The sequence below is a fragment of the Vipera ursinii genome (assembly GCF_947247035.1).
Source record: "Vipera ursinii genome assembly, chromosome: 11".
In the NCBI taxonomy this organism is placed as follows: Eukaryota; Metazoa; Chordata; class Lepidosauria; order Squamata; family Viperidae; genus Vipera; species Vipera ursinii.
The window spans coordinates 2,510,932-2,571,879 of NC_139524.1; the positions used below are offsets into that span (position 1 = coordinate 2,510,932).

General features: G+C 43.9%; 2 protein-coding genes across 4 annotated transcripts; both read left to right on the forward strand.

Moving 5' to 3' along the window:
* Positions 1–5,461: 5,461 nt before the first annotated feature.
* LOC310645739 (NADPH oxidase 5-like) lies at positions 5,462–42,016 on the forward strand (the record flags this gene model as incomplete). The annotated part of the gene is made up of 16 exons (XM_083371729.1): positions 5,462–5,581; positions 8,181–8,331; positions 9,296–9,506; positions 13,169–13,403; positions 21,618–21,771; positions 25,182–25,357; positions 27,775–27,957; positions 28,113–28,245; positions 30,812–30,963; positions 33,197–33,322; positions 33,526–33,570; positions 34,615–34,739; positions 35,747–35,816; positions 37,569–37,668; positions 40,470–40,636; positions 41,761–42,016. 16 exons carry the CDS (start codon positions 5,462–5,464, stop codon positions 41,890–41,892), a joined length of 2,280 nt encoding a protein of 759 aa, XP_083227855.1. The 3' UTR covers positions 41,893–42,016.
* A 5,240-nt stretch (positions 42,017–47,256) lies between these two features.
* Positions 47,257–60,015, forward strand: GLCE (glucuronic acid epimerase). Of its 3 annotated transcripts, XM_083371417.1 has the most exons (4): positions 47,257–47,629; positions 52,337–52,926; positions 53,990–54,235; positions 55,145–60,015. In XM_083371417.1, exons 2-4 carry the CDS (start codon positions 52,344–52,346, stop codon positions 56,167–56,169), a joined length of 1,854 nt encoding a protein of 617 aa, XP_083227543.1. In that variant the 5' UTR covers positions 47,257–47,629; positions 52,337–52,343; the 3' UTR covers positions 56,170–60,015. The 3 variants fall into 3 exon arrangements, with proteins under 3 accessions (XP_083227543.1, XP_083227544.1, XP_083227545.1); XM_083371418.1 differs by lacking the exon at positions 47,257–47,629 and having other exon boundaries at positions 52,708–52,926; positions 53,771–54,235; XM_083371419.1 differs by lacking the exon at positions 47,257–47,629 and having other exon boundaries at positions 52,716–52,926; positions 54,043–54,235.
* Positions 60,016–60,948: the final 933 nt, after the last annotated feature.

Sequence of the window (60,948 nt, forward strand, 5' to 3'; positions counted from 1 at the left end):
ATACATCTGTAGCTCTTTTCATGCCTGAAATTAAATGTTTATTTTTAAATATTTTTGTTTTCATTTTTCATTGAATTGATATCTGTTATAAGATGTAGAAACAAAGAATTAATTTAACAGTTGTATGTTAAAGATCATTCCAGAAAATCCTGTCCTTGTCATTGGATTAACTGAACAATTATTTACAGTTCTTGCTGTGCTACACTTTTCTTGCTGAACTGAATTCTTATCAGGCTGTAAGAATAGTGTCCAGGAAGTTGGCAGGTACTTCTGGGATTGACAGTTATTCATTGTTGTTTGTTCTCAGGAAAGGAACCCAGAGGACTATTTGTGGGCAGCCATGTTGCTGATAGCATCTTTAATCCGTACCTGACAGGAGAAAAAAAATCTTGTACATTGGATATGTATTAAAAAAAATTGGAAGCCTAAGCAGATAGAAATAAAGTGTGAAATGCAAATTTTAAGACACTAAAATTCAAGATGGATAATGTGATCCTAGGGGAAAAGAATCTATGGAAAGGTTATAGGAAATGTTTAAAAGATTTATGCTCATGTAGAACACAAATTATTTATTATTCAGTTCAGCGAATTAGTGAAGAACAAATCAATTGAACAAGCAAACACTTTGATTATCTGAAGTAATTACATTTTGGCCTCCCCTGAGCTTCTTTTACGTTTAGCTAGTCATCAGCACCTGTTGCAGGAGTGGCATAAATTGAAGCGGCTTCTCTTGAGTGAGGCAGTTTGGCTGGCTACTGGCAGAGTAGATACTGAATGCTACATGGAGATATTTACTTCAGTGTATATCATTACATCTTTTTTATGTGTGCCAAAAAGAAGTTCTATAAATTATTTTGGGAAGGTTTTAAGGAGCTAGACAAAGAAGCCTCTGGCACGGAAATTTCAGGTAACCCATTCCTATCTTTTGCAATGCATTTTTAATTTTGTGTCTGAATTATCCAGACTCATTTATTTTAAGTCTTTTTCTTCAGAACAAATGTGGTTTGAGTCTCATGGATTCAGCTGAGATGGGTGAGAGAACTGCATGCAGCCCCTGGATAGGAAGATTTAATTAATTCTCCCAATTCAGTGATTTGAGCAAAGTTCAAAACCGCCTACTTGGGCACTTTCCATGAGAGAGAAAATGGACTATATTAATTTCATGAGAGATTATGTTATCACTTGACTTTATAAGACATGTTTTTCACATGACTTAATGATCAAAATGCTTAAATGAGGTTTTTTTAAAAAAAATCAATATCTTTCTTTGATAACTGTAGCCTTCTTTCAAGCTAGATAGCAGTGAGGCAACTGATTTTGCATGTGCAAAATGATAATCTCTGTAATATTTTTCATTGCACAAAATGCCTCACAAAGTTGCTGTAGCTTTCAGCATGGAATGCTCTGAACTTGAGCTCAGTGGTGCAGTGACTTCCCAGTTTGTCATCCCACAGTATTCGGCTCCCCTAATCTGGAGAAGGGGGGACCTGATGTCTTATTCTGGGCTAGGTTAGACTTTCCAAAATGCACAGTAGTTCAATGGGACATAAAACGAAGCTGAAGTGGGAAATGACCTGTTTTTCACATGTCTCTTACAGTCCTCCCCCACAGTAGCAATTTCATTTTGAGTTTGTTATTCTATAAGTGAATTTGTCCAGAAAGGGGTGTGTGAATTCTTGGCTTCCTTTCTGAGAGCTAGAAAATATGGACAATATGACTGAAGTTGTACCAATTTAAGGAGCATACAATCCCCTTAGCATTAGGAATGAATTCATGCAGGGAATATGGCAGTTAGAATATTCCCTGCTCACAGACAGAATCTAATATAGAGTCTCAAGATAATGCTGTAAAAATGAAAATATATAAATGAGAATTGCATCATTTAGCTGTGTAAATTACAGAACAAGTACCAGGAGATAAAATATTAACCAAATTGGCTGAAATAAACAACAAAGAACAGTGCTTCCCCAGATGTCTTGACTATTGCAGTGTCAAATGCAAACAAGTCTCAGCTGGGGCAACAAATAGTATGAAGATTTTAGTCACTATTACCATTATTTGTTGAAATAACTTACATCATTAATTCACATTTATGAGTGACCTTTATGAAGTTCCATTGGGGTGATCACTGTAGTCTTTATGCTTCTCCCCTCATTCCTAAGCTGACTGCCAGCCAAAAGTGTGATGCAGTTGCAAAAAAAAGGCAGATGCTAGTAATACAGTGTCCAGATCAAGAGATGTGGTCATTGTTCTTTGGTCATTGCAGCCCCAATACCGTTCTCTTTTGTCCTCTCCACTTTATTATGGTTAACATTTCAAAAATTTGCTAATTGAATCATGGGATTGGACAGATGTTTCCCATAAATTATATACTACAGTAATTTATTATGGTTGTTACAAGCCATAAAACCAAACTGGAAAGTCCTGACATTCTTGTGGGATCTGTCTCTTAGGTTCGATGCAGCGTTAACTTATTGGCATTGTCTGTGTAATCTTACTCTCTGCATCCTTGGTTTTTCTCTTGAAGAAGGTGTTTGTGTGTCTGTAGAATAACCCTTAGCTTATAGACTATTAACACCTGGAGAATCACAGGCAGGAATGTGGGGGGGGGCAGTAAAAAATATCAAGAGGGTTGGCGGTCTTGCAATCAAAGGAGTAAGGCCTCCACTCTGTGGTCACAGCTGCCATCTTGACTGAACATCCCTGGAAATGAACGATGAAGCTCAACCCTCTTTTGCAGCCGTGGTCCTTTCATCTGCCACCTACACACATTTCATCTATAGTCTTACAAAACACAAAAGAGAGCAAACAAAAGATCTTAAAAGGCCATTCAATGAAATGGCCCACAGCCATAAAGCTGCTACTGTCAGTTAACCTATCTAGTCAGCTGTAGGCAAAGCAGCTCAAGTGTAAGTGGGGCTGGGGAGGTGTGTGGAGAAAAACAGTAAGATTTAGATTTAAGAGACTTGAGACCTGTATTTCCCTCTGTGTGGTGTTTTTATTGCTGTGACTGTTTTCTTCCAATGTTAATGTTCTAATATTCTCATAAGCCACCCAGCACTGCCTGATGAGTGGGCATTAAATCAATGGATTAAACAAATCTAATAACTTTGAAAGTCAGGCTCAGGATCCAAAATGAGAAAAGATAACTTTCAGGCATTGAAAGATCTGAAAATTCTACAGCATCCATAAAGAGAAGAGATGTCAACAATCTGTGCCACTTCCTGCAGTTTGCAGATTTTCGCCAAAGGCAGCCCAAAAGGCAAACCAGAGAGAACTGAAGGACTTGCATCCTCACGGCCAGACTGTTATTCGGACCGCTCTGTAGTTGCCCATCCCAAGAAATGGTTCTGGGTGGCTTATAATTAAAAAAACTACAGTTAAATCAATAAAAACATATTAAAAACGATAAAAAACTTCCAAAATAAATATACAGAGCAGCCAAGATACTAGGCCAGTTAACAATAAAGACAGAAAATGGGCCCTTAATACGTTCAGCATCCCAGGCTCAGGGATGGGGCCAGTTGGTCACCTATTCAACTCTATTTTTGTCTGGAGTACGTTTCTAGTTACTGACCCTCAACCTTGTCCAGGGCCAGCTAGCCATTTTGGCACCTGAGGCAAAGTCATAGTCTGGGGCCCTGCGACTTGGCCCGTATTCCAGTTTGGTTAGGAATTTTAAAAAGATGGTCTTTTTTTCCTTCAAGTTTTTGAATTTTACACATGATTTTCAGCCCCAGACATTTTTTATTTTCTTGGACATTGTCACCCTATTTAAAGTACAAAATTATACATAGTCCTTGAATGGGTATGCTGGCTCACACAGTGCACCATTACAGCTTTATCCTTTTTTCTGAGTTTTTCTGAAGTCTCTTCAATTTTGGTGTCCCCTAAAATTTGGCATTCCTAGGCCCGCTCCTATTAAGCCTTCTCCTGGAGCTGACCCTGGCCTTGTCCAGTTCCAGTAAAAATGAAAAGTGGATGTGAGCCTTTTTTATCTCCTTTATATTCATATCTTTATTCATTGCTGTACAATCTAGTGCAGTGTTACTCAACCTTGGCCACTTGAAGATGTATGGACTTCAATTTCCAAAAATTGAATTCTTATTGCAGAATGAGAATGAGTAAATTAGTATTAGTGGACCTGTGAAGTGTTGCCGGTGTAATATACTTGGAGTTCAGCAAGGCATTTGACAAAGTAGACCACAACTTACTTCTTGGTAAGCTAGAAAGATGTGGGATAGACAGCATCACCACAGATGGATTCATAACTGGCTGACAAACCGCACTCAATGATTCGTCCTCAATAGACCTACAGCACATCTACTGCAGTGGGGTACCCCAAGCTTCTGTCTTAGGCCCAGCACTCTTCAACATCTCCATAAACAATTTAGATGAGGACATAGAAGGCGAACTCATCAAATTTGCCGATGACACCAAGCTGGGGGCAGGGGAGAATAGCCAATGCTTAGAAGATAGGCTGAAAATCCAGAAAGATCTTGACTGGCTTGAATACTGGGCCCTAGTCAGCAAAATGTAATTCAGTGATGAGAAAAGTGGGGTTTTAAACTTGGGCAAGAAAAATCGAATGCATAAATATAACATAGGTGGCTCAACAGCAATAGGTATGAAAGCGATCTAGGAGTCCTAGTAGATAACCACTTAAATGTGAGACAGCAATGTGCTCCAGCTGCCGAAAAGGGCAATGCGGTCCTTGGCTCTCATCAACAGAGGGATAGCATCAAGATCGTGAGAAATATTAATACAGTATAGTGATATACTGCTTTGGTAAGACCCCACTTGGAATACTGCATCCCCTTCTGGTAAACACGGTACAAAAAAGATGTTGAGACTCTAGAAAGATTGCAGAGGAGCAGCAAAGATGATTAGGGATCTGGAGGCTAAAACATATGAATGGTTGCAGGAACTGGGTATGTCTAGTCTAGCAAAGAGAAGGACCAGGTGACACGATAGCAGTCTTCTGTTATTTGAGGGGCCGTCACAGGAAGGAGGCGGACAGCCTATTCTCCAAATCATTTGAGGACAGGACAAGAAGTGACAGATTGAAATTTATGAAAGAGAAATTCAACCTAGAACTGAAGAGAAACTTCCTGACAGTGAGAACAATTAATCAGTCAAACGGCTTGCCTTCAGAGGTTGTGGGTGGTCCATCATTGAAAGTTTTCAAGAAAAGATTGGAGAGCAATTTGTCCAGAATGGTTTAGGGCAGGGGTAGGCAACCTTGGCTCTTTTATGACTCATGGACTTCAACTCCCAGAATTCCTGAGCCAGCATAGCTGGCTCAGGAATTCTGGGAGTTGAAGTCCATGAGTCATAAAAGAGCCGAGGTTGCCTACCCCTGGTTTAGGGTCTCCTGCTTGAGCAAGGGGTTGGACTAGAAGACCTCCAAGGTCCCTTCTATCTCTGTTATTTTGTTATCTACCTTGCAGGGCTAACAACCATGAACCTGGATGACAACACAAAATGGCTCATGTGGGTAGCCAAGAAGTTTGAGAATATTGCTGGTGAAAATAAAGAAATCAGCTTGGAACAATTCAAAACTGCGCTTAAAGTGAAGGAGGCAAGTTAGATCTGACTGAGCTGTGTGAATGACAGAGCTGTGCTGAACTCAGAATGAGCAAGCAAAAAGTACAGGGATGTTTTATTTCATCTCTTCCTGGATAAATGGAAGAATTGATCTGCACTTGACACACTACTTAAAGTCAGGAGACTTGACAAAGAAGTGGAAAGGCAGGGGAAAAATGTGCAGAGATTTTAAAAAAACATTTATTTATTTATCATTTCAATTTATATAGCTGCCGATCTCACTTATGTGATTTTCAGCAGCTCACAAGTTAAAACAACTAAGACACCCACATTAAAATATTAAAATAATTAACCCGAAACATAAAAATGTGGGGAAGTGCCAACCTATAATTTCCAGAAAATACAACCATCTTGCAGAGTCTCCATCAATTTACCACTGATCTTACCAGGAGACCAAGAAGCCTTAGAGCAGAGAGCTAACTGGCACTCTGGTAGAAAGTCAGGGGAGTTGGGGAACACACCGGAGGAGCCCAGGAAACTGCCTTCCTGCTGAATGCAGGGCTCTGAAAAGGGAGGCGGGCTTTCTCGTCTTGATTTGGACTCTGGCCAAGCATTTCCCGAGAGTCTCTGGATTAATGCTGGAGAGTCCATGTCCCCCTTGGTTCCCTCACCAGATTCCTCAATGTCTTTAACAATGGCAAAACACCTAACGTACTGAAAAAAATCTTTAAAATTCAGGGAGATATTCAGGGAGATGCATCTGCCTTAAAAGGAGCCCATGTTGAATTGTATAGAACAGTCAAACATCAGCAGTTAGCCACAGGAATGGTTTTACGGCATTTTGTATTATGTCATAAAACAATTCTTTATGGCAATTTTTATCATAAAACGTTTTGTGAAGTTTGCCAAATTTCAACCCCACAGATACCATGGGTCCAAGATTTTGGATGCATTTTGTCACTTAGCCCATTTGTGGTTCCTTGGTTGAAAATGTTTCAGCCACTTCCAGACATGAGAGTTCGATGCATATACAGATTCAAGTGCTTAACTGATAACCTGCCTCTCTTGGTTGTTTGCATGCTCAGACCAGAGAACTATAGTTGTTAATTTGTCTGGAATTTATACGTCTCAAGACATCTCAAAGCTTTTTTTCCCCTCAAAAGGCAACTGGACTGTTTTTCCTTGAGGAAGAAGAAGAAAACTTTTCGCTTCTCATCCAAGAAGCTTCCTAGTTCTGATGGCAGCGGGGGTGGGGAATTGAATGATGGGTTCTGACTAGATGGTGGTGGGGGCAGGGGAATGGGAGGAACCCATCCATGTTAGAATATGTTAGAATCTATCTATTGATGGTTTCTGAAATATTCTGAGATATTCTTGATTTATGGCAGTGTAATACTTTTCATATCAAGAAGACTGTATCAGAAACCACCAACAGATTATGGCGATATGTTTTGAAGGGCTTTAGTTGGTGGTTTCTGAGATATTCTTGATGCATGGCAGTGTAATTCTTTTTTAGGGTTGTGCTATACCCAAAGCCTAATAAAAGTTACACTGCCATACAAGAAACCACCAACAGACTCCTACAACCACATGGAATCACCATAGCACACAAGCCAACTAAAGCCCTTCAAAACATCCTAAGCAGACCAAAAAACTGAACAACCCTAGAAGAAAAAACAGGAGTCATCTACAACACACAGTGTAAGGACTGCAACAACCACTGTGTAGGACAAACAGGCAGAAGACTGGCAGAACAGATCCATGAACACCAACTAGCAATCGGAGGACATGATGAAAATTCTTTAATTTCACAACATATAGACAGATTTAGCCATAAATTGGGAAAATGTGGCCATCCTAGACCAAGCCAAATCCCAAAATGCCAGGGAATTTCTAGAAGCCTGGCATTCTGACAAATCAGCCATCAGAAATTAACAACATCTATTGACTGTGCAAAAGAGACTGTCACCCAGCCCAAAAAGGAACAAAAAATCCCCCAGCAATCAGCACCCACATCAGCATGGATTATCTCCAAGGTTAACATCAGACCAACAATCAAGTAAACAATACCCCAATCAAAAAACTGCCAAAGAAGCCAACAGCAAATAGCCCTATGAAAAAAATCTCTTAAGACACCACCCCACCCCCACTGACAGGGAAGCCACTAGAACACAAAACTGACAGCAAGCAGCAATCCTTTCTAGCATGGATGATGTTAGATAGTTTGGGTAACGAAACATCTGCAAGAAAACAAGCAGGTTCAGAGGAATCAATTCTTCCATCTCCAGTCAGTAGCTATCCTTCCATCCCTCCACCGTCAGAGCTGACAAAGCTTCTTGGATGAGAAGCAAAACGTTTCTTTTCCTTCCTCAAGGAAAAAAACCGTCCAGTTGCCTTTTGAAGGAAAAAAAAAGCACCTTTCAGACAACTATGACCTGGATGATGGAGACTCTCCACAAACCTCTCCACCCCAGGCGGGTTTATACAGTTGTATTTATCATGGTCAGTAGTGAACATAAGCCCTGTCACTTACATATTTCAGAGATTTGATCGCTTATTTCTAAATCAAGGCCTCAAGACAATGGGGACTTCTGGAGTCTCACCTCCACAAACATTTCCTTCCTCTCTCACAGTCATTTTTCGCTGAGCGGTTCTTTGCTTTGTTTGATTCTGATGAAAGTGGAACCATCAGCCTGGATGAGCTCCTGGAAACCTTAAAACTGCTGATCCACGGGAGTGAAAACGACAAGCTCCGATTCCTCTTTCAGGTCTATGATGTGGATGGTAAAATTCCAAACTGATAAATCTAATAACCTGTGTTTTATCAAACTGAGATTTTGTTTTTCAGGCCCTTGTTTGGCTGCCAACAATTGTGCCTCATAGAATAGCCTCCAGCACTCCTAATTTTGCATCAGGGATGGCCTTACGGTTGTGTAATTTTATGAGCAGATCTAGTGCCTTTGAGTGATGAACAAAACATTGAGAAGTTCAAGAAATGCCAGTTATAAATTGATGCAGAAACCCTTGTCGACTCTAACACCAAAAAATTCCAATTGTGACTCTCTGTATCTGAGACAGATCTTCAAAAATGGGAATAAACCTTCATCATGTGTAAGCTATGAGATAGGCTGCTCATTTGCAAAATCAGCAAGTAGTTAGACTCTATTGGGAAAAGATAATGGATTGATTCAGAAATATGTAAAAAGTGTAAAGAACATATTCTGGTTTGATCTAGCACAGGGGTCCCCAACCCCTGGGCTGCAAACTGGGCCTGGGAACTGGGCCGGACAAGTGGCGGGTGAGTGCGCAAAGCTTTATTTGCACATGCGCAGGATTAGGTTGTGCATGCAAAACCATCCCCTCTCCCCTGCCCTGCCATTTCTCAGGGATCCTTTAAGGTGTATATAGGGGAAAAGGTTTAAATGCCCTAAGTCTACAATTTCCATACGATTCCATTCAGTCAAAGAATAACTGCAGCAATTGTGGATCTCTAACTCTCAAAGGATGGACTTGTAGGAAGTGTCATGACAGCTCCTCCAGGCTTTCAGTCCTCCATGGAAATGTATAGGCTGTATAGATGCAGACTTCTCATGACCCAGCAAGGAAGCCGAGTCAACTGGCTTTGATTTCCTGCTACACACCTTCTATCCATTGATGACCTCCTCCTCCTCCTCTCTCATAGCAACATCTTAAATCTGACCTGTCATGGTAACTTAAACCAAGCCAAGTGGATTTGTTTTCTTTCTAGGTGGTGGCTCCATTGAACCCGAGGAATTACGCATGGTCTTAAAATCATGTCTGAAAGAGAGCTCACTATCTTTTCCTGAAAAGAAGCTAGATGATCTGACAATGGCTCTTTTTGAGTCAGCAGACTCTGATAATAGTGGATCCATAACCTTTGAGGAGCTCAGAAGGGAACTGCAGCGTTTTCCAGAAATCATGGAGAACTTAACAATAAGGTATTTTCAGTACAATCAACAGCAGTCATTTTTGCTGAAGAACATCTCATGCTCTGTGCCTGCCCAGTTCTACTGTTATATCAGGAGACAAAAATGATTTGCAAACTTTAGCCAGTTCATCAGTTCCTTTTCGTTTCTGATACTTACATCTGAAACCCTAAATGGCTTCAGGTATGTGGGAGGACCTCTGTTGCTACACATCCAAAAAGATCTTCTGCAAGATTCCTGCTCTAGCTGTTTTCTAAAAAAAATAAAGGGAAGAATCTTTGCATCCATTTTTCACCAGGTTGCCAGATTCACACAACAAACTAGGATGTTCTAAAAGAAGTTGGGTAGTTTGTGGTTCAGGCTGTTGAAGGAACCTAGACATTCTCTGAACAAATTGGATAACCACAACACCATGTTCAACCATATTTTGCTTTATTCTCTATATCCCAGACAGCAGTCCATAGAATAACTGCTTTAAGGTACATAAATCAGGTTCTGATTGAACTGAAAAATAAACATTTTTTTTCATAGTGAGAGTAGTTTGACAGAGAAATGGAAGGTCTTAGAACAAATATAGAGAGACTAGGAAGGTTTTCATGGATGGAAATTTTAAAGGGAAAAAACAACTCAGCTTGAAAAAGAAGACCAAAGTAGACCTAAATCGACTAATGCCTTAGAGCTGATTTAACAAACTTAGAGAGCGCTTGGGAAGAATTCTATGGATGAAAATAGTAAAGGGGAAAACAACTCAAGAAACCTGGGAAACTCTGAAAAATGAGATCATAAAAGCCCAGTATAGCACAATACCACTGAAAAAATAAAATAAGAGATCCAAGAAACCAGCATGGTGTCATAAAGAACTCTCTTATAAACTGAAAAACAAAAATGATAAGTATAAAAAATGGGAAGAGGAATGCATAACTAAGGCAAAATACCAGCATATAGCCCAAATCTGCAAAGATGAAGTCAGGAAATTCAAGGTTCAGAATGAAGAAAGGCTTGCCTCAGGACTCGGGGGGCTGGCTGGAGGTTTTGGCTGAACTGCTCTTTGAAGCTGGACCTTGAAGTAAAATGGCACTTCCTTCAAAATGCAGGCTGGGGGCAACTGCTATTTCAGCCTAGATGCTGAAAGAGGTTTCTGTCCAGGACTGAGCCTTCTCAGCCTTCTCCTTGAAGTACAAAGGACTGAACTGAATCCTTGTAGTGTCTGAAGGGTAGTGATGCCTTGAGGGGGGGGGCAAAACCCTCCTGCTAATAGTACCCACAGAACAGTAACTGAAAATTTGTGAGCCAAGGAATGCCCTACTCAACCACTCCTTTTCAACTCACAAGAGAACACTTTTCTCACCCCAGAACGGCAGTAACCCATTGGGTAAGGTTGGAGGAAACCCAATAAAATCCATTATGATGCTTTCAGACTTCACTTTTCAGAGCCTGAGAGAAAACCAGCACAATCGTAATAGAAGGAACTGATGCAGTGGAGTTTTGCAACTAGGATCAGGGTGAACTGATTCTGGCTGCAAATTAGATACAGATACAGATTAGGCGAGATCTGTTCTGTTCCAGCCTACGACCGGCCCTGTTTGTGTGTCAGGGACAACCCCTTTTTCCTTTTTACAGTCAATAGGCTGGAAAAACCCAACCCAAATTTATTTACAGTTCAAACAAAAAGCAATAGAATTTTTCCTTCAATAAATGAATCAAAATATCAAACAAGAGTCAATAAACAAGAGTTAAACAGAAGTATCAAGAACAGACCAGGATTCTCTTAGAATGTCTCCAAACGGTTGCCTTCAGCAACCAGCCCCGTCTACACCTTCCCCTTTTATTATTAGTCCCAAGGCATGGCTTCTCACTGCCTTCTCCTCCTCTCACTGAGTTGCCTCATTGATTTTCTCTGCTCTGCTCTGCTGGATTGCCTTCTGCTTCTAGCATCTCTGAACAGATTCAGCTGTGACTCCTCTGAGTCCAACACCTCGTACTCACACAGCTGAGCCTCATGAGGAACACGACTGGAGGGGCCAGGCTGAGAGTCCTGCAGTGCATCAGAGCCTCCCTCTGACACCAAAGGCTCTCCAAACCCCTCTTCCTCCTCCTCAGATTCATTGGACTCAGCTGCTGGGAGCACAGGCTGACACTGAATCACAACAAGACCTGGCTCAAAAACAGTAACTGTGAAAGGGGCCTTGGACTCCTGGTGAACAATTACTTAACCATGAGCCAGCAGTGTGCAGCAGCAGCCAAAAAAGTTAATACAATCCTGGGTTGTATAAACAGAGGCATAGAATCATGATCACATGAAGTACTAGTACCGCTTTATAAAACCCTAGTGAGACCACACCTGGAATCCTACAGCCACTTTTGGTCACAATACTACAAAAAAGATGTTGAGACCTTTAAAAAGTTCAGAAAAGAACAACTAAGATTATCAAAGGCCTGGAGACTAAAACATATAAAAAATGGCTGCAGGACTTGGGTTTGGCAAGTCTAAAGAAGAAACAGGTGTGACATGATAGCAGTATTCCAACATTTGAGGAATTGAGTATGTCTAATGTCTAACAAAGAGAAGGACTAGGGTTGTCATGACAGCAGTCTTTCAATACTTGAAAATCTATCACAAAGAAGAGGTGGTTGATCCATTCTCCAAAGCACCAGAAGGCAGGACAAGAAACAATGGATGGAAACTAATCAGGGAGAGGAACAACCTGAAATTAAGGAGAAACTTCCTAACTGTGCGGACAATCAACCAGTAGAACAGCTTGCCTTCAGAAAACCTGGGCGCTCCATCACTGGAGGTTTTTAAGAAGAGACTGGATATCCACCTGTCTGAGATGATATAGGTCAGCGATGGTGAACCTTTTAGAGACCAAGAGCCCAAACTGCAACCCAAAGCCCACTTATGTATCGTTGGGTACCAGGTGGGCGTGGCCAATTGTGTGGGTGTGGCCAAATGGGTGGGCATGGCCCATTAGGTGAGTGTGGCTGCAGTGGTAATGGCAGACTAGGTGGGACTAAAAAGTTCAATCAATCAATTCCAACTTTGCGAGATCTTTTTTTTTCCAGTGAGAAGTTGAAATTGATTGATTGATTAACCTTTTTTTTTTTGCACATGACAGCGGAGGCCTAAAGCGAAAAGGTTTTATAAAACCCAGCTGAAGGGGTAAGACTGGGGCGACGGCTCGTGTGCCCACAGAGAGAACTCTTGTGTGCCACCTGTGGCACGCGTGCCATAGGTTCGCCACCACAGATATAGGTTCTCCTGCTTGAGCAGGGGGCTGGACTAGAAGACCTTCCAGTTCTATTCTATTCTAACTACAGTACCTAGAAGTCCAACGGTAGCTTCTCCCTTTGTTATGTAATTCAGTTCATTTTCTGGGTTAATCATGTTGGCAGCATTCATACAACATGCTAACTTCACTATATATATATATATATATTACAGCCCTAAGAACATTAATCAACCAGATTATGTGTGCCAGGAAAACATGGACTTTTATTAAATTTAATTAGTAAATTAAAGTGTCTTAATTAGTAAGACTTCAGGAATGGCTACCTGCCCCACACTCAGGAGAAGAGTGGCCTTTTGGCTTATTTGTGTTGAGTCTTCCTGTATCCCTCAGGATGCTGAAGAGCCCTGGATACCTTCACCAGCTCCCCTCTCCTTTCTCTTTCAGCGCTGCAACTTGGCTAAAGCCACCCACAGCTCCCCGGAAGAGCCACACCCCACATATCTTGAGTCCTGTATATTGGCACAACAACAAGAACAAACTTCTTCTGCTGGGCGGCTATGCCTGTGTGAACATTGTCCTCTTCATCTTGGCTGCCCTAAAGCAGGCTGGCTCTGGCGTTTGGATTGTGGTGGCCAAAGGCTGTGGACAGTGCCTGAACTTCAACTGCGCATTCATATTGGTGAGGAACTGGGCTGCATCCCACAGCCCAATCTGCCAGGGCCGTTCATGATCAGGGAAAGTTGGAGAACGACATTGTAACAGTTATTCACTACGAAATCCAAGCTTTGTTTTAAATTATGACATTTCAATAACACTTTTCCGCTCAGAAGCCAGCAGAGCATTGCATGCTTCTTTTTTTAAAGAGTGATGATTTTTCCCCCCAGGGATGGACACATCTCTAACAGAGCAGTCATGATGAGTGGTTCTGGGGCAGGTGGTGTTTGCAACTTTGAAAGGACGCATGACAAAATGTCTTCAGTGCAAAGTCACAGACATTGAACTATATTTGCAATGGGTCAGAAAATATTTTCTAACTCCACTATTTGCCTTCTGCCAGATAGTCACCAGGGCCTCTGGCACAGGTGGCAAGCAGGCATCTTTCCTAACAAAGCCCTGGTCCCTCACTGTCTGTTTTCCAGAGGTGGGAATACCAAGCCCAGAGACTTTCCTTGAAATGCCGATGAGGCCAGAGGCTGAAGCTTTACTTTCCAACTTTAATTTAAAAACTTAAACAATTGCTACTTATTCCCTGGGATTGATAGACTGCCAATGGCTATACTACTATTGTCCACATGGCCTGTCTTTGGCATAGTTGACCAAAACGTTAACAATGACCCTAATGCTTGTCACAATGCAATTCCAGTCAAGTGCAGTGCCATAGGCTCCCATCCAAAATGGGAAGTAATGAGGGTAGATACTTTAAGTGACAGACTCTTTAAGAATGAGCCAGCCATGTGCTGCAGCTGCCAGAAAATCCAATGTACTGGTAATACTAGGTTGTATCAACAGAGGGATAGTATCAAGATCACATGAAGTGTTAGCATCACCGTATACTGCACTAGTAAGAACACACATGGAATATTGTGTTCAGTTTTGGTCAGCAATGATACAAAAAAGATGTTGAGATGCTAGGAAGAGTGCAGAGAAGAGCAACAAAGATGATTAGAGGTCTGGGAGCTAAACAGTAGGATAAAATTTGAGAGACCTAGGTGTCAGGACCCACCCCAATCCACATCTTAGGAAAGAAGAACTCTTGGAGACAGGATTGTCCAAACAGGAACTTTTACTAAAACATGATTGACAGAGGATAATCTAGACAGGATCTGGAAACTGTGTCACAGATTGATACTTTTAAAGTGTACCCGAGTAAAAACCCCTCCCCTCAGTCCATTTGGTCAGTCCCGGATCAGTTAAGTTTCATGTGTCAAAACCCTTCGTGGGAAAAGGGATCTTTCATGCATTTACAACATCGTTGCTTCCTCCCCTTCAAATTCGAATCGGAGATACAAACCAGAATCCCCCCACCCTTTCTTTGTTCTTCTCAGTTCAAAGGTTCTTTCCCTGGTCTTTGATGATGGCCCCCAAGCAGGCTGAATAAACAACCTTGCATCTAATAGATAGGGATGGCCAATTAACATCTTCTCTACCCCTCCTTGGGAATGGCAGAATCCAGTAAGGATTTAGGTTTGCACAGATAGGGAGTTAGGAATGGAATATAAATGGATTCTGACAATCTGCTCTCCTTAAAAGAAAGATAGGTCCACCTGTAGAGGAAATAAAATATAAATGTTAGCCCGGTTTCTTAGGATATTCTGTATGAAACTTCTTAAGTAACTTTGGTGCTCTAATGTGATGTTTATTGACCCACTAATTTTCTGAGGAGGGGAGATGTTTCTAATTGCTCCATGATGTTTCCTAGAATCTAGGATTTCCTTCACCTCAAAGTGTTGTTTTCCTTCCACCATGATAGGAGGTGGTGACAGCGGGCCTTTTGTTTGTAGGGGTGACTGTTGTTCTCTTTTTAGTAAACTGCAGTGAAAAATTGGGTGTATCTGCCTAAGATTTTTGGGTAGTCCTAATTCAACTGTTACTGGGTTTATGATTCTTTTAATTGGAAAAGGTCCAATATATTTTGGTCCAAGTTTTTTACAGGGTTGTAGTGATTTAAGGTATTTTATGGATAAATATACCATCTCCCACCCTGAATGGTGTGGGATTGGTTTTTTTTTTGTCCGCCTGTGTCTTGTATGCTTGTCTAGCTTCATCTAAAGCTTTCCTAACAATTGGCCAGATGTTTTGTAATTGAGCAATCCATTCCTTCAGTTCGGGAATGATCGGTTCGTTTGGGGTTAGTTCTGACATGGGGTTGAAACTTTGACTGGTAGCTACTTGAAAAGGAGTGTAACCTGTGCTGGAGTGGACTGCATTATTATATGCTACTTCTGCGAAAGGCAGTAGGTCTGTCCAATTTGTTTGCTGGAAATTAATAAAGCATCTTAAATATTGCTCAAGTACTGAGTTCAACCGTTTAGCCAATCCTTCTGTCTGAGGATGATGACTAGATGACAGTCCTTGGGTGGTTCCTAAGAGGGACAGAAATTCCTTCCAAAATGCTGACGTAAATTGCACCCCCCTATCAGATATGATGTGTTGTGGTGCCCCATGCAATCTGTAAATATGCTGCATGAAAAGTTTTGCTAAGGCTTTTGCGGTGGGGATCTTTTGGCAAGTTATGAAATGCACCTGTTTAGAAAACAGATCTGTGACCATCCAGACTACAGTGTTCCCGTTGCTTTCTGGTAATTCCACTATAAAATCCATGGCTATTTCTTTCCATGGGGCTGAGGGGTTTGCCACTGTTTGTAACAGTCCTGGCGATTTCCCTTGTAGCCTCTTAGCCGTCGCGCAAATTTGGCAGCTGCCCACATAGCTTTCTACGTCCTTTTTCATGGATGGCCACCAAAATTGAGTTTTAGTTAAGTGTAGGGTTTTTACAAACTGAAAATGTGCAGCTGATTTTGTATCATGGCACAACTGCATGAAATTGATCCTCTGGGTGGCAGGTATGTATAACTTCTCACCCACCCAGGGTAGTCCATCTTTAATTGTGCACACATGTCTATTTTTCTGGAACCATTCATCACTTTCCAAAGACTTTCGGAATTCTATTCCATTTTGGCTATCCACCCTTCGGCTTCATTTTTGCTTGGGTCCTGGTGGTGACTGGTGCTGCCAGTTGTTCGGGCATTAGTGGTTTAGAGTGAGTGGCCCGTGTGCTGTTATATTGGGGCATGTGAGATAATGCATCCACCAAAAAATTCTTCCCCCCCCCCCGGTAAGTGTTTGAGAGTGAAATGGAATCGGTGAAAATGTTGGGACCAGCGGGCTTGCTTAGGAGTGAGTTTCCTGGGTGTTTTTAGTGCTTCCAAATTTTTGTAGTCTGTCCAGACCTGGAAGGAGATTTTATTTCCTTCAAGGAATTGGTGCCATGTAAGTAATGACCACAGAGGACGTCTCCTTTTCCTATACGGGCCAACGTTGTTCTGTCTCTGTGAGTTTCCTATGCACATGGTTGCAATGCCCCCTCATCATTTTCCTATAATAATACAGCTCCCACTGCCAGATCACTAGTGTCTGCCTGTATTACAAAAGGTTTATTGGGATCTGGGTGTCTCAGGACAGGTTTGGCAGAAAAAAGTCTCTTTAGCCTCTCAAATGCTGCTTGACATTCCATTGTCCACTTCAGAGGCTGGCTGGGTTTCACTGGGGACCCCCCCCCTTCATTTTCAACAAGTTTGTGAGCGGCAGAGCTAGTTGGACAAACGAAGGGATGAATTGGTGGTAGAAGTTTGCAAACCCCAGGAAACTTTGCAATTGCTTCTGTGTGCCGGGGGGGTGTGTGCCCATTCTAATACTACCCTGATTTTCTCAGGGTCCATTTCGATGCCCTGTGGGGATATGCAATACCCCAGCTAGTCTATTCTTTCCTGGTGGAATTCACATTTTGATAGTTTAGCATATAGGTGGGCGGCCCACAACATTTTCAGAACTGCTCTGACTAGGTTAATATGTTCCTCTTTGGTCTCAGTGAAGATAAGGATGTCATCTAGGTAAACCAGGACCCCCTTATATAGGTGCTCTCTTAGCACTTCATTAATTAATTGCATAAAAACTGTGGGGGCCCCTTGCAGTCCAAATGGCAGGACTTTGAACTGGTAGCAACCCATTGGGCAATTGAACGCAGTCTTCCATTCGTCTCCTTCCTTAATCCTAATGCGGTAGTATGCTTCTCTCAGGTCTAGTTTGGTAAAAAATCCTTCCTTTCGATAGGTGGGATAGCATATCCTTCGTTAGGGGTAGGGGATACAGATTACATTCACTAATTGCATTAAGAGAGTGGTAATCCATGCACAAACGAAAAGAGCTGTCCTTCTTCTCCCTGAACAGGACTAGGGCGGCCACTTTGGGTTTGGCCGGCTCAATAAATCCCCTAAGTTTTTATTTATGAATCTTTCCATCGCCACCATTTCTTTTGGGCTCACAGCATACATCCTGGGCTTTGGGAGTTTTGCCCCTGGTTTGAATTCTATAGCACAGTCTGTGGGGCGGTGAGGGGGAAGCTCATCTGCCCATTCCTCACTGAAAACTTCAACAAGGTCCCTGTATTCTTCCGGTATCTCTGGTAACCCCTTCTCTTTCTCCACTGCTGCTGTCTCCTCCCTCTGGGTTAGGGGGTTGTTTGGGGGTTTTACGTTTTCCTGTTCCACTTTTGGGAATTTGAGTTCTGCTGTCCTCCAATTTATCCTGAGGTTCCATTTTTTTAGCCATTCCAGTCCTAAAATCATTGGGCATTCCACGCCTGGGGCCACTACAAAGGTTATGTCTTCCTCATGAGTCCCCAGAGACAGGTGAATTGGTAAGGTGGCTAGGGTAGGTGGGATCCCCCCTGCTATGGACCCATCTAACTGGCCAAAGGACATTGGTTGTTTTAGTCTCCTCACTGGGATGCCCAAATTCCCCACCAGCATTGGGCTGATGAGGCAGCGGGTGCAGCCAGAGTCTATTAGGGCTTTTACTTTGGCGGCTTCGGGCATGGAGGAAGCTAACATAGTCACTGTCTTTCCTTGCTTTCCCACTCGCTTTTCCTTCCAACGCCCATCAACCACCACGGTTTGCAGTCGTGCGTCTCCACCACCTCTTCCCCAGAGGAATATGATGCTTCAGCTTCCAATCGTAGGTGGGGTTTCGTTCGGGGGGAAAACTCCCTTTCCTAGGGGCTTTCTTTGTCTCTTGCCTGGTTGTTAGACATTGTATTTTTTGCAAAGTACCCCGGTAAGGTTTTTCCTTCCACGTTGACTCTTAATGCAGATCCTGTCTAATGTCAAGACCCACCCCAATCCACATCTTAGGAAAAAAGAACTCTTGGAGACAGGATTGTCCAAACAGAAACCTTTATTAAAACATGATTGACAGAGGATAATCTAGACAGGATCTGGAAACTGTGTCACAGATTGATACTTTTAAAGTGTACCCGAGTAAAAACCCCTCCCCTCAGTCCATTTGGTCAGTCCCAGATCAGTTAAGTTTCATGTGTCAAAACCCTTCATGGGAAAAGGGATCTTCCATGCATTTACAACATCGTTGCTTTCTCCCCTTCCAATTGGAGATACAAACCAGAATCCCCCCCTCTTTCTTTGTTCTTCTCAGTTCAAAGATTCTTTGAACTTTTTTTTCTCCACAAGATGGCGGCATTTTCACACGCAGCAGCCCTGAGCTGCCGGTACTGGTGTGTGGTGATTGTATTCATGTGTGTATGGATGAGTGTGCACAGTGTAGTGCAAGGGGCTAAATTAGCCTACACATGTATAGAGCTGCTAAACATTGGGCTTGCAAGGCAATCTGGAATTACCAGCGATTTTCAGCAGTCCCATAACATACCGAACTGCATAGTGAGGCCTCCAGGATCTCCGTGGATTGTTTTCGGGCTGTGGAGGAGACAACGTAAGCGAAAGAGAAAGGAGTGAAAAGAAAGATGTGGCTGCAGGGCTGGGATACTGACTCGGCTTAGAAAGCAGCCTCATAGACCAGAACTGCAGAGTGTCTTCTTGAGTAATCCCTCGTCCATAAAATTGACAAATTACAGCTGCAGTTAGCAGCAAGCAGGCTTCTCTGTGAATGTTGTGTGATGGTTGTCACGGAGACCTGCCTACATTCAGATGTACTGAATGCAGCAGTGGAGCTGACAAGCTGAGTCATTCACCGCTCTGACAGAGATGAAGGCTCCAGTAAGAGCAAAGGAGGAGGACTCTGTGTGTATATACATTGTGACTGCTGTGCCAACAGCAGATTAGTTTACACGTATTGCTCCCCAAATGTGGAACAGATGACTGTCATATGTAGGCCTTTTTATCTGCCTAGAGAAATTACTGTGGTAATTATTACAGCTGTTTATATTCCACCTGATGCCAATGTTGGCACCAGGCAGCAGCAAACTCACCCAGAGGGCGCTCTTGTTGTGGCTGGGGACTTCAATCAAGTTTGTCTGAAGACAGTTCTCCCCAAGTTTGTACAGTATATGCAAGTTCCCATCAGAGGGAAGAATAGACCACGTGTACTCTAATCTAAAACAGTCATACAGAGCATTCCCTCTCCCCCACCTGGATGCATCCGACCATCTTTCACTCCTGTTGTGCCCAAAGTATGTCCCTCTCAGGAAAAGAACTCAGGCAGTCATGAAAAGGGTCAAAACCTGGCCAGTGGGTGCTCTCAGTCAGTTGCAGGACTACTTTGAAACCACTGACTGGAGTGTATTCAAAGATCAAGACCTGAATGCATACACGGATGCTGTACTCTCTTATATTAAAACATGCACTGACAGTGTAACAACAGAAAAGTGTATTAGAGTTTACGGGAACTGCAAACCTGGATGACTGCAGAGGTACAAACACTCCTGAGAGCCCGGGATTCTGCCTTTAAGGCAGGGGACAGGGACACATACAGAGAGGCCAGGGCAAATCTCAGAAGAGGCATTAGGATGGCGAAACAGCAATATAAACACAAGGTGAAGAACCACCTAGCAGACAACAATCCGAAGCAAGTGTGGCAGAGACTGCAGCACTTAACCAACTACAAGGGTAGTACAAGGAACACAGTTAACACTGATGCCTCATTGGCAGAGGAGCTGAATATCGTCTTCACTCGCTACCAGGTGAAAAGATCAGACCCCGCAGCTTCTCCTGGCTGGCCTTCTGATTTTCAGCAACTCACCCTATTTGAAGACCAAGTGAGAACTGTATTGAAGGCTGTGAATCCCAGCAAAGCCACAGGCCCAGATGGGGTGCTGGGGATAGTGGTTAAGAACTGTGCTGACCAATTAGCAGGGGTCCCAACAAGGATCTTTAACATCTCCTTGCAAACGGCATGTGTACCATCGTGCTTGAAAGCAGCTACCATTGTCTTCAAAGACCAGGGGAAGTACCTTTGAACTGAGAACAACAAAGGAAGCGGGGGGGGGGAAGAGATCTGGTTTGTATCTCCAATTAGAATCTAAAAGGAAGGAGGTAATTGTCATAAAGGCATGGGAAGATCCCTCTTTCCCATGGAAGGGTTTGACACCTGAATTTTCATTGATCCGGGACTGACCAGATGGTTTGAGGGGAGGGGGTTTGACTCGGGGACTCTTTAAAAGTACCAATCTGTAACACAGTTTCAGATCCTGTCTAGTATTCCATTACCAATCATGTTTTAGTAAAAGCTCCTTTTGGATAATTCCTGTTTCAAGAGTTCTTTCTTTCCTAAGATGTGGATTGGGGTGGGTCCTGACACCCCTCCTCTTCCTCTTTCAAGCTTCTGTTTCTCAACCGTGGTAACTTTAAGAAGTGTGGACTAACTGCCTGAAGGTTACCAAGGCTGACAGACATTGCTCTGAGCTGATTTTTATGTAACCATACTGTCCTGCACAGTGGCTCAACGGTGAAGACCCTGGGCTTGTGGGCTGGAAAGCAGGCAGCCCAGGTTTGAGACCCAAGTGTCGTGTGATGAGGTGAGCTCCCATTGCTTGTCCCAGCTCCTGCCAACCTAGCAGCTTGAAAGCATGCAAATGCAAGTAGATAAATAGGTACCATTTTGGTGGGAAGATAATAGCACTGCATGGCGTCACGCTGGCCCCAGGATCATGGAAATGTCTTTGGACACCGCTGGCTCAATGGCTTTGGAACAGAGATGAGCAGCACCCCTAGAGTCCAAGCAAAGCAAAATCCTTAGGAACTCCTTTACCTCTTTTTTTTATACTGTAATGCACTGCATTCCTTTCTCAAGGTTATTTCTCTACTCTGCTGTAATATCTGAATTTATGAATTCAACTCATTTCTTCCCCTCCATCTGCCATCCCCAGGTGTTGATGTTGCGCCGATCGCTGACCTGGCTACGGACCACCTGGGTGGTCAGAGTTTTGCCCCTGGACCTGAATGTCATCCTGCATCAGCTGATGGGCTACATGGTGGGTGTTCTAAGCACCGTTCACATGGGAACTCACATCATCAATTTTGGTAATGCCTGCTAAAATTTTCTGTATTATGTAGTTTTTTTCTATTATTTAATTGCTTTAATTGCTAACCCAAAATACTTTATAAAAAGTATTACATGTTTAAAATGTAAATAGAAAAATAAATATGCCCAGTTCCAAAGCCACAGATGTCTAAAAACAACACAAATGTATTCATCACAAATATATGTAGTAACTGTGAGAGGGATCTCGGAGTCCTAGTGCAGAGGTCCCCAAACTTTTGGGCACCAGGGACCAGTTACGTGGAGAGACATTTTTCCGCAGACTGGAGGGGGCCTGGTTTTGTGTGCTGCCTGCATCCTGTGGATGGGGCTTTCCTTGTTTGTGTGGCCTGGTTGCTGGCATGCTGCGACTCGGTACTGGTCCACGGACCAGAGTTGGGGATCCTGTCCTAGTGGATAATCACTTAAATATGAGCCAGCTGTGTGCTGCAGCTGCCAAAAGAGCCAACACAGTGCTAGGCTGCATTAACAGAGGAATAGAATCAAGATCATGTGAAGTATCAATACCACTTTACAATGCCTTGCTAAGGCCACACTTGGAATACTGCATCCAGTTTTGGTCACCACGATGTAAAAAAGGTGTTGAGACTCTAGAAAGAGTACAGAGAAGAGCAACAAAGATGATTAGGGGACTGGAGGCTAAAACATATAAGGAACGGTTGCAAGAATTGGGTATGTCTAGTTTAAGCTAAGCTTGTAAGCCGCCCTGAGTCTTCGGAGAAGGGCGGGATATAAATGGAAAAAAAATAAAATAAAAATAAAATAATGAAGAGAAGGGTGAGGGGTGACATGATAGCAGTGTTCCAATATCTCAGGGGCTGCCCCAAAGAAGAGGGAGTCAAGCTATTCTCCAAAGCACCTGAAGGCAGGACAAGAAGCAATGGAAACTAGTCAAGGAGAGAAGCAACCTAGAACTAAGGAGAAACTTCCTGACAGTTAGAACCACCTGCCTCCAGAAGTGGCAAATGCTCCAACACTGGAAGTTTTTAAGAAGAGACTGGACAGCCATTTATCTGAAATGGTAGGGTTTCCTGCCTGAGCAGGGGTTGGACTAGAAGACCTCCAAGGTCCCTTCCAACTTTATTGTTGTTGTTGTTGTTGTTGTTGTCATTCCAAGTTCAGACTGTGTCTAAAATTTCTAAAAAAAAACCAAGAGTATCTCTCTGACTAAAGAGTGATTTTGCAACTCTAGTGCCATCACAAGGAAGTCCCCGTCTCACTTAAGATGTCATCTGTCCTCTTAATAGTATGTTTAACTGATAGTCAGCAAAACCCTTAAGCACCCAACCCTGAGTCATAAAGGTTTTAATAGTCAGAAACAGCATTCTGAATTTGGGACCAAAAATGGACTGGGAGCCTGCACACCTGAGCAACGCAGCATGTGGTTTTTAGACTACCAATTGTGGTTTGTGAACAGTTTTCAAAGTCAGCCTTTGCACTAGATCATTAGAGAATAGATCAATGGAAGGGCCCTCTTTTTATACCTGATTCAGGTAGTCCTTGACTTACGACCACAATTGAGCCCAAAATTTATGTTGCTGAGAATTTGTTAAGTGAGTTTTGCCCCATTTTATGACCTTTCTTGCCACAGTTTTGAATCACTGCAGTTGTTAAGTTAGTAACATGGTTGTTAAGTGAATCTGGCTTCCCCCATTGACTTTGCTTGTCAGAAGGTCACAAAAGGGGACCGCATGACCCTGGGGGACTCTGACCGTCATAAATATGAACCAGTTGTCAAACATCCAGATGTAAATCACAGACCCTGGGGATGCTGCAATGGACATAAGTGTGAAAAATGGTCATAAGTCAGTTTTTTCAGTAACTTTGGTCACTAAATGAACTGTTATAAGTTGAGGAGTACCTGTAATCTCCTTCTGCACAATTTTGGCCTTTATTATGCACTTTGCCAGGTACATAATTTTTATCAATAAGTTTTATGCTGTTTTGATACTGAGCTTTAATTAAAGAGCTAAAATTCTACTTTTCAAAAATTGAAATGTTGGCTTAATACAGTAGCTCTTAATGAGAAACTCTTTATGTTAGGAATAAAATAAATTCCACTACAAAGGTGTTTGAAAACAAGGTTTTATTGAAGTGTTTGCAAAGGGCCACGCTCAGATTAGTTCAGCATAAGCTTTTATACCTGTCCCGCAGAATACGCCACATCCTTCTTTTCCAGATCCAGTTGATGGGTCCAGTCTGGTCACATGCTTTCCAACTACCTAGTAAAATTATTAGACATTGCAGCTGTTCAATTAATAATTCTCCTTTGTTTTACCTTTGTATTTCCCTTTTCATGTTTGTGACATTCAACCAACTCAGCTCAAAATAGGAGCCTGTTTGTCTAAGCTGGATGATACAAATGTTTGAACTCTGTTCCCTCACCTATCTATACCAGGGCTTTTCAATCTTTTCACCCATTGTACCACTTTTAGGATATGGCAACATCCAAGTACCACCAGTCGCCTAGCAAGGTGTCAAAAACTTGATGACAAAAAAAGGAAAAAAGTGATGAAGTACAGGTAGTCCTCGACTTACAACAGTTCACTTAATGGCTGTTCAAAGTTACAATGGCACTGAAAAAAGTGCCCCCTAAGCCACAGCTGAGCAAGACACCTGCCTGCCCCCCCCACCGGTGCTCTTCCTCCTGTCCGAGGTTTTCGTTGTTGTGAGCATTTCTGTTGAGGATTGGCAGTGGGGGTGGGGTGGGGTGGGGTGTTTGGTTTTTATTCCCCCCCCCCGTCTGCTGGGTGGTTGCAGCAGGTTTTGGTCACTTCGCATGACCCTGGGACACTGTGACCATCATAAATATGAATCAGTTGCCAAGCATCTGAATGTAAATCACAAGACCCTGGAGATGCTGCAACATTCCAGCTGATCGGCGCTTCTCCTGGGCTCAGCAGAAGGGACAGGATCAGCACCGAGCTCCAGTGGAGCCTGGCGCTGATCCTGGTGCTTCCGCTGAGCTCTAACAGCCCTGCAGCTCCAGCCGTCTCTCGCTCAGGCTTGTGCGGTGCTGCCACCGGTTCCGCTCATTCCCCTCCCCCGCTACTTTTCTAGGATGGTCGCGTACCACCTGCCAGGTGCCAAGATACCACACACGGTACCCGTACCACTGGTTGAAAAGCCCTGATCTATACATGATGCCTGCTTGAAACCAAAAGTTGTGTATGTCATCACGTTAGCAAGGTTAAATATGGCTACGCTTTGGCTGTATGATTATACCTTAAAATACTGGCTCTAAATAGTTTTTATAAAATATAAGCTAATCTATATTATGAAAAATTATAAGGTATACATTTATTATGTACCTCACACTTACATGCAAATTATCACCATATTGCAAAAGACTATGTTAGGTAATTCCCTAAAGCCTTTCCCTTCGCCCTAGTGAGACTCTCTGAGGCCAAAGGAGGGCATCGTCTCTGGGAATATCTTTTCACCACCCGGCCTGGCATCGGATGGATCCGTGGAACTGCCTCTCTTACAGGTCTCCTCCTGCAGCTCCTCATCTTTCTGATGCTCGTGTGTTCCACAACCTTGGTCCGCAGGAGCGGTCATTTTGAGGTGAGCTGCTCATCTTTCCCTTGCTTTCTTTATTTTCTCCTTTGCTTATCCTCCAAAAGACTAAGCAACTGAGAGTGTTTGTGTGCAGTCACAGGGTATCTACATGGCCTCTAGCTTTGCCTCTCAGCAGCGGTGTTATGAAACCAAGGTGGTTTCTTTCTTTCCAACACCCATCGACCACTGAGGTTTGTGGCTGCATGTTTCCACCACTTCTTCCTCCGAGGAGTAGGATGTCTCGGATCCCAAGGTTACGACTTTAGGGAGGGCTCCCTCCTCGTGGTGGGTTCTTCCTTCCCTGTCCCATCATCCAACATTGTGGATTTTGCAAAGTCCCCCGGTAAGGGTCTTCCTTCCAGGAAGACTATCAGTGCAGATCCTGTCTAATGTCAGGACCCACTTCAATCCCACATCTTAAGAAAGCAGAACTCTTGGAAGCAAATTCTCCCAACAGGAACTTTTATTCAGAGCAGTTGATAGCAGACATAATAGACAGGATCTGAGATTTCCCGTGCAGAACGATAGGTTAAAGTATCCCCAAGCAAGACCCCACCACATAGTTTGTCCAGCCAATGTGGGACGGCCAATCCCCTGGTGTTAGTCCACCATGGGAAAGGGGAGATAACATTGGCCCATCTCTGGTTCACACAGCAATGGTCGGGCGGCTCTTCACACCTTCTGGGAGCATAGAAATAAGCCAGGCACTGGAAGTTACATTCCTTGTTCCCTCCCTTGTTCTAGCTGACAGTTTAGGGAGAGAAAGTTCAGAGAGAGAGATAACGCAGGAAAGCAAAATGTTTATTGCAGAGACAATAAACCTACGAGCACATCCCCCTCCCCCTTGGGAGTATGACAGAACCCAGGGAGAGGTGAGATTTGATTTTGGGTCAGAGGGGATAGATAGAAATGAAATAGGAATGGGTTCTGACATTAAGATTATAATGAGAGAGAGGAAGGGTCTGAGGGAAGTCCCGCCTTAGCACTTGGCCACAAACAGCCTGCTGCCCTTTCACCATCCCCTTGTCCCCTCCTCCTGACCTCTCCTGGTGGTCTCCCATCCTATTGCTGAGGATGCTTTGGTTACAAAGCCGGGTCTCCTCATGGGGAGAGGCAGTGGGGCTCCCTCTGACCCACACATTTTGTACTCCTGCAACACCATGAGCAACTTGGCCAAGGAGAGTGAGCACAGCAGCAGCACCCTTGAGGAGGAGGTAAACGCAGCTGGGCACCCCTTTGGGGAAATGGGGCTAGGCTAGGTTGGGCTATGGGGTCCATAAACTCAAGGGTTGGGTGCTTGACCTCCACTGCCCAAGGCTCTGGGCAGCCTGCGCCACCATCTGCCCCACCCCTGCATGGTCTGAGAGGGACGGTGAAGCTCCTCCAATGGACCATGTCCTGGCGCTCGCCCCAGTCCCACCCTCCTCCACCAGAAACTCTTGGATCCGTCCCAGGCCTGCCCAGGCGCCTCTGACATGAGAAATGTTGAACTGGCCACGCCCACTCAGTAGGCCACACAACTCAGTAGGCCATGCCCAACCCAGCCACACCCACCCAGTAGGCCATGCCCATGCTAGCCACACCCACACAGCCCCCCAAGGGCAACCACAATGCTGATGCGGCCCTCAATGAAATTGAGTTTGATACCTACAGTTTCCTTGACTTTTTTCTTGTTATTAATATATTGAAAGAAACTTTTTTTATTATCCTTGGTTTCTGTTGCAAGTCTTATTTATTCTGAGCCTTTGCTTTCCTGACTTCATCTTGGCAGATTCAAGCTATATGCTGATAATCAGCCTTAATGTGTCCCTCTTTCCATTTTTTGTGCTTGTCCTTTTTGTCATTCAGTTTGTCTGAGAGATCTTTGTGCAGCCGTGCTGGTTTCTTCTTGAATTTCTTGTTTTTCTTTTTCAGTGGTATTATACTGGACTAGGCTTTTATTATCAAATTTTTCAGAGTTTCACACATTTCTTGAGTTGTTTTCCCCTTTAGGATTCTCATCCATGGAATCTTTCCTAGGTTCTCTCTGAGTGTGTTAAAATCAGCTCTTTTCAAGTTGAAGACACTGGTTGGATTAATTTCTATTGCCTGTGTTTGCATTATATTGAATTCCAGCATGATGTGGTCACTCTCGCCCAAAGTTCTGGCAACTTCGACTCCTTCTATCACTTCTTCCCTATTAGTAAGAATTAAGTCCAGTGTAGCTTTACTTCTGGTTCCCTCCTGCACCTTTTGGATGACAAAGTTGTCAGCTAGGAATATGTTTGATCTCCCACTCACTGCAGAGTTTGTCTCCCAGTTGATATCTGGATAGTTGATCCCTCTCCGAAATATGGGTAAATAATGGGATTTTATTTCTTTTAAAGCATTGGTCTAACTTCCTTTTTCCCTGCAAAATGTGCCCCTTCCTTTGTCACCAGCAGCTCTTCTACTGGACTCACCTTTCTTACATCCCCTTCTGGGCTTTGCTGATTGTTCACGGTGCTAATTTTTGGAAGTGGTTTGTGATCCCTGGATCTCTCTTCCTCGGAGAGAAGGCCTTAGCAGCTGCTTTGTCACGTGTCGGTGGGCTGTATATTGTGGAAGTCAACCTTCTACCCTCCGAGGTGGGTTCCACAAACAGTAAAGTAAAAGGAAATGGGTATCAGCATGTATAACTTGCTGATGAGAGTAGAAAAGGAACAATGGTTTCTGCCCAATGGCCCACTGAATCCTTAGCACAGGGTGACTGTGTCCCCATGTTATTTCTTTTGAAATCCAGGTGACTCATTTGGTGATTAAGAAGCCCCCCTTTTTCCACTATAAGCCTGGTGACTACGTGTACCTGAATATTCCGGTCATTGCCCGATATGAGTGGCACCCCTTCACTCTCAGCAGCGCTCCAGAGCAGCCAGGTAGGGGACTGACTGTGGCTGTCCAGCCCAGGGCTTTGGTCTTGACAGGAGCATCTGCAAGGGAGGAGAGTCCTCCAGGTCAAAAGTGGTGGCTCCATTATTTCTGGACATTCCTGACCTTGCCTTCCCAAACCATCCAGGAGGCTGAGGAACAGGAGGTCTTGAATTCCCAGGACCGCCCGTCTTATGGTGCTATGAAGGGTGACCCCAATCTGCACTTACCAGCGTCACACTGTGTTGGAGCATCACCTGCAGTGGAACTATCCATTCTGGAGGAATGGTTGGTAAAGTTGAGAGATTTTGCTGAAATGGATAAATTAACGTCTTTAATTAGATAAAAGACAGCATCGGCATTTATTGGTGACTGAAAAACTCTTTTTGTGTAAAACTGAAAAAAGAGAACTTGTTACTTATGGTTTTGATGATTAGACAAAATTATAGGAATAAGGGTAACATAGTGTAACTTCAGAGAGAGAGAGAGATGTTTTGTGTTTACCACTGCTGTGAAGAATATTGGAAGCCACTTTATTTTTTCTTTCAACTTTTTCAACATTTTTCTTTTCTTCCCCTTTTGTTTTTGATTTATTCATGTTAGCTTTTATGTTTTGTTTAAACATTTTTATGAAAAATTATATATTAAAAAAATTAAATATAGCCCTGGGAATTCTCAATAGTCTCTCAGTCAATTACTAACAGACTTAATCTCACTGAGTTTCAAAATCAGCCCAGATCGGGCAATTGTTGCCACCTGCTTGGAATCTTTAAATTGAATCCTCGAACAAACTGGATACCAGTGCAGCTGCTGTCCATATAAGCAACTGCACCCTGGCCAACTGTAGCTTCTGAAGATGGTTTAAAGAAAGCCTGCTTAGAGCACATGGAGTCATCCAGACATGAGGTCACTAAGGTCCATGCCCATCTGGTCAGACCTGACTCCTCAGAGATGGACATAGATGAGACGGCACCAGCCTCAGGCAAACAGTGCTGGCTGCTGACCGAGCTTAAAGTTCAAGACTGGGTCTATTGAACCCCCAACATAAACCCCATCAGGTAGCCCTATCACATTTGGCACAGGGAACCCCCATGTCTCAATTATGTCTTCCAGGGATCTTGGATGAATGGAAAGCAGAGTGTTCAAAGGCCCGATTTATCCTTTCCCTTCACTGCTCTATGCCCTACCCCACGGGTTGGGAACCCGTGGCTCTGGAGCTGCATGTGGCTCTTTCAGCCTTCTCCTGCGGTTCCAAGTCCTCCTCCACCTTTTGCAGAGAGACAAAGAGAGAGGCAACTGTGCTTCACGTCTCTTCTCTCTCTCTGATCTTCTGCTCACCTGGCCAGCCAACACCCAGGACCCCCACCCCCTGGAAGAAGCACAGCCAGGAAGTCCCTTTCCTGGGCTGGCCCCATCTGAGGCGTACATGGCCAGGCAGCTGCGTGGAGCAGCCCGCCAGAGCCTCCGCTGAGCAGTCCAGCCCTCCCGCAAGCTGAGACCCCAAGGGAGCGCAGCCCCTGTGATCCCCAGCTGGCGCTACTGTTGGCCGCTGGTCAGGAAGGCGTGCCAGAGTGAGCAGAAGATCGGAGAGGGAGAGAGAGAAGCGCAAGTGCCCCCCCCTCTCTCTCTCTCTCTCACACACACACACGCAGCCATGTTCATTTGTCCCATTCCGTTCGGGCCGGTTCCTTCTCCTCTTGATCCCCCTAGAGCAAGATAGAAAAACATTTGTGTGGGTGCGTGCAGGTGCTCAAACCGGATTAATGAATGAATGGGCAGAAAGAGAGATAGGGATAGGGAGGGAGAGAGACAGAAGGAGTGGGGGAAGGAAGAGAGGGAGGAAGAGAGAGAGGGAGGGAGAGAGAGAGAGGGAGGGAAAGAGAAAATATGAATATATGTGGTTGTCCTTACTGGACTTTTAGTAAAGAACGTTTAATGAAATATTTTGATGTGTTTTCAGTTAAGAGATGAGGTATGGGGATAATTATGCTGTATTTAAAGATGGTAGATAAGCTACTAAAATTGTTTTTACCTGTTGGGATGAAGGAGAAAGGTTTTTCCCCCCTCTTTCTCCTGTCCTTTTCTGTTTTTCTATTTGTAGTTTTTATAGCTTGCACCGGCTTTTTATTTCATAAATACAAGGAGGACTCAAATAGACATTGAGTATTTTATTTGAAAGTAACCTTCGACCCAGCGTCTTTTTTTTTTGGAGTTCAAAATGTTTTTGTTGCATGCAGAAATAAAAATTTGTTTTCTTTGTAGCAGTCCATTGATTTCATAAATGCAACACACTATAGTTTTTTTATACATAGCATACAGGTGAAAAACGATCTATGCAGCGTTATCTTCATTTTAGATGTCAAAAGGGTTTTGTGGCTCCCGGTGCTTTCTTTTCTGTGGGAAACGGGTCCAAGTGGCTCTTCCAGTGTTTTAGGTTGCCGACCCCTGCCCTCCCCAGATCTTGCCACCTCCAGGAAACCGGTTCCAATCCACATTGTTACTTTATGCTAATCTCTGTGATGCTTCGGCCTACTAATATAATCAGGAAGGATAATCTGCTCCTTCTCTTCAAAGAGACTATCTGGCTGCATGTTCGATCGCTGGGGCACTGGACCTACCGGTTGCACGAGTACTTCTGGAATTTCCAGGAGCCCTTGGATGACAATCCTGAATACTCAGCGGCCCAAAAGTCAAGGAACAACAACAGACTCTCAAATGTTGTGCAGGTTTGGAGTTTAAAATACCTTTCCTCTCTACCTAGAAGTTTTTCTAGTTCTTGTTACTGGGTTATCTGTTACTAAGATCAACTTGACAGATGATCTTCTCCCAGTTTGGTATTAACTGGGAATTATAGGAATTGCACAGATTCTATGTGATTCTCAGTCTGGTTTGCAGCCATGTCAAGTAGTGATCATGTGCATTTTCTTTTCTTTTCTTTTGCCTATTTTCAGTGCAGCTTCTTTAGAAATTAGATACATTAAGCTTCACACAAACCTAAGTCAAATAAAATCAAGTGTGGAAATCAAGTAAAAAACCAAAATCCTGCCAACAGGATCTTTTGCAGTCCAGAGTGGTTGGAAAAAAAGGGATTAAAAATTATTTTAGAAATTGGCCCCTGTTTTTGAAAAAACATTAAAGCACAACTTTCAAGAGGAATAAATGAATGGCTCGCTGAGTGACGATGCTCTGTGTGCGGAAGAGGGTCCGAGGTGGGATTCTGAGAGACTCACTGCTGCTGCAAAGCCCTCCTGCCTGCCCAGCACCCTCCCTTTTGTGATTCGTGTGCAGAATGTGGGGCTTATCCATACATCACCCAATGGTGGTTTGGAGACGCCTCACTGTTTTAAGGACATAGGCACCGGTTGGAGTCATCCTCTTGTCCTCGTCTCGCACAGGAAGCTGCCTAACTTCTTATTTTATCTGGCTTTGTTGAAATGGTGCTTTCTTCTGTTGCTGACAGAATCCCTGCTCGTCCACTTTGGTCGCAACCCTGACGACAACGTGACCAGAGGCCAGGATTTGCTTGGCTTCTAGGCTTGCTTTTGGTTGCCCTGTGTGTCCCCTCCTTTCTGGACTCTGTGCTCCATGGCCATTTAGCCTCGTGCTGCTGCACTGATATGATGCCTGGTGCTTTCCTCGTGAGACCTGTCTTTCATGGGAATTGGCTTAAGGACGTGGCCCTTGCTTTCTCCTCTAATCGGATTGAGACTATCCGTTTTGAAAAAGATAGCTAGTCTTACACAAAAACGCTAAAATTCAGGAAAAAGAAAAGATTTGTTTCAAAATTTGTAAGAAAAGACACATTCCCGCATACCAGCTTATATGCTGGTCCCCAGTAGAGTTGACTGAGCTGAGCCTGGGTTCATGGAGAAGACAGTGAGGTGGACTGGTAGAGAGCCCGAACAATTCAGTCCTCGGTCTTACAGCATAACTGTCCCTTCTTTCTGGTCGCTCCAGCCTGTCTCTGATCTGATGAATTGCTTCCTGGTTCCATGCACCTCCAGATACCAGGCTGCTGACTGCATCCTCTCACTCCCAGGTGGCGATAAAGCTGTTTTATTTTCACCTGCTTGCTAGATTAGCTATCGTTATTACAACACTGCTCTCTGTCTCTCAAAGATCAGGGGAGATCAATACTTTGGTGCTTCCCAAAATGCAGTTCAGGCTTATTCGGTTCCTAAGTAACATTGGTTAGCACTCTTCTGTTCAATAACATTTACTTGTTCAATGACCAGCAAAAATTTAACACTTGTGAAAGTGCTGCATCAAAAAGGAAGATGCCACATCAATGTTGCTAGGCAGATCAATAGCAGGGCAACTTCAATGATGGCGTAAAGACTTTTTTTTGTTTCCATGTGATTGTTAAATTGACATCACAGCCGTAACAGTTTCTGATGGAGGAAAGAGACTCCTGTTGGCCAACCCTGCTTCACTGTTCAGGTAGTACTTGAATTACGAATGTAATGGAGCCTGCCCATTCCACTTGTAACTCATAAACACTAGGGGGTTGTGTAACTTTGCTTGTAACTCGGGCATTACGTGTAGTGTTAAGGAGAACATGTGATCGATCCCTACAACCGTGGCAGATGGAAGTGGAAGAAGGAACTGCAGCCCCAATGGCAGCTCTTAATTTGTCCCAGATGAAAACTGTCAGGATTGCACCGCTTCCTTGTCCTATCAGGAGATGGCTTGGGGCAAAGTCAGTAACATGAACTGCTTTTTGTGCCACCACATGAACTACAGGAAATCACACCTCGCAGAACACACGGGCTGGCTGCCTTTGGGGCAGAGGGATCTGTGTATCTGAAGTAGTGGGGAGGTTGTGTCATGGTGTCAAACACCAGATGTTATTTTGAAGAAATCTCTGTTTGCTATAGATACCCCTGTGTAGAAATGGCACTACTGCAGCACTACTGGCCTCTGCAGGTCACTGGCGTATCTCTATAAACTCTTTTTCAGAAGTGTCTCTTTTGCTCCTCTGACTTGGACCTGCCGCTGGCAACCACTAAGGATGAGATGATCCAAGTGGTATCGTACACACCCATCCAGGACTGCACCATCACTGTAACAGATGAGCCTGAAAAGGTGAGCATATAAACCAGGGAGGATAATTTTTGCCTACTTTCTCACATAAAGTTATGAGAGTCCCAAAGAAAGTTTTTAAGCAGACAATTGCTTGTTTTCTATTTCAAAGTAGAAGCCAAAGCCCCGAGGCATTGACTAAAAGGCATCAACTTGTTTTCTACCCAATATATATCTAATACTAACATAATAATGTTTTTTATCAGGTTCCTAGGAGGCCCACCAAGAATCATAGGTTCTGTAACATCAAGGTAAGCTTTCCGTCACTAAGCACCTGTTCAAGTGGAATTCTCTCCGTCCCCGAGAAGGTGCATCCTCAGCCTGATGGCCTGGCAAGGAATGAGGGGCAACTGTGTACCAGAAGGAGGTTCTGATATTTGGGTTGTAGTTGCAGTTTGCAGAATTCAAAAAGAGTGCCCTTAGGGACAGGAGTTGTAGACATTTATGGGTAAAAGAGGTGGGATTTGAAATGGAAAGAGGGAGCCAGTCCCTTCAATGTCTGGAAAAAATGCAACTGATGGAAGATTATAGTTTTCTGCAACATTTATCTCATTAAAAAGGTAGCTCCGTACAAATGTCTTGCAAATGTTCAAGCTTCTTTGCAAAAGGCTGTAAACTCAGCAAGAATGTAATGCTGAGGACTAGGAAACATGTCCCTTTTCATGAATCAAATAGCACAATATTCCTTTGTGTAACCTGGACATGTTCTGTGACTCCCTGGGGCTGGTGTAAACTGTTGAAATCCCCTGGTAGAGATCTAGTCAAGATAGTGATCACCCTAGCAGCTGCCGTGTTCTAAGTATCTTATTCCCGTGGGATTTCATCAGTTCGTTTCTATCCTGCTACCAAAACAACCTCTGGCAGAACGAAAAACAGTTGTCTGGCCAACCAGAGGTCACAGGCTGGTTTGGCTGAACAATGGGAATTAGTTTCGTCCTCTATTTGGAGTGAGAACCCCGGGAAACCTTTTTTTCCAGTGGTATCATCTCTGCCAAATCAGGGGGATTCCTGTGATTTTGTCATGCCTGCTTGCCCAGTGTCATGAATTAAAGAACTTACAACACAAACTGTGTGTGTGTGTATGTGTGTGTGTTGGTGTGTGTGTGCGCACGCGCGCGTGCATGTGGAATCTGTGTCTCCAGATGAGTATTAAAAAGACTTGTAGTGTGTTTGACTCTGCAAAGTCTGCCCTACACGCAGAACTCTGGCCTCAAGGATTCGTTGTAGGGAAACAACCCATCCTTGCCAAGCCCAGGGTGGAAACACGGCAGATCCTTTTCCCCTCCTCTCTTCAGTGTTATATTGATGGTCCCTACGGCTCTTCCACGCGCCAGATCTTCTCTTCGGAGCATGCAGTGTTGATCGCGGCAGGAATAGGGATCACCCCTTTTGCCTCCATTCTGCAAAGCATCATGTTCAGGTTGGTCTGCAAGAGACGAGGGCCAAATACTGTGTCTCTGTGGAGAGTCTCAGGCGTCCAGGTCAGGTGCTTTTTTCAAAAGACAACTGGACAGTTTGTTTTTTTCCCTAAAACAAAGAGAGAGAGAAAACAAAATCCAGTTGCCTTTTGAAAAAGCACTTTGAGGGCTGTACCAGGATGTTGTTTTCACAAGAGCTCCTTGTTTTGCTTAACTTTTTTGGTTTTAACTGAAAGCCTGCAGGCTGCTTTTCCAAACATGCTTAATATAAATTTTAAAAATAGCAGCACTTTTAAACAATTGGGATTAAATTTTCAGGCTACCGTATTAAGTAAACAGGCATTTAATAGCAGCTGAACAAAAACATATTGAAAGCATTTATTAACAGACTAACGGAGTTATTCTCCCTGCCCCTCTTCTTTGTGGCAGCCCCTCAAATATTGGAACTCTGCTATTACGTCACCTTCTTTTCACTAGAATATACATGCCCAATTCCTGCAACTGTTCTTTGTATGCTTTAGCCTTCAACCCCCTAATCACCTTTGTTCTTCTTCTCTGTGCTCTTTCCAGAGTCTCAACATCCTTTTTACAATATGGTGACCAAAACTGGATGCAATATTCCAAGGGTGGCCTTACCAAGGTTTTATAAAGGGGTACTAATGCTTCATGTGATCTTGATTCTATCCTTCGGTTAATGCAGCCTAGGATTGCATTGACCTTTTTTGGCGTCTGCAGCAAAAGCGATTGTCCATTTGGACTCCAAGATTCCTCTAGGAGTTTTTGCTATTAAGTCAAGTTTCACCTATTCTGTATCTGTGCATTTTGTCTCTTTCTTTCTTTCTTTCTTTCTTTCTTTCTTTCTTTCTTTCTTTCTTTCCTTTCTTTCTTTCCTTTCTTTCTTTCTTTCTTTCTTTCTCTCTTTATTTCTTTCTTTCTTTCTTTCTTTCTTTCTTTCTTTCTTTCTTTCTTTCTTTCTTTCTTTCTTTCTTTTCTTCATTTCTCTTCCCAGGCATCGTATGCAAAAACAAGCCTCCTGCAGCCACAGTAATTCTTTGGATGAGAATATGAAACTTCAGAAGGTGAGATGCCCGGCGGTAGCTTGGAATTCCCTCAAAATAGTATCTGTAGTTGCAAAACCCTTGAAGCCATTGTGCCTGAAGGAGTGCGCCTTCTAGAACACCCTTATTGGAATCCTAACCTCACTATTGGAGGCCCTTGATCCTTTCCAGATGAGAGAGGACAAGCTTTTCAGGATATGATGGGATGGGATAAAAACTTTACTGTTACTTTAAATGTACCCTAATCAGCATACATTAACATGAAATTTTGTTGCATTCATCTCTCAAAAATACCATTATGCATATACCCACATAAATGCACATATATGACACAGAAACATCAGTGTCTAGTTCGAACATATACATATACATGGCAAAAAAAAAGAATCCCACGAATTCACAAGACGGAAGGCATAAGGAACAAAGCTGTTACAGAATCTGGTAGTCCTGCTGGAAATACTTGGAAACCTCCTCCCAGAGAGAAGCAACGGCAGCAGACCGTGAAGTGGGTGTGTGAGGTCTCTAACAATGCTTCGCGCTCTGAGCACATACAAGCGCTTGTAAGCAGCATCCTGAATAATGGGAAGCGAGCTTCCTATAATCTTCTCGGCTGTCCTCAGCACTCTCTGAATGGACCTTCTATCTAAGGCACTGCTACCACCAAGCCAGACAGCGATGCAGTTTGTTACAACACTGTCCATTGTGCCTCTGTAAAAAGTGGCCAGGACAGAAGGAGAAAGATGTGCTCTCCTCAGCCAACACAGGAAATGCAAACGCTGGTTTGCACGCTTCACTTAAGATGCTGTATAAAGAGACCAAGTACGATTGTTAGTGATCTGCAACCCCAGGTACTTGACCACCTCCACAGCTGCAGCCTTGATACAAAGTGGAGAGTGACTATGCCGGCTCTTTCTGAAATCTACAATGATCTTTGTTTTATTAGCATTCAAAACCAGGTTATTTTTATTGCACCAGTCCACCAGAGCCTTCGTGTCTTCCCTATAAGCATCTTCACTGTCATCCCAGATAAGACCCACCACTGCCGTGTCATCTGCATACTTCACAATATGATTCATGACAGACTTGGCACAGCAGTCGTGGGTGAACAGTAACAGAGTCAAAACACAGCCCTGTGGGGAACTGGAAAGTTTTCTTCCCACTTGCACAAACTGGGGCCTATCAATAAGGAGGTCAAGTATCCAGTCACGTAAGGAGGTATTAAAACCTAATACGATGGGCCGTTCACCAAATGCTGAGGGATGATTGTATTAAACAACAACCCCTAGATCTAGAAAATCCTCCTTGCTTAGTGTCCACTGTGAGCACCTTTTGGTGCCCATTGAAGATCTTTCTGCTCTTCCCTGACTTCTAAGGTTTTTCAGCTACAGTGCAGTGATTTTCTAAATACTTTATCTCTATTATCCAGTGGCTGCTCTAATAGTTTTAATTGATTGTAACAGCTGGTTCATTTTTTAAATACTGTTCAAAAGCTGGCTTAGGAAAAGATATTTTGAAAATACAGTGGTACATACATTTGTAAATAAACAAAATTATAGCAACCCCAATTGGGATGGCCACTTGGTTGTGAAGAAAACTGGTTGCTAAGAGAAACTGCTCCTGTGCTTACAACCTTCTTTCAGTTTTCCTTTACTTCACAGATCTGTGAAAGTTGTAAATGAGAAAATTGTTCCTAAAGTTACCATCATAACTGCGAATGGTCGCTAGAAAAAGGCAGTCATTATACGGGAACTACCTGCACTTTCTTTTCTCCAGGTGGACTTTATTTGGATCAATCGAGACCAAAAATCCTTTGAGTGGTTCGTCAGCCTGCTCACCCAACTGGAAGCCATGCAAGAGAGTGAAGAACCGAAGGGTGGGTCCTCCTTCCTCCTCGCCCCCATCCCCAACTGGGCCCTTTGGTAGGCTTCTGCAGCTTTGAGACCGGGCAGAATTGAGGCCGTGACAAAATCCAAACAGAAACAGTTTTATTCCATTTTTTCTTTCCAGGATAACCCGATGCAATATGAAACACCCCCTCTTCCCTTTAGGCAAGCCTTCTCTTTTTGAACTTTATATCAAACAAGGGGAATGAGGCACTCGTGGGTGACACCCCTCCTCTCCTTCTCATCTTCGATTTCAGCACAGATGCGCAGCTGCTTTTTGCAACTGCTTTTTGCCCTCCTCCCCAGAGCTTTTCTACAGGAATGGAAATATTGCCTCAATCAATCAATCAATCAATCAGAATTGAGCTGGAAGGGACCTTGGAGATCTGCCAATTCAGAGTTCCCCAACCTTTGGGGTCGGTGGCCAAAAGGATTGGGGGAGAGGGGAGAAAGAAGGGATGGCTTGTGGGGGGGCGGGTGAATGCATACACGTGTGCACACACACCAACACCCATTACTAGCACGCATGGGGCCACAAATGCGCATCGGGACACAAATGGCCACGATATGAGTGCAAGTGGGGCTGCGCGAGCGCAAGCACACACATGCACCGGTGAGCCACTCATGCGAACCGGGGGCCAGTAGGCCACAGCCTGGTAGTAAGCCACAGCCCACAGGTTGGGGATGCCTGTTCTAGTCCCCCCCCCCGCTCAAGCAGGAGATCCAATACTATTTCAGATAAGTGACTGTCCAGTTTTTTCTTAAAAACTTCCATTGATGAAGCACCTGCAACTTCTGGAAGCAAGCTGTTCCACTGGTTGATTGTCCTCACTGTTGGGAAATTTCTCCTTAATTCCAGGTTGCTTCTCTCCTTGATCAGTTTCCAATCATTGTTTCCTGCCCTGCCTTCTGGTGCTTTGGAAAAGAATCTGACCCCCCTCTTCTTTGTGGCAGCCTCTCAAATCCTGGAATCATGTCCCTCCTAGTCCTTTTTTTCTCTAGACTAGCCAAACCCGAATCCTGTAACCGTTCTTCATGTTTTCGTCACAAGGCCTTTAAACATCTTCTCTTCACTTTTTCCAAAGTCTCAACATCTTTCTTGTAATGTGCTGACCAAAAAAATGGATGCAGTATTCCAGAGGTGGTCTTACTAAGTTTTTATAAAGCGGTACTAATACTTCACATGATTTTGATTCTATGCCTCTATTTATACAACCAAGGATTGCATTTGCTTTTTTGGCTGCTGCCGCCACACACTGCTGACCCATATTTAAGTGATCATCCAGAAGGACTCCAAGATCTCTCTCACGGTTACTGTTTTTGAGCCAGGTTTTGCCTAATCTGTACTTGTACCTTTTTTCCTACCTAAGTGTAAAACCTTGCTTTTCTCCACATTAAATTTCATTTTGTTGGATAGGGCCCATTGTCAAGATCTTTTTGGATCCTAAGCTTGTCTTTGGGGGTGTTGGTTATTCCTGCCAGTGTCATCTGCAAATCTGATGAGTTCCCCTTCAATTCCCTCATCTATGGTGCAATGGTTCTGAGATAACGTCTTCCAGCTCCTTCAGAACTCTGGAATGTAATCCATCAGATCCAGGTGATTTATATTCGTCAAGATCAGATAGGTGTTCTCCAACCATTTTCTTATTTATTTTAATTTTTAATTCTAGTCTGTCTTTTATGGTTAGGTTTGGGGTAGGTTGGGCTATAGTTTCTTTTTGCATTAAGGCTGATGCAAAGCACGAGTTAAGCAGTTTTGCTTTCTCTCTGCTGCCTGTTACTTCGTTGCCATTGTCAGAACCTGTTTCTTTGCTGGGGGGGGATTTTTGTTGGTTGCCTCTATTCTTTCCTTTCTGCAGGTTCCGTCATACTCCTGGGGGGAGGGGGAAAGCTTTGGGGATTTCACATCTTATTTCCTTCCTTCACTTTGCCACTACAATGTATCCTCTCCGCTTCCTCTCTCTGCTTGCTCTTTGAACTGTCTCCCCTTTGATACCAGCCTGGGGTGAGAAAAAAAATGTTCCTCTGGCCATCTGGCTTATCTCTCACAATGGAAGGAGAGGTGCGAAGATCCAACAGTGTTTTCACAGCCTTGGGAATGGAGTCTTATCAGCCCTATTCCCACAGCCGACTTAACACCTGGGGATTGGTCCATTTGAATTGACCTATTGATTTGAGGAGGAAACCCTCAGATCCTGCCTTCTATGCCTGCTGTCAACTTCTCCTAATAAAAGTTCCTTTGGGGATGACTCCAATCCAAGAGTTCTGCTTTCTTGGGAAGAGGTTTTGAAGCAAGTCCTTACAGCCATCTTCTCTCTTAAGTGGACCTACTGTTTCCTTGACTTTTTTTCTTATTTATATGTTGACAGAAACCTTTTTTATTATATTTGACTTTTGTTGCAAGTCTTTGTACATTCTGAACCTTTGCATTCCTGACTTTATTTTTTGCAGATTCAGGCTATGTTCTGATATTCTGCCTCAGTTATGTATCCCCTTTTCCATTTTTTTTGTGCTTGTCCCTTTTGTCTTTCAGTTTATTAGAGATCTTTGTGCAACCATTCTGGTTTCTTCTTGGAGTTTTTGTTTTTTTTCAGTGGTATTGTACTGCGCTGGGCTTTTATAATCATATTTTTCAGAGTTTTCCATTTTTCTTAAGTTGTTTTCCCTTTTAGGATTAGGTAAATAGGTTTTATATGTAGTCTTGTTGATACATTTCATCAATGCTGAAGACATTAAGTTCAAGGGGGCCACGTTATGGTCTGCTAAATCTATCTGGTTTTCCAATTCCCAGCCCGTTTCCTGGAGATGCATTTGTACATGACCTCAGCACTTAACAAGAGTGACATGAAGGCTGCTGGCCTGCAGATGGCCTTGGATCTACTAGCAAAAAAAGAGAAGAAAGACTCAATCACAGGCCTCAGGACAAGAACAAAGCCTGGGAGGCCAGACTGGAAAGAGGTGGGTTTTTCCTCTAAATCACACCTAAAAACATGTAGTCATTCTGTAGCTCAGTCCAGATTGCATCAGTCCAGATTGTATCTTGCATTAGAGAAAGTCTTTCCTGCAGTCGGTTTTATGGCCAGAGACCACTCTCTGGATGTCTGGACAAAAGCACTTAAAGACAAGCAACACAGGGGCAAGACAAGATAAAGTCTTCCCAACCAATAAGCAACAGCAAGCATCTTTATACCCTTGAGCAAGCAGTAAGAAAGATTAGTATAGCAATCGACAAGACAGTGAGGCCTACACATCTGGCACCAGTTCCTACTATCCATAGTCCAAGGACAGAGAGAGGTCAGTTCTAGTTTCAGATGGAGTTGCTTAAGCTATCTGGATTTTTTTTTCTCCCTTGGACAAGTCAGCTGAGTCCGATCTTGGAATGAGGATCAACAAACTGAAACTGTGCCCTGACAAAATGGAATAATGGCTACTAGAAGCTTTAAGCAGAAAAGAGAAGTTTTATGTCTTCAGATGGAGTTGCTTTCCCAAGACAGATTGATGGAGACAAAAAGTCCAATCTTGAGCATCAGGAATTTGAGAATTAAAACAGCTGGCTGGAGGATTTGACAGAGCCTTTCTGAGCTCTTACTGAGAAAGAGGAGATATATAGACTTATAGGCAGGCTTAGTGGTCAATTAAGGGACACGGTGGCTCAGTGGGTTAGGATGCCGAGCTTGTCGACCAGAAGGTTGGCAGTTTGGCAGGTCGAATGCTGAGTGCCACGTAACAGAGTGAGCGCCTGTTACTCGTCCCAGCTTCTGCCAACCTAGCAGTTCGAAAGCATGTAAAAATGCAAGTAGAAAAATAGGGACCACTACGGTGGGAAGGTAACAGCGTTCCATGCACCTTTGCTGTCTAGTCATGACCACGGAGATGTCCTCAGACAAGCGCTGGCTCTTCGGTTTTGAAATGGAGATGAGCACTGGTCCCTAGAGTTGGAAACGACTAGCACGCATGTGCGGGGGAACCTTTACCTTTAGCGGTCAATTGGAATACCACCACAATGTGTCAATTGCTATCAGAAAGAAGGCAGAAAGAGACAGTGCATTGCAGCTGCTGATGGCTTTTTCTCTCTTTCTCAGCTCTTTCAGAAAATTGACAAAGAAGACAAAGGAAAAGTCCAAGTTTTCTTTTGTGGCTCTCCAGCTCTTGCCAAGGTCGTCAAAGCTCACTGTGAACAGTTCAGCGTTCCCTTCTTCAGGGAAAACTTCTAGCTGCAAGATGGACTAGTCTGGCTTGTTTTTAATAGGTTCCTTTTAATGAACTCAAATATTCTCTTGTTTTTGTCCCTTTGTCTTTATAGTAAGTTGCGTAGTCAGCCCAATGTTTAGACTGGATTTGGCATTTTTATTCACCCTATCAAGTTCTTCCCAAGGACCTGGGACAGGCAGATGTTGTTTTATGGTGTTAAATAAAAATCATTATCATATATAATTATTATATTACATGATGACAACAATGACAATGATGGAAATATGTATGTTTCCATGGAGTTGGTAAGAATCTCTTTGCTTGCTTGCTTATTTAATACAAGTATCTTTTCCTTTAAATAACTCCATACAAGGCAGCAAGTAAAGTAACATGTGGGAATAAAAATAATAAATAAATAATAAAAATAATAAAATAATAACAATAAATGTAGAATAATAGCAACAAAATATGAACAACTGACAATGCATCAAAATAAAGAATACTTCGAAAAACCTCCAAGGTTCTTTCTCCAAGGTTCTCTCTCCCAGTCATGAGACAGACACTCACTGGAAACCTTTTTTTTCAGGTCATGGTGATGTTGCTTTCATCTTCTGCCAAGGTCATAAAGAGGCTTACCTTGCTGCTAGTAGCACCCGTGTTAGTGCTTTCCCCCTCATTTCAATACCTCCCAAAGGCAGTTTTAAAATAAAGGTGAAGGCTTCCCTGTCTAGCCGTGTCCGACTTTAGAGCACGGTGCTCATCTCCGTTTCTTGGCTGAGGGAGCCACTGTTGTCCAAAGACGATTTCTCTGGCTCTATCCCAAAGCCGCACAGAACACTGTGGTACCTATTAATCTACTCACATTTGCATGCTTCCAAACTGCCAGGTGGGCAGGAGCTGAGGCAAGGGACGGAAGCTCACCCTGTTGCACAGAGCCCGGGTTCTCTCCAGCTGACAAGATCAGCACCTTTAACTGCTGAGTCATTGCGCTCCTCCTTTTTTTTAAGTCTTAAGGCATGCAAAATCTAAGCAATGTCATTAGGGATATGCATTGCTTCACCAACAAGATGACAAAGAATCAATTTTATGCTTTTTGAGGCTGCCCTTGTAACATGTTGGAATTCAAAGTATTGGACTTCCCAATTAATCACCCATTACTTTGAAGGAAATTCAGGTGATCAGTTCTTGATGTAAAGAGAGAAGTGCTTATTGGGTGTTTCTGGCTGACGTTGCCATATCCCATTCTCTCTGGCGGAATCAGCCTCCTCCATTGCTACAATATTCTGCTACTGCCTCCCTAGGAATTTGACACAGCACGGGACATGTGGTCACGCTCAGATGTTGAGATTCTGGAAAGTGCCCAACTCCTCCCTGAGTGGAAAAAAAATACAGTATTTGAAACATACACATTTCCCTAGAGAAAAAAAATTAAAATGAAAATCTGTTTGCCAGATCTTCTTAGATGTCAACTTTTGGAGGCAATTAGGAGAAAAAATAATGCAGTTCAGCATTTTTGTAAGCTCTTGCTCAGTTTATTTAGTCTGGGTGGTTTTGAGAATTAAGAAAGTTTGGTTGGAAGAATAAACGATTCATTTAGTGATCAAACTTACAATGCAAAAAAAGTGACTTAGTTTAATTTAGTTTTCACACTTACAATTGTTGCAGCATCCCTCTGCTTACATGATCACTTGGCAACTGGCATGTATTGATGAGAGCTACAGTGTCCTGGGGTCACGTGATCACCCTTTGTAACCTTCCCAGTCAGCTTTTGACAGAGTCAACGGGGAATTTTATATTCGCTTAACCACCTTGCGATTCATTTAACAACTGTAGTGATTTGCTTAATAATTGTGGCAAAAAGGTCATAAAATGGGGCATAACTCACTTAACTGCCTCGCTTAGCAGTGGTTGTAAGTCAAGGATTACCTGTATTTAAAGACAAGTTTATCCAAAGACATGGGAAGCAGAGATAGATTCAACTATTCCTCACTCAGGGCAGATGCTCTCGCTAGAGGAAAACTTTCTCTTCCCCAGTCCCCCCTCCACCCTTTCCCCCTCCTGTCTTTTCGATACGACCAGGGTCAAACTCAGTTTGACTTAGCAGTAGTCTGGGATATTGGGGGTGTGTGTGTGATCAAAGACGACTACTAAGGAATTTCAAACCTTGTAAGACATTAACCAGATGGAGGTTTATTTGCAAATTGCCCTTGTATGTTCTATTATCTCTTTGCCTAATCCCATCAAACCTAAGTTGTCCCTTCCTGCCCCAGACAAATCCTCCATGCAATCCCACCTAAACCAAAGAATATTTGGGATCTAAGGAATCCTCAAGTTACAACAATAATTGGGATTTGGATGGTTATTGCTAAGTGATATAACTGTACTGAAACAACCAGGCACACATTTTTGATTGACAATAGAATGTCTTTCAGTTTCTCACCTTGTTCACAAAGCATCCTCGTTAAGACTACCCCATTGATGAACTTTTTGACAGACAAGTTAGGGCTTTCCCATTGTTTTACCTTAATCTCACAACACTTGGAAAGACTCAACCATAGTTTCTGCCAGAATCCATCTATATCTCATTTCTCTGTGCAAACCCAAATCTCACCCCCCCCCCTTTACTGGATTCTGCCATTCCCAAGGAGGGAAAGAGAAGACAGGGGTGCTAATTGCCCCCTCTCTATCCCTCAGATGTAATGTTTGTTTATTCAGCTTACCTGGTGGCCATCACAAAAGACCAAAGGAAGAAACCATCTCCCTCTGAACTACGAAGAACAAACGAAGGTGGTGGTGGGAATTCTGGTTTGTATCTCTGGATGGAATGTGAAGGGGAGGAAGTAATAATGTTGCAAATGTACTGGTGATTCTCTTTTTTTGCCCACGAAGAGTTTGACTCCTGAGACTTGACTGATCCAGGATTGACCAAATGGACTGAGGGGTGGGGTTATTACTTGGAGACACTTTAAAAGTATCTATCTGTGAAACAGCTTCAGATCCTGTCTATGTTATCCTGTCATCTAAAAGTTCCTGCTTGGACAATCTTGTCTCCAAGAGTTTTTCTTTCCTAAGATGTGGATTGGAGTGGGTTCTGACAGTTTCAACTGGAAAACTATAAACATCCTACACCCAGCTAAATCCAAAAATGCTAGGAAATTCCTGGAAGCTCTGCACTCGGGCAGCCATCAATAGGCACACAGAGATAAACCACATTTATATAACATTCAAAAAAGGCAATAAAAAACTTAAGGAAACAAATACCAGAACATGTCTTCAGTAGCAAACAGCCAGATAAGCATAGATTAACACCAGATAAATAAGCAGAAAACAGTCCCCTAATCAAGGAACTACCAAGGAGAACTCCAGACCTCCTGCCAATACTGTATATAAGCTTCTGTATATAAATAGGGGACAAACTCCCCACAGATTAGCACTGATGATGTTATTTAATCAGGTAATGAGAAATCTGAAGGCAAACAACCAAGCTGAGAGAGCATTAAGGCTTCCACTGTTGTAGCTGTGAAAACAGGAATGGCAGTGGGCAGTTTTATTTCATTATTTTTCCATCACACTGATTATCCTGAAAAGGAAAGGCCTACAACAATATACAAGTAGCCCTCAACTTACGATCACAATTGAGCCCAAAATTTCTGTTGCTAAGCGAGATATTTGTTAAGTGAATTTTGCCGCATTTTACCATCTTTCTTGCCACACTTGTTGAGTGAATCACTTCAGCCGTTAATGTAGTAACAGGGTTGCAAAGTGACTCTGGCTTCCCCATTGACTTTGTCAGACATTTGCAAAAGGTGGTCACGTGACCCCAGGACACTGCAACCGTCATAAATGAATCAGTTGCCAAGCATCTGAATGTTGATCATGTGACCATGGGAATTCCACAACTGTCATAAGGGTGCAAAACTGTCATAAGTCACTTTTTCAGTGCTGCTGTAACTTCAAACAGTTCACTAAATGAACTGTTGTAAGTTGAGGACTACCTATACTGTGGCTGGCTTTTCTTCTTCAGATACTTGGAAATGTTTGTCTCTCGCTATTATTTTGCCTGCTTCAAACAGGTATATAATATATGTTTTTGAGCTTGGCTTTCTCCCCTCCCTTCTATTTCTTTTAACCAGAAGAGGGCGCTCCAACATAAATGTTTAAAATTAAATTCAAACCTCCAAACAGCTTTTTTTAAAACTGAAGATCAAACAATTAAACATTAACAAATAACACTATAAACAATGAAGAAAACAAGGAGGGAATAAAAAGTAAAAAGAAATGAAAGACTAGAGATTTAGAAACCCCAAGATTATAATTTTCCAAAATAACGCTTAATAAGTAACTGATTGTTTTTAACAGATGAAAAAAAATCAATATTGAGAACTGCCATCATAACATTATAACAATAATTTTCCTCCTACAATTTATTACAGCCTTTGTCCTCTTGGAACAGACTGCAAAGATGTCAACATTTCAACAATGTTCCTATATTTACACTACAGTTTCACCTCAGCTGTGATAGTTAATTTCTGTATTATTGTAACCACTAGAAGACCATTAAACAGAACTAAGGAGACATTTCCAGACTGTGAGAACAATTAACCAATGGAATGGAAGCTGCATTCAGAAGTTGTGGGTACTTCATCACTGGAGGTTTTCAGGAATAGATGGACAACCATAGCTGGCTCAGGAATTCTGGGAGTTGAAGTCCATGAGTCATAGAAGAGCCGAGGTTGCCTACCGCTGGGCAAGACAGACAGCAACACCGCTCGATTGGTTCCCAATTGGCCAATCAGCCGCACTCGGCATCGCGTTGCTGGCTGGGGAATTCTGGGAGTTGAAGTCGCCAAGCTTGAGAACCGCCGGCTTAGCGCGTCGTGTGGGCAACCACAATGAAGGGGCGCCGGAAGGCCCGAGCGACGTTCCTCGTTTCGAGCTCTGCCCTCACCCGGCCTTGTCGCGCCATCCTGAGGCGCCCCTCGGGGAAGAATGGGCCCCCTCCCCCTCGAAGGAGGCCGCGGGCGAAGCCATCGGCACCGGCTCTTACGGCGCTCCAGGGGGCGGGGACTACCCTCCTCTGTCGCCGGAGGGTAGTCCCTGCTCTCTGCGATTGGCCACGGCTACCGCTGCTGCACGCCATTGGCCCCCTCTGGCCTCCGCTCGGCAGAGAGGAACAGTTTTGCCATTGGTTTCGGGGGCGCGGCGCGCCGGCGATTGGATGAGCCCGGCTTTAATCGACGGCGCCCCGCAGAGGCCCTCCCACCGAGACGCTCTCGCGGGAAGTCGGCGAGAAGAGGGAGGAGTCGCTCTCCTCCGTGCCGAGCTGGCCGCAACGAGCGGCCCGACGGAGAGCGAGCCGGGCCTCCCGAGCGCGTCCGAGAGGGAGGGGCCGCGTTGCCACGGAGACGGAGGGGCGGCAGGACGGGGCGGCCCTTCCGCTGCTCTGCCCGGGCTCGCCGCCCTCGCCGCCCTCCCTCAGGGCCGCCCCTGCCGCGGCCAGGACCGGCGGAGCGCCGCGGAAGGAGGGAGGCCTCGCGCGAGCGGCCCCTGGGGCGGCGGGGGAGTCCGCGGGCGCTGAGATGGGGCGGAGGCCGGGGCCCGCGGCCGGCCGCGCCTTTGCGGCGTTCTGCGACGGTGCCGGAGGGCGGCCCTGACCCGCCGGCTGACCCCGCGGAGCTTCGGCCCGAGACGCGCGACGGCGGCGCTTCCCCTGCCCGCGGCGGCCGCTTGACGCAGCCCGGTCAGCCCGAGGCCCTCCAGGTGGGTTTGCTCGCCGGCCGCCTTGGCCCGTTGCGGGGGACGGAGGGGCTCTGGCTCTGCGGAGCAGCGCGCCTCCCCGGGCCTGGCCAGGCCCTGTGCCGGCTCCCGCCCGCCCGCCCGTCTCGCCCCTCGCCCGGCCGCTGCTCGGCCCGGGTTGGCCGCCTGCCGCTCGGGGAGGAGAGCGAACTCTCGCCGGATCGTGCCGAGCGCGAAGTCCGGACGAGGGAGGCCCCCCTTCGCTCCGTAGTGCTGGGGCGGCTGGTGGCGACAGTCGGAGGAGGAAAGACCCCCCGCCCTTCCCTCCCTCTGGCCAATGGCCGGTGTAAGCCTGCCGGGCTCTCGTCTGTGAGTCTTCGGAAGGAGCGAAGGCCCTTCAGACGGTGGTGGGCTCTTGCCAGGGGGGGGGGCTTACTGCTGCTTGATTTCCAACATCTGTTCGACCTCCACCTGGGCGCCCAGGTCCCCCTTGTTGTAGCGCACAACGGAGTGGCTAAACTACCTCAGCAAGCTTCCATCCCTTCTTCCATAGTTTTCAGATGAGCTGCTAGTTGGAAACGTTACGCCGCCTATGCTCGTTTTGGGGAGCAATGCTATGCATTGTCGGTACTGCAGACTAGGAATCTGAGGCTGCTTCTTGAGGTTTGTGTCGAGATGCAGCCTTGGCAAACAGCGGCAGAGGCACAACAGGCTTGAGTCTGCTACTACAGTGTTGGGGAAAAGATCTTGTGCCGTCTGCTTCCATACTGTGGATTGTTTATTTGTAGAGGGTAGATGCAAAGCTGGTCTACTAGTAGTGCTTGGCAGTAATTTGGGGGAAACAGCTATCCCTGAGCTCTTTTTATTATCAAATAAATACTTTGACAAAGATACAATATTTGCATTTTACAATGTTGATTCTGTCCACATCTTCCCCCAGGGACTGGGTGGATACATGCACACTTACACACAACTACTTTCTGGTCAGTTTTGATTCCCAGTGACTGGACTAGTCATTGCAGTTTTCTTAAGGTGTTTTTTTTAAGCAGTTTACCATTGCCTCCTTTCTAGGACTGAGACAGTGACTGGCCCAAGGTCATGGCTAACTTTATGTCATAGGGAGGACTAGAACTCAGAGTCCCCCTGTTTCTAGCCTGGTACTTTCAACCTTACACCAAACTGGCTCTCTTATTTGTGCCTCTGCCTCATCTTCCTATCCTGTTTGCCCAAACAGCTCTTTGCAGGGCCAAGTTTGAAGACTGCTCTTGCGGTTCATCTTCCCTCCTACTTGTTTTTCTTCTTGCTATGTTAAGGTTGGATACAGCCCTCTGCCTTTACTGGGAGTTGTGTTCAGGGATGCCTGGACTCCGTAATTTCTCTTTTAGCAGTCCAATTTACATTCGATGCAGATATAATTTGAATTCTCCCTAGGCAGGAATACAAACATGGCAGAGACTTTGCAAAACATTTTCTCTGTAACTTAAGTTATTGTCAACATAAATGCTCCCTGTAAGTTCAAGAACGGTTAGTCTTTTGCTCCCTCTTGTGGCTGATGTTGAGATTAATCGTGTAGCCTTTGGTTCCCTTCGTTTTTTTAAGAAATATATATTTATTTTTAAAAATATTCTTCAAAAAAAAAATAAAAAATGTTTAATTCAAAAATTAAAAATGTTGAAAGATTTTTTTCTAAATTACATCTTTTTCAAGCTGAATGATTTTAGTCACTACCAATATTGTTTACTTATGTAAAAATAATGTAAAAATTGTAAATTTTTAAAATGAAAAATTCATTTAAAAAATTCTATATAAATTTACTAAGTTTGAAAAAAAAAGGATTTACAGCTGAAAAAAAGGAATGTCAGAGCTTCTCTCTTTTTTATTAGAGTTTCAAACTTCACTCGGAGAAGCCAAAGGGAAAAGGGGGTGTCCTGCGGAGTCTCTGTAGGACTGCCCGTAGGATGGGTTTGGGTTGGGCTGAAGACGGCCGAGACCTCCTCCTCTTCCTCTCCTGCTACCTTGGGAGGCAAGATTTTTTTAGGCACAGTGTTCAGTACATCAAGATTCAGCTCATAAATTTATTATTCTCCATGCAAATGTTCTCAGTGAATCCAAGCCAATCAGAAGTTTTACTTTTATGGCAACGAGTTAATTTTGTAACCTGTGAAAAGCTAAGTCTCAAAAACACTATAGGTCCATAAAGAGTAGGCCAAAAAATCAAGGGGAAAAGGGACAAAAAGGAGGAGGAAAAATGTAAAAATGAATAGAGAAAACAACTCTGAGCTTCTTTAAACATTCTGTTAAAAATTAGTTATTTGCTGCCACTTGCAGCTAATCTTGAAAGCTTGCATCCCGTGTAGGAAAGGAATAGAAAAAGTAGAATAAAGAGCTTCTCTAGCTCTGTATGTGTTTGTCATGAGTTCCTCCGCTATTTTTTCATTAGAGATACTCCCTGTACAGTGGATATAGAAAGTCTACGCACCCCTGTTAACATGTCAGGTTTTTGAGATGTAAAAAGTATCAGACCAGGATAAATCACTGTACAATTCAATTGAAAAACAAATCTTTTAGGGACAAAATAACAATATCAAACAGCTTATATGTGATATTAAAGGTGGAAAAAATTCTGAAGTGACTTACCTTCGTCTGATTTTTTTACATCTCAACCGGCAGGGCTGGAATATGTCCTCACTGAAATCTCTGAAGCCAACAGAAGCCTTTTGAAGATGTTTTCTTTATCCATTTTGATCATCTAGTCCAGGGGTCGGCAACCTGAAACAGTGAAAGAGCCACTCGGAACCGGTTCCCTCAAAAAACAACCCCCGGGGAGCCACAAAATGTGCGTGCACATGCGGGGCTTGATTGAAGAGTGGAGCCCTGCCCCCATCCAGCTCTGGTATGGACGGCTCTGCCCTCCTGGCTTCTCCCCTGGGAAAAGACTGCTCCGAGGGAGCGGAGGAGGAGGCCAACGGGGAGAAGGAGCCGCTGCAGCAAATCTTCCCAGGCTGCTACTTGGACTTGCCTATCTCAGCTTGCTGTGGGATTTGGGGGTTTTTGTGGGATTTTTGCATGCAGTTTACTTGGGTGGGGAGGAGGAGGAGGAAGCACGGAGCAGCGAGGGGAATAGGGCAGAGAAAGAGAGAACGAAAGGCAAGCTGCCTCCCTCCCTCTCCAAGGCAAGCTGCCCTCCTCTCCATCCTGCGCTCCCTCTCCCTGGCACTTTGGCTGGCACTTTGTCAATCACCGCTCTTCCTCCTCCTCTTCCTCCTCATCCCCCTCCCCATTCCGGCTTGAGCACAGAGTTTGTGCCAGAAGAAGAAGAAACGGGGTGCTTCCCGCCCACACCCGCTGTTTCTCTTACTTCTCCCATCACTTCTTTGGCGCATTTGCTGGGAGCCCACCCAGATTTGAACACCTTGGATTCCGACTTCCTCCCACACACCCCGCCCCCATGCATCCCTTATTCCTCCCCCCAACCGGACACCGGCACAGCCCACCCCCTTTTTCCTGTCCTTCCTGTGAGCGTGCGGGGGCATGCCTACCTTGAAATGGGACCGGCATGGAAGGCGATGCTGCTGCTGCCACCACCGCAAAGAGGGTAGCAGCCCCGGCGCAGAAGCCAGAAGGGACTCTGCTTTCATTGTTTAAGTTTGCCTGCTCGGCTTCTCTCCAGCCATCCAATCGCGCGGCTCTTCCCTCCTGCAAGCCTCGAGCTCGCCGGCCCTCTTTTTCCTGCAATTCCCTCATCATCATAAAAAATAATGAAAGGCATGAGAGACGGCAGCGGTGTGTTCGGAGGAGGGCAGCCCGAGGAAGGCGCAGCAGGTGGAAAAAGGGCTGCTGCCGTCTCGCCCAACTCCCTTCCCACCCCACTCTTTCGCAGCAGGGCCGTCCGGCCCTTTTCCCACCTGCTGCACCTTCCTCGGGCTCCACTCCACTCTTTTGCCCAGTGAGGTCAGGAGAGAGGTGAGACGGCAGCAGCGTGTTCGGAGGAGGGGAGCCCAAGGAAGGCGCAGCAGATGGGAAAAGGGCCAGACAGCCCTGCCGCGAAAGAGTGGGGTGGGGAGAGAGTCAGGCGAGTCGGCAGCGGTGTGTTCAGAGGAGAGAGCCCGAGGAAGGCACAGCAGATGGAAAATGGGCCCACTCACCTTTCCAGCAGTCCTCCAGTCTCTTCCTCCGCTGCTGCCATGTGGAGTCCGAAGAAAAAGAGAGATTTGTGGGCAGTCCCACAAACCAAAGAAGTTCAACCAATCAGTTCAAACTTCACGAGGTTTTGTTTGTGAGAAGTTTGAATTGATTGGTTGAACTTTTTTAGTCCCACTTTTTTTGGGGGGGATTGCACATGGCGGAGGACTGGGAGCCGCAGGAGACACCTGGAAGAGCCACAAACGGCTCCGGAGCCGCGGGTTGCCAACCCGTTATCTAGTCCTCGTTTTGTTTTCATTTCTTCTTTTTTCACTGTACATTATTTTTATATTATTTTTCATGTATTCTTCTAAGGTAGTTTAGATTTCACGAATCCCTGCAAGATTCTTCTGTGTAAGAAAATACAAAATACTGTTAAAGCGGTATTACTGTTCTCTCTGCTGTGAAGTTGCTGGTGCGAAATAGTGTGTGTGCTCTTTCCCCAAGAGCAATCAGCCGGGGCTCGGCACTGTTCCGGTTGCATATTGTTTCATGTGCCCAATCTGCTCTTTCACTCCGACTTCTAATTGAATTTAACTCTTATTTTAGGTATGGTATGAATATGCGTTGCTTGGCAGCTCGGGTGAACTATAAGACTTTGATTGTCATCTGCATTTTCTTCTCCTTGATTACCATCCTGCTGTGGAATCGGTGCACCAGTGGAAAGATATCACCTTTCCCGCTTGACTCGAGTGACGGTGTGAACGCAGGTGGGACGGAGAAGCGCGTGGCTGCGTCAGAGAGCGGCCAGTGTGTGAACAGAGCAGCTAAGCAGCAGAGTGAGGAAGCGTCGCCTCAGGAGCAGCAGAAGGCTCCCCCCATCGCTGGGGGCTTCCATGGCAACAAAATCTTAGGACTGAAATACGAAGAAATCGACTGTCTCATCAACGATGAGCACACCATTAAAGGCAGGAGGGAAGGGGCCGAGGTCTTCCTGCCTTTCTCCTGGGTGGAGAAGTACTTTGAGGTTTACGGGAAAATTGCCCAATACGACGGCTATGACCGCTTTGAGTTCTCCCATAGTTACTCCAAAGTGTACACCCAGAGATCTCCCTACCACCCAGACGGCGTTTTTATGTCATTTGAGGGCTACAATGTGGAAGTCCGGGACAGAGTGAAATGCATCAGTGGGGTTGAAGGTTTGTTATGTTTATTCAAAATACGTCAAGGTTTATGAGGATAGCTAAATTTTGATTCAATGCTTATATTAAAACTTTAAAACTAGAGGTTGCTTTTCAGTATTGGAAGCTGGAAGAAATAACCTACCAAAGGGTTTTGTGCTTTATTTCAAAAACCAAGATGGATTTTAATCGGAAATTTAATGAACTAGTTAAGGTTCATGTTAACTATATTGTTTTTGTTCCATAGTGAAACAAAATAAACATGACCTTTGACAACACAATAAATTTACAATAAGGCATCCATAATATAAAATTAAACATAAAAAATCGAGCAATTGGCTCTCTAGAACAGGGGTGTCAAACTGCCGTCCCGCGGGCCGGTTTCATCGTACTGAAGCTGCACCCACCCCTTTGCCGGCAATGGCAAAAAAGCTCCAATACGTTGCGTGACATCACGTGACGTCGCGAGTTTGACATGTCTGCTCTAGAGCAATCCAATTTCCAAAAGCCAATAACAGAAGGAAACCTCTCTTTCCAGGTGAGGTTGTTCCCTAATGCCAGCATACATGAAAGAAGTTGTAATTGGGCTAAGCCAGTGTTTCTCAACCATGGCAAATTTTAATTCAGGTGGACTTCTATGCCAAACTCTGGCATAGAATTCTGGGAATTGAAGTCCACAAGGTTGAGAAGCATTGCGTTAAGCCCTCCCAACTGTATTGGATAGTATCCTCTGGTATTTGCGTAGTTGGGTAGAAATAGGCTACACATCTGCCAAGGCTTAAATACAAGAAATAACACTTTAGCATTATTATTTGAAACCTTTAGAAATCCACGTTGAGCAGTATCTTTATTCTATCAACAGGTGCAGTACGTGTGAGGTTTAACGTTCTCCAGAAATGTTAGTCAGATGCGGGTAAACAAAAACAGGAAATATGCCTGTTTTGAAATTACAGAAACGGATCAAGCATTCCTAAACAGCCACATTGGAATGTTCCAGGAGAAAAATGGCCAGTTTGAAGAAACCCTGGGATGTTTCAGGAGTTTGGCACAGAGATGTATGGAATGTTCTCTTATGTTTCAGGGGTGCCGCTTTCCACGCAGTGGGGACCTCAAGGCTACTTTTATCCCATCCAGATTGCCCAATACGGGCTCAGCCATTACAGCAAAAATCTGACAGAGAGACCTCCCCACGTTGAAGTGTATGAAACAGCGGAAGAGAGAGAGCAGGGCAGTCAACCAGGCAAATGGATGGTTCCCAAAGGCTGTTTTGTCACGACGTTGCAGGACAAATCCAGATTCACAAATGTCAAGCATTTTCTTGTTCCTGGTGAGTCAATGTAAGGCAAGCTGACAGCAAGTTGCCTTTCCTTTATGTAAAATTCGCCATTCCTGGTACATGGCTCCCATTCTGGAGGCCCAGAAGACACAAGGAATGTACATAGTTTTAGTCGATGTACCTGCATGTCGCTTCCCACCCTCACCCCACTGTTTCCAAATTGTTGAACTCTCATGAGATGGGTGTGTGTGCACAAAAAACCACTTGAGACTGCGAAAATCTTCCAATTTGAATGTCCCTGATTTAGCGTTGTACATACCTGGTTCCAAACTTAATACCATATTGAAGTCACATGGAGTCTGGTTTCATTGTGGCCTAAACAGCATTCACCATAACACCCTGGGTGACCAAGTGTTGTAGGAAGAATGGCACCGTTCCAGAAATACCTCCTCATTATAATATTGAGCTGGGCAGAGTAGAGGGAGGGAGCAGTGCCTGATCAGATAGAGCTGGGGGGTGGAGGGCAGATGGAAATGAGGCAGGCAGGAAAGAAGAGCTTTGGGCTTTTAAATTGAGAAAGGAACAGCTGGCACCTAACGTGAGCAACAAGGATGGATGAGGCCAGGAAATGCCTCAAAAGCCAGAGACACTCATTTGAGCTGTAAGTTGGAAATTTCTAATTGATTTCTACCAATAGGGATATTGCTGCAGATTTAGCTTTATAAAGCACAAATGTTTGGCCTGGCCCTTCTTCATGTTTTTGTTGTGTAATAATGAAGGGATTCAAGCTGATATGTTTATTTCACCCTATCGATTGTGGTTCCTTGGGCATTGGCTAAAACATGCATCTTGGCTGATCAGCTAACTGAGGGAACTACTTTGAGTTCTTCAGTACACAGAAAAAACCCTTACACTTTGCTGCCTGACCATTTCTGTATTTCTTCATTTGTTTCCCTTCAGAAAACTCCGAGGGAGCATCTCTCCAGCTGGGGAACACAAAAGATTTTGTCATTTCTTTTGACCTTAGATTATTAACAAATGGGAGCGTTTCCGTGGTTCTTGAGACAACAGAGAAGAACCAGCTGTTTACGGTGCATTATGTCTCCAATTCTCAATTGATTGCTTTTAAAGACAAAGACGTTTTCTATGGAATCGGGGCCAGGACCAGTTGGAGCACAATCACACGAGATCTTGTAACTGATTTAAGAAAGGGTGTTGGACTCTCTAACACAAAAGTGGTCAAACAGACCAAAATTATGCCCAAAAGAGTGGTGAGGCTGACCGTGAAGGGAAAGGGCTTCATAGACAACATCACAATTTCAACCACTTCCCACATGGCAGCCTTTTTTGCTGCCAGCGATTGGCTGGTGAGGAACCAGGATGAAAAAGGTGGCTGGCCAATCATGGTAACCCGGAAGCTAGGGGAAGGGTTTAAGTCTTTGGATCCAGGTTGGTACTCTGCCATGGCACAAGGACAGGCGATTTCCACCTTGGTTAGGGCTTACTTGTTGACAAAGGACCATACCTTCCTCAGTTCGGCTCTGCGAGCAACAGCCCCTTACAAGCTCCTGTCAGAGCAACACGGCGTGAGGGCTGTCTTCATGAACAAATATGACTGGTACGAGGAGTATCCAACCTCACCCAGCTCCTTTGTTTTAAACGGATTCATGTATTCTCTAATTGGGTTATATGATTTAAAGGAAACAGCTGGTGAGAAGCTAGGAAAAGAAGCAAAGCTCCTTTACGACAGGGGCCTGGACTCCTTAAAGGCGATGCTCCCCCTCTACGACACGGGTTCAGGAACGATCTACGACCTTCGCCACTTCCTCCTTGGCACAGCTCCCAATTTGGCCCGCTGGGATTATCATACCACCCACATCAATCAGCTCCAACTGCTGGGCACCATAGACGAGGCCCCCGTGTTTAAAGAGTTTGTCAAGCGATGGAAGAGCTACTTGAAAGGCAGCAGGGCAAAGCACAATTAAGCTGAGCTGATAACCAAAACCACATTTCCTTGGTCTGCTGTGCTTAGGAATGGCCATCTTTAAGTAGAGCAGGGGACCTTTTAAAGAGTGGTGTCTGGGAGGTGTGCCTGTGTGTGTGTGTGAGAGTGATTTCAGTTTTCAAAGAAGTCCTTGAAACACCTTTACAATCATTTGCATTCCAGAGGATAAATACTTTAGATTTGGAGATGGCATTAGAGCAGGCATCCAATGATTGGACTGAATCAAAACCTAACTGAACTTGTTTACTTATCACAGTGATCCATGATACTCAATGCAGAATTATAATGTATACTTCTGATTTCCCCCCTTCTTTTAAGAGAAATTCTTTACAGACTCCCTATTTTGTTGCCTGGAATTTTGCAGAAAAATGGGAATCCATTTTCCTTTCCTTAAAAAGAGGGATTGCTGTGGGTTTTTTTGTACAAGTAGCTTTATTGTATTGCTTGTATTCTCCAGATGGGTTGGTATGTTGATTATTTTTTCCCTTGTTGAAAAAATACCACAATGTTTTGGTTTCTGTATTGAGGAATAAATCCAGAAGTGATTGTGTTAGTTCTTTTTAAAATCTCTTGGGGATGAGATTTCTCCAGGACTGTTGGCGAAGCTCCTTGGAAGCAGAGGGAGCTTTAGATGCTTGTCCACTTCTCCGTTGCCTCTTGTGAGGTTTGCACCAGAGGTTCTTGGTGGGATGGTGTCCATCTGTACATTTGAATGTTTTGTTCTTTGAGCACAACTACAAGCGGAATGAGTTGATTGCACAAATATTGTAGCCATTTTGACTGTGTCTCCCTTGCCTTGATCAGCATTCTTCCACCGAATTTTGATCCTGTTACTCTTTTTCATGTAACACCGTTTGGGTTTTTTTCTATGTAAAATACAGTTTAATTTCTTGAGAAATTTGAACTGTTTTCTTTCAGGCTTGTATTGGTTCAAATACAATGTATATTATTTGGAAAAATTAATTTCTGATTTTGTTAGAACGTTTGAAATACAACAAGCGGTTTGCTTGTTTTCTTTTTGCAGCCACTCTTGATCGTGAAAGTGAGTTGAATGTTTCTGTACTTTTCTAATTACATAATATGAATCAGATATTCATACTACTTGTTCTACATTTTTCTTCTGCCTAGCTGATTTTCTAAACAATGCTGGCTTCTTCTTAAACCTTACTACTTGGCGACTGTTATTTAAATTTCTGTTTCTAAATTCTGCCTAAGGACACGTTCTTGAAAAATTTCCATGGATATCTGGAATTTGTCATTGTATTGCCAGAGCAGTTCTGTGAAACTCACATGCATCTGTGTAGATATCCTGAATCGTAGAGTAGCCTCTGTTTCCTCTAAGCAGACTGAGTGGGGCTTCCATCGGAAAGAGAGTTAGGCGAGTTAGGCCATCTGTGTTGCATAATGCCGTTTTCGCACTTGAAATTCTTCTCAATCTGTATCTTGCTTATAAGCAGCTTTTCTGTGTTTGGCTGTTTCTATATAGCTGATAGAAAGTGAATATGTAAATGATTTATTCCTGTAAATCATGCTGCCTGCCTAAGAATCAGCTTAGGGGGTCAGCTTTTTTCATAGAAGTTGAAATGTCACTGGATGATATTTTAGCAGATCAGCTAATTTTGACCAAAATTCCGTTTATAAGCAATTCACAATCCTGTCTAAAAGCTTTGTGAGCCTCAGTTCTCATGTAGCACAACCAGATACTATACATTGCAAAAACAAATTCTTTTCCTTCCCATATTGCAAAAGATACAGAAACAATAAAAGGTATATTTTAGTATTTTAAAGCTTTGAACATATTCTGACATTTCATTTTTTTCATATATATATTATAGTGTCAACATCTCTGTTAAAGAGCTGTTGGGAACTTTTGATTTCAGAACCCTTCCCAGTGTTCATCTTTTCTCATGATAACATGCCTCATTTCAAACTTCCATACAGAGCTAAAAATATTTCTCATTTTTAGAAGTAACTCTTCAGCCCCCCAACTTTAAAGCCTCTTGATTTTTAAGAATCAGTTAAAATATTTAGAGGCATTTTCCCCCCAATATAGCTTCCAGGCACTGTTGCTGCTCCAATTCCCTGAATTCATTTGAGAGAGAGAAAGAGAGCTGTGTCTGTCTGAAGACGCAACTTCAGAAATCTTGCCTGTAGTTCTTGGAGCAGAGAATTTGGGAGGAAGACTATGTAGACTGCAAAGGGGAAGCTGCGGATGTCTTATGTACACAGAACTTCAGAGAATGAAAATAACTTCATACTGTTGATGGAATAGACATGTAAGTTAATATGTTCTTATTAAGATGGGCACAAATGGTAATAACATTTTATTACGGACAGGATCAAATAATTGTATTCCAGAAACAGTTTCCAGCATCATCTGTTTGGCAGCCACTCATCCCAGTTTCCTCACTACTTTGTCACTCCTCCCACCCCTATCTAGTTCTGCCCAGAAAAAAGCTATCCCCTTCCCTGCATGGAACATTAATTGCTGCTGGGTTAAATAGTTAGAGAGCTGTAGACAGAACACAGATGAAATTTGGAAATGCTCACCTTCACTGTGATACCAAAAAAGGACATTATAGGAAGTTTTCCCAACCACTGATTATGTATATATCCAAGCAATATATGAACTTCCCCTTATTTTTGCAGTTGGTGGCCATTTGTATTTGAAGCAGTGTGTGCAGATTTCTTGATTGTACCGCTTTGTTGATTTGTTAGTGCCTTAACTCTCGTGGTCATAACTTTCTCATGCAGTAAGAACACCGACTGCTCATTCTGTGGTTCCCTCATGCAAGTATTCTTAGGGTGTCCAGGCTTGTAGGTCTTGGCCCATTGGGATAATAGTCAACCATGGCACACTGGCTCCTTCACAGTCTCTTACCAGAGAGAAACCTAAAATTCCCCTGGAATTTTCATCAGGTTGAAATAGCTGGAAGATGACAAGGGTTCCCTTAAAAGATCAGAGGCAGCTGTTGGCAAGCTGCACTGACTATGAGCAGGAATCAGTGAATCACCATATATGATGGGAGAGATTCACCTTTTATTATGGTGTCATCTGAATGTGGTATTCCCACTCCTGACACACTTGATTTGTTATACTTGTCAATCTTTGTAAAATTGATAACTAGTTTGGTAATGCTTGTATGATGCAATCAGCCATTCACCTCTTCCTGCTTTGGGTTTGACCTTGTCAATGGCTTTTGTGAATTATAGATGGTGGCAGTCCCTGGAAGCCACTTGGTCTCCTTGCTTAAGAAATGTCATGTCTGCATTAGGCCTCATAGTTATATAACAAAGAGTGTATGATAAGGAATTTCAGAGGACAAAGTAAAATGTAAAAAACAGGGGAAGTTATAGGAAAGCCACAACAGAATAATTTCAGGAACAAGGATTAGGCATTTGTGGTCTCAGAGCTTGCAACTCCTCCTGTTTGCATCATTCTACAGAGAGGTTTGCACTGTGTTTAAGGAGATGATGGCTCAAGCACAACCATCAGCATGTGGCCATTTCCGGTGCCATTCTCAGTGATTAACTGCCAAGCAGGTGCTTCATCATCCTGGTTCTTGTGTGTTCCTTTTGTTTCTACTTCCTTTACATACAGGATTTACACAAATATGCAATAAATTGTTTACAGGATGCCCTTTGAAAGGCAATGAATCCTTTGTATAATTGTACAGACTTTGTGGTTTAAGCACAATGTGCACAGGCTAGTTTTCTATATGGCAGGACATGAATTTTTTTGCAGTAGGAATTATCAGATATATGGAATTGACTTTGTCCTTCATGTAAAGTTGCTTTATAAAATAAAGAAAAGGTTTTTAATGTCCTTTGGTGTGTCTACTAATTGTACTACAGTTGTTTTCATAATGTAAGTGTCAGAAAATAACTTTGGGTCTGGATGCAACAACCTACTTCAAGATGTGGTCAGACATTGTTGGATTTTTTCAGTATAATTAAGCAGAAAGATTGCACAGCAAACACTATAGTAGCCAGTATTCCTTTCTCAGAAAAAGTTTCTTTCAATATGTAAGAAAGAAGAAAAAAGTCAAGGAAATGATGGGTCCACTAACAGGAGAAGATGATGAGGTGATGGTTGGCAGGGAGCGAGTGGAACTGCTTAATTCATTCTTTACATCTAAGGTAAAGGTAAAGGTTCCCCCGCACATGCATGCTAGTCATTTCCAACTCTAGGGGCCGGTGCTCATCTCCGTTTCAAAGCCGAAGAGCCAGCACTTGTCCAAGGACGTCTCTGTGGTCATGTGGCCGGCTTGACTAGACACCAAAGGCGCACTGAGTGCTGTTACCTTCCCACTGTAGTGGTCCCTATTTTTCTACTTGCATTTTTACGTGCTTTCGAACTTCTAGGTTGGCAGAAGCTGGGATGGGTAACAGGCGCTCACTCTGCTACGCGGTACTTGGGATTTGACCCGCCAAACTGCCAACCTTCTGATCGACAAGCTCAGCGTCCGAACCCACTGAGCCACTGCGTCCCTCTTTACATCTATCTACATGCAAAAACAAAAAAATAGTCCAATTTGACACAAGCAATACTGTAGGACACAAAATATGACTGCAAGCCAAAATAGGCAAGAAAATGGTAAGACAACATCTAGCCAATCTAGATGACACCTAGCTGCTCTAGATGAGCTCAAATCACCAGGACCAGATATATTCCGAAGGAGCTGGCAGACATGATTTTGGAATACTGAACACATTCTTTCAAACCTCCTGGAGCACTGGGGAAATATGAGTATTGGAA

Excerpts from the sequence above, each read along its gene's own strand:
- GLCE (XM_083371417.1), top strand. The coding sequence starts at position 52,344 with ATGAATATGCGTTGCTTGGCAGCTCGGGTGAACTATAAGACTTTGATT. Across the intron at positions 52,927-53,989 it reads ATGCATCAGTGGGGTTGAAG|GGGTGCCGCTTTCCACGCAG; the intron begins GTTTGTTATGTT and ends CTTATGTTTCAG. Across the intron at positions 54,236-55,144 it reads CAAGCATTTTCTTGTTCCTG|AAAACTCCGAGGGAGCATCT; the intron begins GTGAGTCAATGT and ends GTTTCCCTTCAG.